General features: G+C 37.9%; 2 protein-coding genes and 1 pseudogene across 2 annotated transcripts; 2 read left to right on the plus strand and 1 right to left on the minus strand.

The window, feature by feature from the left end:
- Positions 1–24876: 24876 nt before the first annotated feature.
- On the plus strand, positions 24877–30031 carry LOC148129262 (vomeronasal type-2 receptor 26-like). The gene is made up of 2 exons (XM_087947253.1): positions 24877–24922; positions 29130–30031. Exon 2 carries the CDS (start codon positions 29132–29134, stop codon positions 30029–30031), a length of 900 nt encoding a protein of 299 aa, XP_087803379.1. The 5' UTR covers positions 24877–24922; positions 29130–29131.
- Positions 30032–32745: 2714 nt separating this feature from the next.
- On the plus strand, positions 32746–39090 carry LOC113430179 (vomeronasal type-2 receptor 26-like; annotated as a pseudogene).
- Positions 39091–49420: 10330 nt separating this feature from the next.
- On the minus strand, positions 49421–50319 carry LOC148129263 (vomeronasal type-2 receptor 26-like). The gene has a single exon (XM_087947254.1). It carries the CDS (start codon positions 50315–50317, stop codon positions 49421–49423), a length of 897 nt encoding a protein of 298 aa, XP_087803380.1. The 5' UTR covers positions 50318–50319.
- Positions 50320–72089: the final 21770 nt, after the last annotated feature.

Consider the following 72089-nt stretch of genomic DNA (forward strand, 5'->3'; position numbering starts at 1 on the left):
TTATTCGTGACCTGGATTTTTAATACATCTGCCAGTTTTTCCTTTTGTCTTGATAACATATTCTTTGTCAAAATCTTTGTTTTGTCTGTATTTTTGTCTGTATTTATTTCCAAAGAAGCCACCTTCCCATATACCTCCATCTTTTCTATCAATTTTAATGCTGTTTCTAGTGGGTCTTCTGAGATGAAAACCAGATCATCTGCAAATGCTTGCAATTTAAATTCTTCTTTTTTTTAATTTTCATCCCTTTTATGTCCCTTTCTTCTCTAATATTTCTGTTTAGCAATTCCGAGGTTAACACAAACAACAAAGGTGACAGTGGGCACCCTTGTCTTGTTCCTTTTCTTATATCAATAGAGTCCATTAATTCTCCCTCTATCATTACCTTTGCTGTTTGCTTATGATATATAGCTTCTATTGCTTGGATGAATTTTTTACCAAAACCCATCTGTTCCAGCTGTAATAACACAAATCTCCAATTCACATTGTCAAATGCCTTCTGTGCATCTAAGAATACCAACGCCATTTGTTTTTCAGGGTGTGCCTCGTAGTATTCAAAATTACTCTCATATTGTCTTTAATTTGTCTCTTTGGCATAAATCCATTTTGGTCAGAGTGAATAAAATTATTTAGGTATTTTTTAAGTCTTTCTGCCAATATTGAAGCAAAATTTTTATAAACTGCATTTAGTAGGGAAATAGGTCTATAATTCTTGATTTGTAATGGGTCAGCCTCCTCTTTTGGGATAAGTGTAATATAAGCTTCTGACCATGATTTAGGTATCTTCTTCTTTGACATAACTTCATTCATAACTTCTAGCAATGGAAGATTCAACAATTTTTGTAGTTTTTTATAAAATTCCGCTGGAAGTCCATCTGGAACTGGTGCCTTTCCATTGTTTTGTTTCTTAAGTGCTTCAGTTAACTCCATCATTATTGTATTACTTTCTAACATTATTTCAATCTCTTTAGGTATCTGAGGTAGGTTAGCATTCTGTAAGTACTGTTTAACTCTTTCATCATCAATATTCTCTTGTGCATATAGTTTCCCGTAATAGTCTCGTATAATTTCCTTCTTCTCTTTACTTCCATAGCAAACATGGCCTTGATCATCTATTAATTGCAATATTTTCCTTGATTCTTTCTCCTTTCTCAGTTTATATGCTAGCCATCTACCTGGTTTATTTGCACCTTCAAAATAGTTCTGTTTCGCGCCTCTGATTTTCTTTGCTAATTCTTCTTTTTCCATTAATCCCATTTTATGTTTAATTATATCCATTTTTAACTTAATGTCCTTTTTCTGTGGCATTATCTGTAACTCTTTTTCAAGTTCTTCATACTCATCCTCTAATGTCTTAGAGGCTAGTCTTTTCATGATATTTCTTTTCCTTGTACAGTCTATCATCAAGCATCTGGCACATGCCTTCATTGTATCCCATACATTCTGCATTGATGTGTCTTCTTTTGTATTTTCTTTAAAGAAAAAAGGCAGTTCTTTCTCCATCCTCTGTATGAAGTCTTTTTCTTTTAATATAGTATTACTTAATGTCCATCTAGATCTTCTTCTTTGTCCTTTCCATTTAATTGTCATTGGATTATGATCTGCCAATATACTTGTTTCAATATTTATTTCTTGCATATTGGCCAATAATTCTGTTGACATCCATATCATATCTATTCTGGACCATGATAAATGTCTGTTTGAATAGAAAATGTATTGTTTAGTCTTAGCATTTCTTTCTCTCCATGCATCTTTTAGGTTTATTTCATCTGTCATTTTAAAAAAGGATTTAGGGAGAATCTTTCTGTTTTGCTTTGTTGTTTTCTGTGTTGTATAGTCCAATTTACTGTCTACAATTCCATTGAAGTCTCCCGTCATAACGATATTAGTATAGTCCAGTTCAATTATTTTCATATGTAGTTTTCTATAAAATTCTTATTGATTGTCATTCGGGGCATAGATTGCAATCAGGAATGTTTTCATATTATTGTCCATTATTTCCACCATTAATACTCTTCCATCATCATCTGTATCGATCAATTTCACTGGGATAATATCTTTAATATATAAAACCACTCCTCTTTTCTTGCATTGTGTCAAAGAAGTAAATATTTTCCCTAACTTTGGCTGAATCAACAGTTGTTCATGTTGCTTTTTAATATGTACTTCTTGTAGGCAGATTATATCAAATTTTACTTTCTCTAATTTCTGGAAAGTTTTCCTTCTTTTAGCAGCTGAGTTAAGTCCATTATGTTAATTGTATCAGTTTTTTCTCTTCCATGTTTATACTTTATAATTAGGTTCAGCAGCTCTTGTAGATCTTGGTTCACGTTGTTCCTTAACTTCCACCTTTCCACCTACTGTACCTTCTTCTTTTTCAGTCGCTATTTGGCAATTCTCTTGGAATTCATTTAGTGACATTTCTTTTTCTGTCTCCTCTTCTTTCCCTCCAAAGTATTCAGTATAAAATGATTCAGTTTTATCAATTGAGTCAATTCTGTGTCTTTGTTCTTACCATGTGAACACTAAACCTTCTGGAATCAGCCATCTATAATTCACCTCTTTTTAAAGTAGGATTTTAGTCAGGAATCGGTATTCTCTTCTCATTTCTCTCACTCTTCTGGGCACTTGTTTCCGGACCACAATCTCCTTATCTTTATATTTCAATGTTTTCTCTCTTGCCACCTGTAATATTTGTGTTTTAATGGCTTTCCTTGTAAATCTGATGTGAACTTCTCTTGGTAAGCTATTTCTCATTGCATATCTTGTGAAGACTCGAAAAACCTCATCTATTCCACCCATCATCTTCTCTTTGGTTATTTCCAGAGCTTCAGCCAAGATTTCTATCATTATCTCAGTTACATTTTGTCCCTTTTCTTCCTCTATGTTTTGAAATCTGAGGTAAAATTCTGATCTATCCATCTCCCATCTCAGCATCCCACTTTTATCTTGTTCAACCACTGTTAATCTGTCATCAATATCTCCAATCTTCTTATCTCTTTGTTTATCTTCTTCAATTTTTTTGAATTTTTCATCATACTTCATCATCATTTGTTGAATATGCTCCACCTTTTCCTCAGTTTTTTCTATTCTCTGTTCAATATTCTCTGTTCTTGCTTGCATGCTTTGAATTCCTTGCATTATCATCTGCAATGTCACCTTTTCCTGTTCTTTTTCTTGCTGTAACATCATCTGTATTGAGCGTTGTCCTCCAGATGGTGAAGAGGAAGAAGTAGGGATTGAAGAACCAGCCGCTGTTAGTCTCCTGCTCATTTCAGACAATTCAAAATCTTCACATTCTTCTAGACCTTAATCCACTCATGAATTAGCCAATTGTAAATCCAAGTAAAAATAGTGGGAAAAAAGAAGCAAGATTAAAAAAAAAACATTTATTCAGGTTCTTGTATACCTTAATCTAATCAATTAGTTAAATAGCAATAAAAGCTCAAAAAAAGAAGAAGAAAAAAACCATAAACAGAGGAAGGAAAAAAATGTTAAATCTTGTGCAAGGCAGAAAAATATAAAGTAAAAAACTAAAAAGAAAAAGGAATTTCTTCAGGTTCTTCAACACCTTAATCCAATTAAAAAGTCTCAGGTATGGGGAACTTCCGGTTGCAGGCTTCGGCGGCGGCAGGAATTTGCGATTCTGCGGGTCCCTGCTGCGCTCGCTGTCGAGTACCCCCGATCCAATTGGATTTGGGGGTTGTCGTTACCTGGAGGGGCAGCGGAAGACAGAGGAGATCTGGGCAGGGGTCTGGGGACATCGCAACCCCTTTCCCCAGCTGGCTAGACTCCTTTTTCCTGAGGTGGTGGAGCGGCTGTCAGAAATGGCAGCCACAAAGGAATCTTCAACCGGATAAGATTTGTGCAGGAGGAAGAACAGAAGGAGAAAGTTTTCTTGGCTGAACCAGGACATTAAGATACTTTTAAACACCCTGGAAACCTGACTTTTGGATCGATACATTTGTTTCCAAAAGAAGTTGTTAAAGTGGCAAAAGTGCTGAAAGGAAAGTTCACTCCCCTTCCTCGTGGAGAAAGCAAATAAGCACTGAAAAATCTGCTTCTTTAAGGTAAAAATAAGCCCTTTGTTATAAGTGGGAAGGAGAGGACTAAAAAAAATCTTTAAAAATTTGTTGGAGGAGATGCCTTGAAGATTATAAGACCAGCAACTAACTGTAATATGGCTTTAAAATATATTTTGGGATTTTGCCCCAGGAGAAAAACTGCAAAGAGAAGAATAGGAAATATTTTGTGTTTGTTTGGATTGTTTGATAAATTTGACAATTGGAAATTACCTTAAGATTAAAAACATCTGGGTTGTTCTTAAAAATCTACAATGGCACTATCCGTGGATGAATTAAAAATGGAATATGAAAAACTAAAGGAAAGAGAACAAGAAGGCAAGGATTCTTTGGGAGCTGTCTTCCACTTTTTAGAAATGACGGTTTCTACATATCAGCAAATACATGGAGAAGGAGAAGGAGAAGGAGAAGGAGAAGGAGAAGGAGAAGGAGAAGGAGAAGGAGAAGGAGAAGGAGAAGGAGAAGGAGAAGGAGAAGGAGAAGAAGAAGAAGAAGAAGAAGAAGAAGAAGAAGAAGAAGAAGAAGAAGAAGAAGAAGAAGAAGAAGAAGAAGAAGAAGAAGAAGAAGAAGAAGAAGAAGAAGAAGAAGCCATTTTTCATGGACAAAAAAGTTCAATTAAGAAAGAAAATAGGAAGAGAGGAAGGAAAAATGAGAATTTAAGATTTAATAAAACAACCAAGAAAAAGAAAAATAAGGTGAAAAAAAGGTACAATGTTAGAAAGCAACAGAAAAGAGAAATACAACAGAGAGCGGAAGTTAAAAAGGTGGAGGTTAGGAGAGATGGGAGCAAAAAGACCAGACTGGAGAAGAAAGGGAGGGAAAGGGGGAAAAAAGCCACAAAGGTCTGAAACAAGATGTAAAAAAGCAGATCTTTTTCAGAGATAAAGGATAGAGTATAATTAAAGAAAGATTCTGCAAGAGTACATAAGATAGTATTGTAGTATTTGCATTTGAAATAGTCCATTGGAATATTATAAGATTTAACAAAATATTAAAATATTAAAATGTTTAATAATGATAGATTTCAATATTCAATAAAATATCAAAGAGAATGTGTAAAATGATTAATGTTTAGTTATAGTTTAATTTTTTATTGTCTTAATGTTATTTTAAATTTACTATTTCATTTTCTTATTTTAAAATAATGTATTAAGTAGAATTAGAATTAGAATGGAAATTATATATTTAACTATATTATAAATTTATTATTCCTTTATTTTAAAATGCAACATGTAGAATGTACTAAGCAGAATCAGAATGGAAATTATGTATTATTTTAAGTGTTAATTTAGGGGAAAGATAGAAAGGCGTTACACTTTCAAAGTGATTACAGGGGAAATTTTCTGTTAAAGAGAAGTGATAAATAGATAATTGGAAAAGAACGGACAAAAGATACAAGTATAATGACTTTAAAATAAGATGAAATAAACAAAATATAATTAAGAGAGTGAAAAGAAGGGAGAAGTTATATAGAAAATATAGAATGGTAAATAAGATAAGAATGGTATACAAGGTGAGCATGAATTTGATTTAGGTCTGTAAAAAAAGATGTAACCCGGGGCTAAGCCACTTTTCAAAAGAAGTTTTATGTTTTATGTTTTGTGTTTTGCTTAGCTATGTTTGATTGAGAATTAATAAAACCTTGGAGGAATAAAACTAAAGGGAGAAACAATGAGAAATTTGGAAAAGACATGTACAAATGATAATTAAGGAGGTTTTATGTTTTTATGTTTTGTTTTATGTTTTGTATTTTGTGTGTTCATGTTTGATTGAGAATTAATAAAACCTTGATAGAAAGAAATATAATTGAATAAAAGTGAAGGGAGAAATAATGAGAAATTTGGAAAAGATATATATGTGCTTAAATGGAAATGTGATAATCTGGAACTATGCCTTAAAAAATAATGCTTTATTTGCCTTGTTAAAACTTATAAGTAATTTTTTAGAAAGGAGGTTTTATGCCTTTATGTCCTATGTCTTGTTTGTCTTTAAAAAATCAATAAAATTTGTTTTTTTTTAAAAGTCTCAGGTATGAAAAAGAATACAAAAAAAAGAGTAAGCCACAAAAAAAACAACCACAATATGGAGGGAAGATAAAAAATGCAGGAGAGGGAGAGAGGAAAAAGAAAGAAAAAACCTACTCCCTTAAAAAAAGAGAAGGAAAACATTAATACTAAGACTTTTCCTTTAAAATAAAATGCAAAAGTAAAAAATTAGGCTCCAAAAGCAAAAAAGAAAGACAAAAGCAGGTTCCAAAAGTCTAGAGATCCAAATAACTATTACAAATAATAAGCTGATAAGGAGGGGGTGTTAGGAATAGCCCAACTTAAAAAAGAGAAAGAGAACACACTGCACCTGTTATCCAAGGCTTTTGTTAATTTTTATAGCTCTCTTCTCTAGAGTCTTATCGCCTTTTTTTCCCTATAAACTTCAACTCCAGACTACAGTTACTGATAGAAACCCAGAAGAGCACCTGCAATATGCTCTTCCCTCTATCTTATCAGACAGGCTCAGAGTCCTTGAAAAGAAGTCTGAATTCTTTCTCAGCTTTGTCTGGTCAAAAGAGAAAAAAAGAGAAACAATATTTCTAAGCCTCTAATTGGCAGTGTTACAAAGTTTCCTCTGTTTTCACTTTCCCCCTCCTTTTCCAAACATATTATTATTAAAAAATTAATTAAAAAGGAAAAAGGGTTTAGAAAAAAAAGGCTAAAAGGGGATCTCTAGCCTAAAATATTGTAAAGACAAAAAGGAGAAGAAACAAAAATAAAAAATAAGATAGGAAAAAAAGACCAGTCCAGTTCAAAGTAAAAAACCGTATAGAAAGAGTCCAGCAAAAAAAAGAAAAAATTAATTTGACTTCCCGTTTAAAATCGCCACTTAATTACTTCTGTCTGAAATTTTACAGATTCTTTCTTTTCCGTAGGATGTCCTTTTAAATCTTAGAGTAAAGAAAAACTTCTCACCAAACCGCACACTTTCTCTTTCTATCCTCTTCTGTTTCGGAGCTGTCCCAACTTCAGCAGCTTTAATGGCTGCCTCTTTGCCACTGGCAAAAAGAGCTTCTCCTGGATCTTCCAGAGACTTTGTGGTATCCCTGGGATTGACAGGATGCACTCTTTACATTCACCATCTCTTCAGGATGGTTTAGGTCTGTTTGGACTGTCCAGGAGCAAAGTTATTGGCAGCGATCTCAGACCTCCAAGATCGCATGCTGTATCATCGCGACGCCAGCTCCTCCCTCACCACAACACTCCTATCATTAAGGCCAACAATCGCAGCCTCTCCTACTCCCTCCTCCTCTCCCTCCTCCTCTCCTTCCTTTGCCCTCTGCTTTTCATTGGCAGACCCATGGCGGTGACCTGTCTCCTTTGACAGATTGCTTTTGGGATCATCTCAGTGGCTGTTTCTTGCATATTGGCCAAAACCATCACTGTGGTTCTTGCTTTCATGGCCACCAAGCCAGGATCAAAGATGAGGACATGGGCTGGGAAAAGATTGGCCCTTTCCATTGTTCTCTCCTGCTCCCTCATTCAAACCCTTCTTTGTACTCCATGGTTAGCAACCTCACCTCTTTTCCAGATGTTGATATGCACTCCTTTGTTTCTGAAATCATTGTGGAATGCAATGAAGGATCAGTTTTTATGTTTTATAGTGTCTTGTCTTTTATGGGTTTCTTGGCTATGTTCAGTTTTATTGTAGCTTTCTTCTCTAGGAAACGACCTGACACTTTTCAAGAAATCAAGTCTATTACCTTCAGCATGCTTGTTTTTTGCAGTGTCTGGTTGTCATTTATCCCTGCCTATGCGAGCAGCAAAGGGAAATACACAGTGGTTGTGGAGATCTTCTCTCTTTTGGCCTTTAGTGTTGGACTTCTGGCTAATTGTTCATTCCAGATTGCAGAAGGTTGGGATAGTATTCCAGTATATATATTTTTTGAAAATTTTATTGATTTTTAAAAACAAACATAAACAAACAAAACATAAAACATAAAAACATAAAACATCTTTTTTGAAAGCAGCATAATCCCAGGTTACATCTCTTCATACAGACACAAATTCAAGTTCATGCTCATTTTTATATTCCATTCCATATCTTATTACTATTCTACATTTTCTATATAGCTTCTCCCCACTTTTAACTTTCTTAATTTAATTTTATTTATTTCATCTCAATTCAAATCATTGTACTTATATTCTTTGTCTGTCCTGTTTCAACTGTCTACTATCTTTTCTCATTGAACAAAATTTCTCCTGTAATCACTGATTGGAGTATGACACCTTTATATCTTTCCCCTAAAATTATAACACTTAATATAATACATAACTTCCATTCGGATTCTGCTTGGTACACTCTAAAGCTACACATTGTATTTTAAAAAAAGATAAAATTATAAATGTATAATATAATTAAAAACAATCCATACCAATTCAATTCTATCATTAATATTAATATTCATTTAAATCTTAACGTTTTACACATTATTTTTCAGATAAGTATCATACTTCTATGGGAACACTTATACACTTTCCATAGCTAATTCCCCCCCACTTCACTTATATTTTATAAAACATTGAGTAATTAAAATGTTCCCGTTCCTTCCTAATTCAATTCTCTCATTTATTTTATTTCATTTATTTTGTTCACAAAAGTTTCACTAAATTACACTGACTATTTTATCCCACTTTTTAATCATACGTTGTTTCCAATTTTCTAACATTATTTCTATTACAACTATAACAATACAATCTTATGTACCTTCACAGAATCCCTTTTTCAGTTAAATTTTCACCCATTACCTTTGAATAAGTCCTGTTTCTTTACATCTTGCTCCAAACCTTTGTAACTTCTCTTCCTTTCCTTCTTCCCTTTCTTCTTCTCTCTCCCCTTTTTACCACCCTGTCTCTCCACCTCCATTTTCCTCTTCTGTATTCCCCTTTTCTGTTGCTTTCCAACTTTATATCCACTTTTCAAATTATTTTTCCCTTTTTTGGCTGTTTTTTTAAGTCTTAAATTCTCCATTCTCTTTCCCCCCTTTCCCCTTTCTTCCCCAAATAGAGTTACTTGTTCATTAAAGATAGCTTCTTCTTTGTCCCAATCTTCTAGTTGCACAGTCTTTTCTTGTTGTTTCTCGTAGATGCAGTATCGCCATTTCTAAGAATTGAAAAACGGAGCCAAAGAAGCCCTTCCCTTCTTGTGTCTCTTCTTTATATTTTTAAATTCCATTTTCAGTTCATCCATAAGTGATGCCATTGTAGATTTTTTTTAAACAGCCACCCAATTGTTTTTAGTCATTCAAATTTATTTATTTATTTTATTTATTTGATTTGTCAATTGTTTACAAGATAATAAGTACAAGTGTATACATAGTTGTGAATATATGAAATGGGTACATATAAGAAAAATAAAAGAATAAGAGAAACAATAGGACAGGGACGGTAGGCACGTTGGTGCGCTTATGCACGCCCCTACAGACCTCTTAGGAAAGGGGTGAGGTCAATAGTAGACAGTCTAAGGTTAAAGTTTTTGGGGTTTGGGGAAGAGACTACAGAGTCGGGTAGAGTATTCCAGACATTGACCACTCTATTGCTGAAGTCGTATTTCCTGCAATCAAGTTTGGTGCGGTTTTACTTTGAGTTTGTATCTGTTGTGTGCTCTTGTGTTGTTATGGTTAAAGCTGAAGTATTCATTGACAGGTAGGACATTGCAATGTATGATTTTATATACCATGCTTAAGTCGGACCGAAGACGGCGTAATTCGAGGTTTTCTAGTTTTAGAATTTCGAGTCTGGTGGCGTAAGGTATTCTATAACGGGTAGAAGAGTGGAGAACTCTTCTTGTGAAATACTTCTGGACTTTCTCAATTGTGTTAATATCACATACGTGATAAGGATTCCAGACTGATGAACTGTATTCGAGTATTGGTCTAGCAAATGTTTTGTATGCTCTGGTTAGTAGTGAGATATTACCAGAGAAAAAGCAACGTAGGATTAGGTTAACAACTCTTAATGCCTTTTTGGCTATGTAGTTGCAGTGAGCTCTAGCACTTAGATCATTAGAGGTGAGTATTCCCAGGTCCTTTACAGAGCTTGGGTCATCAACAAGATCTTGACTATTCAGTTTGTATTTTATTTTCTGATTTTTTTACCAATATGTAAGACAGAGCATTTATTTGTTGAGATTTGGAGTTGCCATATGTTAGACCATTCAGATACATAGTCTAGATCTTTTTGAAGGGTAGTAGTATTGTCTGTGGTATTGAACAGCTTTACATCATCAGCGAAGAGAACGCAATTGCTCTTGATATGATCACAAAGGTCGTTTATGTAGATTATGAAGAGAGTTGGTCCTAGAACACTGCCTTGGGGAACACCACTATTGACAGGTACTGGATTTGATAGGGCGTTCCCAATTTTGACCATTTGTTGTCTGTTTGACAGGAATGCTTCTATCCAGTTATTCAGTTGTCCAGAGATACCATAAGATTTTATTTTTAGGAGTAGTTTGTCGTGTACCACTGAATCAAAGGCTTTGCAGAAGTCTATGTAGATTGCGTCTATTGCTTTGCCCTGGTCGAGTTGAGTAGTCCATATGTTTTTGAAGTGTAAGAGTTGCAGATTACAGGATAGTTTTTTCCTGAAACCAAATTGTTTATTGGAGAGTAGGTTGTTTGTCTCTAAATGGAGGATGATGGATTGGTTAATAATTGATTCCATGACTTTACAGGTGACGCAGCATAAGGAGATTGGTCTATAATTTTCAACTAGGCTTGGGTCTCCCTTTTTGAAGATGGGAATGACTGTGGCTTGTAACCATAGGTTGGGCAAGGAGCTGGTTCTGAAAGATCTTTCAAAGATTATGCTTAGAGGTTTGGCTATGGCAAATATCCAAAATCCAAAAATATCCAAAAATCCCAAAGTCACCAAGCAATCCAAACACACACAAGCTGTTTCTTTTTACACTTTCTTCTTTCTTCACTTTCTCTTCCTGGGGTTACTATTTAGTTCCAAAGTTCCAATTAAAATGTATCTTTTAGAAGTCTTATTGAGATTTTACTTTAGGATTCTTTGAAGTCCAGGCAGTCCCCCCCTTCCAAATCCTGCCCTTATTCTTTTCCTCTCCCTTCCTCCTTATAGAAAAAAAGGATTTTTTAGTGTCCAGAAATCTTTATTGTCCCTTTGGCATTTAAGTATATTTTCAGCTTAATTACCTATTAGTGCCAAAGCGGATTTTTCCGATTTCTTATTCAGCTCTCTTCATTGTCAATGTGAGGAAGGAGAGTGAAGAAAAAAAAACTTTCCCTTTTCACTTTCTTTCACTGCTTCCGACTCTTCTTTGGGAGTGATGTTATCTTTTATAAAATTTAAATTCCAGGGTACCTTAGTTGTTGCTTTTTATCCCGGACAGCGAAAAATTTCACTTCTTATCTTCCTCCTGCACTTTCTTTTCCAGTTGAGTGCTTCTTTGAGGTGGCCATTTCTGACCACCACTCCTACCGCCTTCGGGAAAGGGAGTTTGGCCAGCTGAGGAGGAGAGATGTGGCTCCCCTTGACCCTACTGGTGATCTCCCCCCTCTTCACCACCTCTATGGGGTGGCTTAGCCCTGAAGCCAACTGGCTCAGGGCGCTCCAGCGTAGAGCCCAGGCAGAAACCATGCACGATCGTGGATTCCTGTCTGCCGCCGAAGCCCTGCAAACCAGAAGTCCCGGGATAGTATTCCAGTATTTTGACAGAAAAAAAATAATAATTTTGTTCATCAGGCAATGATAACTTGGGTTTTGGAATCATTTAATATCAATCTTTCTTCACTACAGAAATCCACCAGGGACTGTAGACTTCTTCTCAGGCCATTGTAGATTCAGGAACCCATGACTACATCATCATAAAAAGCAGAACCAGCTCCATTGTTAATGTTAGGAAGTTGGCATTCTCCAACTTCAGAAGTGACTGTTTAGTTAACATATAACTTTAAAGAAGAACAGCTAGGATATAGCTCTATTTCGTTACAATGAAAAAAATACAAACAAGGTCTTCTAACTTCATGTGAATCTCATGAAAAACATTATTCAAAAATTCCTCATCTATTATGATCAGTATTTTCCCCTGACAATCTTTGGGAAGTGATTGCAAAACATGGCCTAATTGCATCAAGGGAATAAGTTGAAGAGTTTCTGAGAAACACTTGGATAAACGTATCTTTGAATAATGCTTTGAATAATGAAAAACTCCTGTGAGGTAATCATTTGCCCTGTGTTATGATCTTGATTGATGTCTCCTTTCAACATGGAAATTCCCTCCAAAGTGCAACATTCTCTTTGACCTTTGCAACTATAAATACAGAAAACCTATAGCTCAGTAGCTAGAAGGTTTTCCAGTGAATCCTGGTTATTCAATTGGAGAACATCCCAGTGTTATGGGAGAAGTGGATAGACTTTTTACAGAAATATGGTCATACTTTACAGTTGGGATGTTGGTATTAGGGATGTTTCCTAGGAGTGTTTGCAAAGTTTCTTTTTCGAAATGCAGTAACAGTGATCCCAGTTCAGTTCCTCATAAATTCCATGAACCAGGACACTTCATTCTTGGTGGCATAATTTCTAACAGCTTTGTTGTTTCGGAAAAGATCTCATTCAGAAGACATCCTTTTCAAGACATTTTTCTGGAATACATGTAAAGAGTTGGTTCTTTAGACCTATGTTATGCCTCTGTCATGATAATAATCAGAAGTGATGATAGTATTGTTTGTTTATTGTTTTGTAGTGGGGTGGAGGGGACATGAAGAAGTGGGGAGAGAGAGAGAATATCTATTGTGATCAATAACCAGATAAAATAAAATATATATAAACTAATTATAGCAAAGATGTTTCCAAGAGAAATTTCCAAGCTTTATATTTTTGAAAGACCAGGCAGATTTTTTTCATCTGTGCAATCTCATCCTTGTGGCTATTGATGTTTGCAAGAAAAGAAAACTACCTTCACTTTTACACATTTTTTTACTGTTTTGGGGGGGCGCCTGTGTGATGAAGATAATTGAGGTTTAAAAATGATTGGCATTAACTATATGATGGATTTATTCAGAATATTTTTTAGAAGTATGATTAATGGTACAATTATTTTTCTGCTATTCGTCTGCTTTCAGACAAAGCAGTATCAAATTAATGTATGTATCTTAACATATTTCCAGTGTTTTTGATATGAATTGAATTTTTTTTTAATTGAATGCAGATTACTAACTCAGACCTATCAACACATCTTGGCTCTGGTATTTGCTGTAAAGGAGATCAGTGGAAATCCCAAAATCTTAACCAATGTGACTCTGGGCTTCAACATCTATAACAACTATTTTAATCCAAAACTAACCTATGCAGCAATAATGGAAATCCTATCCACACCAGACAGGTTCATCCCAAACTACAAATGTGACTTCCAGAACAATCTCGTAGCAGTCATTGGGGGACCTAACTCAAATTATTTTCTTCACATAGAAACTATTCTGAATAAATACAAGATAGTACAGGTAAACTTTTTCATGAAACAGGAGACATGGAAGAAATCTTTCACAATCCCCTAGCTTATTACATACAAAAGTTTTTTGGTTGCAGAATGCTTATTTGGACACTAATTGAACACAATAAAAAAGCAGAAACCTAATATTGAATTCAGTAAGAATTCACTAAGAATTCAAATGTTGGGTGGATAGATGGGTAGATGGATAGATAGAAACTGTATTTCATATGTTTTAGGCACCAGTTCACTAATCATCTTTGTTGCTCTTGATATGTTGAATTTTGAAATTCATGTTATGATTAGGAATTCCACTAAACTTTATTATTCCTTAATTATTATATTAATTAAGGATTTTAATTACCAAGCTTCCATTTAAGAGCAAATAAAAGATAGGCAGTGCAGATTTAGAAATCAAAATACACTGAGGGGACTACAGTAAAAAAAGAAAAAGAAATGTAACTCATAATTGTATCTAACAGAATAACAGAATTGGAAGGGAGGTTTTCTAATCCAATCCCCTGCTCAAGAAGGTAATCCTACACCATTTCAGACAACTGGCTGGCCAATCTCTTCTTAAAAACCTCTAGTGTTGGAGAACCCACAACTTCTGGAAGCCAGTTGTTCCACTGACTAATTGTTCTAACTCTCAGGAAATTTCTCCTTAGTTCTACATTAGTTCTCTCCTTAATAAATTTCCACCCGTTGCTTCTTGTCCTGCACTCAGGTGCTTTGGAGAATAGCTTGACTCGCTCTTCTTTGTGGCAGCCCCTTAGATATTGTAACACTGCTATCGTGTCACTCTAGTCCTTCTTTTCATGAAATTAGACATACCTAATTCCTAAAACTGTATTTCATATGTTTTAGGCACCAGTCCACTTTGTTGCTCTTCTATAAACAGTTTCTAGAGTCTCAACATTTTTTTATCATCACAATCTCAAACAAACCCTTGTCCTATCATGATTTTGTCCTTCTTCCTTTATAAATATATTCTCTTAGCTTGCCTATTCTTCTGCTCCAGAGATGAAAAGAATAAACCAAGCAATTTCCTTCTATTCAATGTTCCCCAATGCTGATTATCAATATGATGGGATTCTTCAGGTCTTACTGTCAGTCTGTGCTCCCTCTAAATCCCAAGAAAGAAATACTCAGACTCCATGGTGTAGAGCAAAGATATCCTTTTACTGGAAATTAAAGTAGAAATGACAGAGCCAATTCCGAAACTAAGAAATTGGCGGGTAGAACACATATACAAAGGAATAGAATTGCTCCCACCCCCCAAAGTTCAAATGATTCTTCCAATTAAAACTTCTGAATATGATCATGTGGTCATCTCCAGGTGGTGATGAGGCTACTGTCAGTTAACCTTGACATATTTTGATAAAAGTTCGCAGTTGCGCAAAAAGGGACAGATGCTAGCGAAGAAATGGAAAGTTAAAGAAAGGAATCCCCCCTCCCCTTGCTAACCCAGCAAAGGAATGCAAAACACCTCCTGCCTTCTTCCCCTCCAAGATTCCCCCCTCCCACCATTTCATGACAGCCGAAAGAAGTAAATTGGCATAGCAGCAGAGAAGCAATAGTTAGAAGACAGAATATACTTATTAGGAAGATATCTTGAGGCTGACATTTGGACCCCCTAGAAGAAGGACATTAGTCCCTGTAAGAAAAAATAATCATATGTTAACATTGGCATACATCTCTATGGTTTATCAGGGCATTTGGCATAAAAATTCTTAAGCAGTTCAGGAGCCCTAATGTCTTTCTCATTAACCCACTCAGCATAGGACGGAAGAAAATGTTTCCAAGCTACAAGATATTGGATACGACCCCTCCATTTCCTAGAGTCTAGAATTTCTTTAATCTCGAAATGTTGTTCACCCTCAATCAACAGTGGTACGGGGGGATCAGACTGGGTTGGTCTCAGGGTACAGGTATGTTCGGGTTTCAACAAACTGACATGGAAAACCGGGTGAATTCGACGAAGAGTCTTTGGTAAAGTCAGTTGAACAGTCACCGGATTTACAATCCTCTCAATGGGAAAAGGCCCCACATACTTAGGACCCAACTTCTTCGATTTCTGGGTAGTCTGCAAATATTTGGTCGAGAGGAATACTTTATCGCCCACCTTATACAACATCTGCGGGGCTCGCTTTCTGTCAGCAAATTTTTTATGAGACTGATGCGCTTCGTCTAAAGCTTTACGTGCAACTGGCCAATTAAGTTGAAGTTGAGATATCCAGTCGCTCAATGATTGAACACTGGGGTTTTCGCCAGGCAGTTCAGGTATGGGCACAAAATCTTGCCCTGTTGCTATTTTGAAAGGAGTAAACCCCGTACTGCTGTGAACAGAGTTATTGTATGCCACCTCCGCAAAAGGCAGTAACTCCACCCAGTTGTCTTGCTAATAATTTATGTAACATCTGAGGTATTGCTCTAGCACCCTGTTAGTTCTCTCGCAAGCCCCATTAGTTTGAGAATGGTGGGAGGAGCTTAAACTCTGGGTGGAGCCTATTAACTTCAAAAATTCCCTCCAGAAGTTCAAGGTAAATTGGACTCCTCGGTCAGAAACTACACGCTCAGGTACACCATGCAACCTGTAGACATGAATAATGAACAGTCTGGCCAATGTCTTCACCAAAGGGATTTTGGAGCAAGGGATGAAGTGGGCTTGTTTGGAGAACAAGTCAGTCACTACCCAAATGACTGTGTGTCCACTGCTTTCGGATAGGTCTACTATAAAATCCATGGAAATTTCCTTCCAAGGAGCAGTTGGCCGAGCCACATTTTGCAGCAAACCTAGTGGTTTACCAGGAGGTCTTTTTGCTGAAGCGCAAACTGGACAACTCGCCACATAGGTCTCGATGTCCTTTTTCAACGAAGGCCACCAGAACTGCCGTTTAACCAAATGTAGAGTCTTTACAAACCCAAAATGACCAGCCACTTTGGAATCATGAGTTTGTTGTAACACTTGGCTCCTCAGGTTTTGAGGTACATACAATTTTGCACCTATCCAGGCTAGACCATCTCGAACGGTGCAGTTATTCGCATTTGCCAGGAACCACTCATCCGTTTTCAAAGCCTCCTTAAATCGCTCCATCAGGTCAGTGGACAAATCTCTCTCCTGTTTTCTCTTTTGCACGCGGGTAACTACGGGGGCAGCCAGCTGTGTAGTGGACATGATTGGCCTTATCACTTCTTTACGAATACTGTTGTATTGAGGCATTCTAGACAAAGCATCTGCCATAAAAATTTTTCCCCTGGAATATATTTCAAGGAGAAATTGAATCGCTTGAAAAACTGAGCCCACCTAACTTGCTTAGGAGATAGCTTCCGAGGAGTTTTTAAAGCTTCCAGATTTTTATGGTCAGTCCATACCTCAAATGGGTGCTTCGCTCCTTCCAGAAAATGCCTCCATGCTAGTAAAGCCCAGTGGACTGCAAACGCTTCCTTCTCCCAAACGGCCCATCTCCTTTCAGTGTCAGTCAATTTACGAGAGGTGTAAGTGCACAGTTGTAGTGTCCCCTTCTCATTTAACTGAAGTAAGACCGCCCCCACCGCCACATCGCTCGCATCAGCTTGGATCACGAATGGGGCATCCATGTCTGGGTGTTTCAGTACTGGTTCTGCAGCAAAAAGTCTTTTAAGCTTTTCAAATGCAGCTTGGCACTCCATGGTCCAATTCAACGGTTGGCTGGGCTTTGGTTTTAATTCCCCCTTTGTTTTCAGGAGGTTGGTGATGGGCATGGCTATTTTAGCAAAAGACGGGATGAATTGCCGATAGAAGTTGGCAAATCCAAGAAAACTTTGAAGTTGTTTACGGGTTCTCGGTGGGGCCCAGTCCAATACAGCTCGCACTTTCTCTGGGTCCATCTCAATGCCTTCGGGGGAGATACGATATCCCAAATAGTCGATTTTCTCTTGATGGAACTCACACTTGGACAGTTTGGCATACAATTTGGCTGCCCTCAGCTTGTGCAACACAGAGCGTACCAATTTCACATGTTCATCTCTAGTCTCTGTGTAGATGTGAATATCATCAAGGTAGACCAGAACCCCTTGTATAAATGTTCGTGAAGCACTTGATTGATCATTTGCATGGAAACAGCAGGCACCCCCTGTAGGCCGAAAGGAAGAACATTGAACTGGAAACAACCCATCGGGCAATTGAACGCAGTCTTCCACTCGTCCCCCTCTTTAATCCGGATTCGGTAGTACGCCTCCCTCAAGTCCAACTTTGTGAAAATCTTCCCCTTTGCCAAGTGGGCTAACATGTCTTTCATCAGAGGGAGGGGGTACACATTCTCCACAGACACTGCGTTCAGGTTTCTATAGTCCACCACCAGACGTTTGGAGCCATCTTTCTTCTCGCGGAACATCACAGGGGCCGCCACTCGAGGTCTGGCAGGTGTGATGAAACCACGTTTCAGGTTCTTGTCAATAAATGCTCTCAGTTCTTCCAGCTCCCCTGGTGTCATCGAATACAGCTTCAGTTTCGGGAGCGTCACCCCCAGTAGAAATTCAATACTGCGATCGGTTGACCGATGAGGAGGGAGCTCGTTGGAGGCTTCTTCACTAAACACCTCTCTTAGGTCCCAGTACTCCTTCGGGATTTTCTCCTCCCCCTCCAAGCGTTCGACACCTGCAGAAGCTGCCTCAGCCGGAACTTGCAGCTTTGGATGGGATTTCTCCTCCCCTTCTGGATAGTGTTGCTCCTCCCCTTCCGGTGGCTGATCGGTGCGGATGCGTATCCACCCCTCTCTCCAGTTCACCTGGGGATTCCACTTCCGAAGCCAGGGTAATCCCAATATTAGAGGCTGTTCCATCCCAGGGGCCACAATAAAACATAGGATCTCGCGGTGAGTTCCCATGGTCATCTCTAAGGGTTCCGTTATAAAACGTGCTGGGCAACCTTCCGCCACAGATCCATCCAGTTGACAGAAAGCTATGGGCGTTCTTAAAGTTCTCAGTCCAATGCCCATATCCTTAACTACTTTCATGTTAATTACGCACCTCGTGCACCCCGAGTCCAATAAGGCCAACATCTCTCCTCGGTCCCAGAGGTAGGCTCCCTTAACTTTATTGGGATGGTCATGCACCCTTGGTTAGGACTTACCGGGACGTCATCTTCCGAGTCGGTCTCACTCTCGTCGAGTGGGGTTGGAGGTCCCAGCTCATCTCCCGTCCCGCTGGAAGGGCGACCTCTACAACCTCTCTCGTCTTCAGCCTGGTTTCACGAGGCTTGGTTGAGGGGTTTTCGGGCTTCCTCCCTGGGCCCCGCGCTTTCAGTGGGTCCGACTTGACCCAGCAATCCGCCATCCGGTGGCCCTCCTTCCCACAATGGAAACAGGCTGTGGTCTTGGCTCTTTCCGCCATCCCTCCCCTTTGGGGGGTGGAGGTCTCTCGGAGACGTGGGGGGAGTGGTTTTCTCCAGACGGGACCTCCTCTGCATCTGCTTCGAGTTAGATCAATATCCACCTCTTTCACCAGCAGGTACCACGACTGCAAATCACGTGGGTCCCTTCGGGAGATGCACATGTGGTATACATCTTCATTTAAGCCATCTTTGTAGGCTTCTACCAGGGCCCCTTGGGACCAACCTCGGATGTGGTATGCCAGCTGCTTGAACTCTTGGGTGTAGTCTGCAACCGACCTTCCCCCTTGGGTTAGAGTCTTCATTCTGATCCTAGCCCTTCTCTCTGCCAGGGGGTCCTCAAACCTTCTCCTCAATGCAGTCATGAAAACATCGAGGCTCCGCAGTTGGGGGGAGTTATCATTGAACAAAGTCACCACCCAGTCTGCTGCCATCCCTTCTAGGGTTCTGGTAACACATCTCACTTTGGCTGCTTCAGAAATGAACTCCCTTTCAAATTCTGCCATATAACTCCCAACTTGTACCAGGAAAAACCCCAAGTCTCTGGGATTTCCTCCAAATTTCACATCTAAGGGAGGCAGGTGGCATCTTCCAGGAACCACACCTATTGCTGGGGCCCCCTGGCGGCGGCGGGTGGCTGCACCGGCATAGGCTGGGCTAGGGGGGTGGGGGTAGCTCGACTTCCCCGGGTTGACCTCGCTCCCTCTTCCCCCTCATACCTTGGAGCCGTGCCGGGCTTCTCAGAAACGTCCATAAGGAATTTCCCGGCTTGATCCAGCCTGTATTCATCTCCTTCCCCTCTTGCCACAGCCGTTCCCTCGCACCTCTTCGTCTTACAGTGATCCTGGGAGGAGGGGGTTCTTCAAGGTCTCTCCAACCAACCCCCAATGACCATCTGGGCATCTCAGCTGGGGTTTCTTCCAGAGTCAGGTTGGCCAGTAGGTCAGCAGCCGGCATCTCTGGTAGCAGCATCGGCTGCCCCCCCGCAGCTCCCTGGTCATCTTCATTGCTGGCTGGAGACGACATGAGATGAAACCCCCTCGGAAGAAAAGTTGCTGTTTTCTCCGGGTGGCTTGATGTGGGAGTTTCAGAATTATGTCAGTCTGTGCTCCCTCTAAATCCCAAGAAAGAAATACTCAGACTCCATGGTGTAGAGCAAAGATATCCTTTTACTGGAAATTAAAGTGGAAACGACAGAGCCAATTCTGAAACTAAGAAATTGGCGGGTAGAACACATATACAAAGGAATAGAATTGCTCCCACCCCCCAAAGTTCAAATGATTCTTCCAATTAAAACTTCTGAATATGATCATGTGGTCATCTCCAGGTGGTGATGAGGCTACTGTCAGTTGACCTTGACATATTTTGAAAGAAGTTCGCAGTTGCGCAAAAAGGGACAGAGGCTAGCAAAGAAATGGAAAGTTAAAGAAAGGAATCCCCCCTCCCCTTGCTAACCCAGCAAAGGAATGCAAAACACCTCCTGCCTTCTTCCCCTCCAAGATTCCCCCCTCCCACCGTTTCATGACAGCCGAAAGAAGTAAATTGGCATAGCAGCAGAGAAGCAATAGTTAGAAGACAGAATATACTTATTAGGAAGATATCTTGAGGCTGACATTTACTATATTTCAAATGGACATGGATTGGCATATTTTATAATGACATTGGCACTCAGGCAGAATTATTGCTCCGAAGGGTATTACCTTTCTTTTCAAAGAATGGCATCTGCTTTGATTTCATTCAACAGATATCTGGTGGGGTGTTAGATGAGCTTGATATGATTATGGAGACAACCCGTGCAAAAATGATCCATTCCTTGAATAGCAGAGCAAATGCTATTATCTTTCATGGAGAATTTCAAAGTATAGTGTTTTTATGGGTTATACTAGAAGTTACAGAATATGATGATATGGCAGGGAAAAAAAGAAAGGTCTGGATCATGACTGCAGATGTGGATTTTACATCAGCCCTGTTTCAAAGAAAATGGAGCATGGATTTCCTCCATGGTGCTATATCCCTGGCAATTCAATCTAAGGAAGTGTCAGGATTCCAGATATTTGCTCAGATGAGGAACCCTCTTTTGCATAAAGGAGATGGCTTCTTGAAAGAAATCTGGCAACAGTTATTTGAATGTGTGATTCCAAATTCTTCCTCTGAGTCAGAGAACCAGAATATCTGCACTGGAGAGGAGAAGCTAGAGGCTCTTCCAATGACTGTTTTTGAAACAAGGATGACTGCCCACAGTTACTGTGTCTACAATGCTGTCTATGCTGTCGCACATGCTTTGCATGCTCTCTATTCATCCACAGACCAGCAAAGACCAGGAATGACATGGGAAATTCTGAAACAACAGTTGTGGAAGGTAAATCTCCTTATTGGAATAGTGCCAGTTATCTCCCCATATCTGTTGATAGAACTGTAACATTGTCACTTTTTGTTTGTTTAATGGAAAATTGTGAGATATTTGGGGCAGAGATCTTCATATTTCCATGAAGAAGTCCATGTTTTCCCAAAAATATGACCTACTCAGAAAGTAAGTCGTAGCTTGTTTTTTTACATGTGCACCCAATATAAGCCCTACCCCCCAAAATAAGCCCTAATAAAGACCCTGCCCACTCCAGGGTGCACAGGTAAAAATTAAGTTAGTGTGGGAATGGGGGTGGTGGAGCTGCCTTACTACTTACCTTCGAATAGTTGCATCCAAGCCTCGCATACCTCAGCCCATTTCTTCTGTAGCCAGCAAGTCTTTACTGAAGGTCTCTGTAGTCTATAACAGAGCTCCAGATCAATCTGGAGATCTGTTATCAGCTAAAGAGGCCTTTCCTAAAACCTTGGTGGTTGCAGAAGGAATGGGCCAAAGTGTGCAAAGCCTGGCTTCAACTATCCAAAGCTGAAGAATTTTCTGAAAGCCTCTGACAGTGAAAAGGAGGCCGTGGGTGATGCACGCAGTGGGTGACATCCTTCCCCCCCAAAAAAACAATAAGATCTGATGCCCTTTTTTGGTGGCAAAAACAATATAAGACAGGGTCTTATTTTCAGGGAAACACGGGTATCATTTTTTTCCTTCAAATTGCATGCATAAATGAACATCTGTGGTTAAAACCTATTAGCAGAGAAAAAGTTTGGAGTCAGCTTCTCCCTACTCTATATTCTGTATGTTTTTAATTAACAATTTTGGTTTTTTTTTTTCTACAACTATCCTATATTTCTGTTCTTATCCAGCGTGATGCCATTCCCCCAAAAGTTTATTCCAAATTAGGCATGAGTTATGTTCCTTCATTTGAACTTTTTCTCCATGTTACATCACTCCATTATCTTTCAAAAATGGATAAAAATCATTGAAGGATTATTGTCTATTGTAAGCACAACATTGAATTGTAGTTTTGATTTTTCAGTTTTAGAAATATCCATTTTTTTCTATTTTCAGGTATACCATTGATAGTCCTGTACAACTTTATTCTAATCTGTATATAAAGAGTTATACGTCATAGCTATTGTCATATATTGGAAAAAGAGAAGAAATGTTATGAAAATTATACCAGATCCTTTTTGACACTAACCTTTTGTAACTGAGATTATTCAAGATAACAAAAAAAAAAAAATACTGCTAGTAATTGTTCAGGGTTTTTACCTAGACATGAACTGGTTTGGTAATTTTCAATGCATTAAGCAAAACATATAATGTTTTGTCTATAAGAACCAAATAAGGGTTTGTAATGTGTAAGAAATCTGTTCAGAGGTTAAGTTTGAAAATCCTTATTAATTATTTGTTTTAGAATGATAAGAAGCAAAGCATTAACAATAAATGTTCATGCCATGGTTTTATGTTGTTTCCCATTTTTTTTCAATCTTATTGTTTAGCTTCACCATTTTTTCAGAGGTGTTTCATTTAACAACAGTGTTGGGGAGAAGATTTCTTTGGATGAAAATGGTGACTATGTAAGAGGATTTGATATCATAAACTGGGTCACTTTCCCAAACAATTCCTTCCATAGAATTAAAGTGGGAAGCATAGATCGAGATGGACTCTCACGTCACCTGATGACCATTTCAGAGGATAACATCATCTGGCCCATTTGGTTCAATCAGGTACTGTAGAATCCACCTCATGTCCATGATGATTTATTGCTTTGCCAAATTTCTATGGTGATTCATATAAACTAGGTGTCTTCAAACTTGACAGCTTTAAGACTTGTGGACTTCAACTCCCAGAATTCCTCCTCCAGTCATGTTAGCTCAGGAATTCTGGGAGTTGAACTCCACAAGTCTTAAACTTGCCAAGTGTGAAAACTCTTGATATAAACCTAGCACATTTTCATCATATTCTATTGAGTATTAAGAGAGAAAAAATCTGACCAAGAGCAGAGGAAATTAATCTATGGATTTATTTAGTTTATGATCAAGTTTGTATTTTGCTAAACTACATATTCTATTTTACCTTGGTTTGCTTCACTCATAGGAATTGTTGGTGAATCTGAGTCCTTCTAAGGATAGGGTTCATGCCCATGTGATATTTGGGGATACAGAGAGATGTGATGGTTCAGTGGCTGTTCTGCTGACCGCCAGTAATTCGATTGCCACCAGCTCAAGGTTTAGTCAGAACTTCTAGGTCGATAAAATGAGGACCCAGTTGGTTTTGGAAAATATGCTGATTTTATAAACCTCTTAGAGAGGGCTGTAAAGCACTGTGAAGTTGTATATAAGCATGAGCACTATTGCTATTGCTACATTGGGTAGGTTACAGTAGGTGACAAATTATGCAGTGGCATCCTAATTCTACACTTTATGGGGGTACCTTCACCTACATTCATTGGATTCAGTGTTCTGTTCCTTTTTATTATGTGAGCAGAGCTTACAGTTCACATTGAAATGAATAAGGATTTGATTACTATAAGGATTTGTATGACATTGAGAGCCATGATTCTTATAAATGTTCCTGGAACTCATATACTTGTTTGCAATATTTCTATGAACATACAACCAAGAACTTCTGTTGTAAATTCACAATATATGTTATCTCATTCTGGAGTCATTCTGACTACAGACACATTTGGGAACCAATTCACCAAAGTCCAAAGCATATAATGCAATAAGTGTTGTGTTGTTGTTGTTTTCTTTCCCATTGAACAATTTTATGCAACTTATATTAGGAACTAAGGAAGTAGCTGAAGAAGGATACTTGTAAATCATATTTGCAAAATTCTGTTTCAAATATTTTCTGCATACTTTTTTATACTTATATATTTCCATTAAATGATTAATTTTCTTGTTAAGAGAATTCCAGTTCTTCTCTGAAAAAAAAAACTTGGCAAAATGAGCTTCCATCATGTTGTCAAAACTGTAATGGAAGAATTCTTAACAGAACTCTGAAGTTCTGCTAAAATTGCTGAAGTTCACCTGAAAAACTACACAGTATATTCTTATATTTCTACTCATTTCCAGGCAAAACAACACTGTGAGAAATGTGTAAGAGCAGCAAGGAAACTGGGATAAAGAAATTAAAAAAAAAATTCAGTGTTGTATTTATTTCCATATTCCAGAGGAGAAAAACCTGATACAAATCAATCATTTTAATGCAAATAGTTATATTGTTTTATTGGCTCTGGTCATTTGGCACTTTTGATTATTTAGTTTTTATTTTCTTCAGAATATGAGACAGCCATAGAACCCAAAGGTAAATCTTGCAATAATAAAATGAGTGTCATTAATTTTTAGAATGTAGGTGAGCTCACAGATGTATTACCTGCAACAGCTGAAATGTCAACTATATCATCTTGTTTCAATGATAATCTGTGAGCATTGTTTCCAAATATGTTAATATATTTTTATTTCCTTCATGGACAGATATTGCCTGTCTCCCTGTGTAATGATAATTGCCCTTCAGGTTACCGAAAGATCCCAAAAGAAGGAGAACCATTTTGTTGCTATGATTGCATTCCATGTCCGCAAGGAAAGATCACAAATCAGACAGGTAAGAGATGCTATGAAAGATACCAGATGTTATCCATAATTTTAATACTTTACTCAATTTCTTAAATATGTACAACTTTTCATCACTCAATACTGCATCTTTGCTAGAAACAGTGGAATATATGACCCAAAGTTTTTCTTTTGTAAATTCTCTTTCTCTCTTGTGATTTACTATCAGATGAAAGTTTGTGAAAATAGCGAGGAAGGAAATATTCAATACCTTTCCTATTAAGGCATCTTTGATGTCCTTTGAAACTTTGGTTGAATTCAAATAATTTTGCACAAATCTTTCTCATTTTTGTGCCCATTCTCTCCCAATTCCCTGTGCTGACCTTTTTCTTTTTGTGCCCATCTACTGCTGTTGAAGCAGAGATGCCTGGCTCCATTTGCTGTCTTCCTTTTCCAACCCAGCTTCTCTGGTGAACAGGTGGCTTCCTGAGCCTTTTGTAAAGCTGCATTTCATAACTTTCATGATCAAAAGACCTTCAAAATACACTGCAGCTTACAGGACTTCCAGGTTGAGCCCTCCTCGCTGACGGACCATAGATTATTACTGTGTGCGGCCATGGTCTGTGCTCTTTCGTTGGAGAGCCCCGATCATTGCAATTATGGGCTGAAGCTGCCTTGGAGGGGTGGTGGAGTAAGGGGAAGCCACAAGCCAGGTTGAGGGGAGCCGCATCTCCCCTTCTGGGCTTGGCCTCCCCCCCCAAAGATGACTGAAGTGGTGGTCCAAAATGGCCACCCTGAAGAGGAGGACTCAGCTGGATTAAGATTTGTGCAGGAGTGAAGAAAGAAGTGGATAACATCTGAGCTTGGACAATTGGGTGAAAAAACTAAACAAAAAGTACCCCGGGATTAAGGTAACATTGAACTTTTAAGAAAAGAAGAGTGAGCAGCGAAAATACAAAGGGACAGGAAATAAAATAAGAAAATAATTTTGACAGCTAAGTGGTGCTTCGAACTGGGAAAGGAAGAAGCTGGAACTAAAGACTTAATTAAATTGGACAAAAATATTTTGGCAATAAACAGGCATAAAATAAATGGACTTAAGCTTGTCAAAAAATAATAAAAAAATTTACAAATTGGAGACTGGATTGTGTTGGAATATTGAGGTTCGAAAAACCCTAAATAAAAAAATAGGGGGAAAAGGTGAAGACTTTGTATAACAGAGAGTGCCATCTTCTGACAAAAACTTGAACTCAAACAAAAGGGAAAGCATCCTTTTTCTGTATGAACTTGTGTTGATATAATGTTAAAGAAATATTGAAACAAAGTAAGAATCTTAGAAAGTGAAAGCTGAACCAGAATAAAGAAAGAAGTAAGGAAAGACTGATTGTGGGATTGATTGAAGTTTTTGGTATAAACCCTGGGTTGGAACAATTGAGAACTTTAGAAAACTGGAAGAAGAAAGAAGGAAAATAAAAATGTTTTTTGTGGACTTCAATGATTATAAAATATAAGAGTGTGTAATGATGATATCTCTTTGGGAATTAAAAATGGAACTTAAAAATATGAGAGAATTACTACAGGAAAGAGGCGAATCACTTTGCTCTGTGTTAGAAGAAATGGAAATGGCGATTGAAGAACAAGAAGAAAGAACTTCAGAGGAGAAGGAGTTGATTCAAGGAGAAGCCATCTTAAATAGACAACTAACACAAAGAACACTACAAAGACGAGGGAAAAGAACGAAAGCTAAAAAGTTGAGATTTAAGAAGGTAATCAAAAAAGGGAATACCTGTGAAGTCAGGAGAGGTAGAAAGATCCAGCAGAAAAGGGGAAAGGAAGATATTAAGAAAGAGAGGGATATAAACCAGAATGAAAAAAGATATGGGATAAAGAGTGGGAGGAGAGGCAGTAAGAAACAGGTGCAAGAAATAAAGAAACACGGAAATAGTAAAATGATGAAAAGAAATAATTTTTTCAGAGATAATGGCTGATGAATTAAAAAGAGTTTTCTGCAGGGTGACAAGGGGTAAAAAGAATATATTTGCAATTAAAAAAATACTTAGAAAATAGGGTAATATAGACTATTAAAGGAGGGATAGATACTGATAATTCTTATTAGATGAATATACATTTTTATTTTTATTCTTAAAAGAAAAGTTAAGGTTTATTGAAGAAACTGTAATAATTGAAATGAATGTGAATGTGTTTAAAAAATGAGGTTAATATCAGTGACCAGAAATTGAATAGTGAATTTTTCCCTTTTACTTTTTTGAAATTAGAAATAAAATTAAGGGGGAAAATTCGTTGTGGAATCCAAATGAAAAGATGTAATGATTATTATTGTAACTATTTAAAAATAATGGTTTATTGGGAATTAAGATGAGGGAATAAAGGTATATTTTAATCACTGAGGTGTCACACTCAAAGCAGTAAAAAGGGGGAAACCTATGCTTGTTTCTTTTTCTTATGTGTTAAAACTTGTATTAATCTAGAATCTATAGAAAGAATGTGTGATGGAAAGAAAATATGACAGATTAAAGAAATACTTAAATCAATAAACTAATACAGACTATTAAAAGGAAGGAGAGACATTGGTAACTTTTTTTAATTAGGCAAACATATATTGTTATTTTTATTTTTAAAATAAATATTAAAGGATTATATTTGAAATAATTTAAATGAAACAAAAAGATGTTTTGATTGAGATTAATGTAAGAGACTAGGATTAATTTGCTTGTTCTCTCCTTTCTGAAAGTTTGGAATGGAAAAGGTAATAATAGAATTAAGTATGCATATATGAATGTATAACTATTGTCATATTTGTATGTGAAAGTGATGACCTGGAAATATGTTGTCCACTAAAAAGAGCTTTTTGTTTTTATGTGAAAAATTAAATAAAATTTGTTTCTTTAAATAAAAACACTGCATTTGATATGGTAAACAGAGACATACTATGGAGTAAACTGACATCTCTTAAAATAGAACCTAGACTGCTGGCTTTGATTAAACACAAGTACCTGTTTGAGGGTGTGGTACGGGTTAATGGGGCTCTGATTAACAGGATTCACACAAATAAAGGGGTAAGGTGAGGGTGCATCCTGTACCCATTATTATTTAGTTTATATATCAATGACTTGTCAGGGTTAATGAAGGATCCTATGGTACACATGCCAATGACCCTAAATACATACTGTAACAGCTTGCTCCATGCTGATGATATTATTTTATTATTGTATTCACATGTAGAAGGGGTGCAAATGAGAAAGTTTATTGCTTGCAACTGTGATAGAAGGAAACTGGGAAGAGAAGCAATGCTGGTGCTTGCTAGAAGGTGAATAAATGCTGGTTCCTTCACACACAAGGTTTCAAACACACACACACACACACAAACACACCCACATACACCCACAAGGCAGGGTGCAAGGTAGCCAAACGGGCTTTGGAAAAAGGAGATAGGCAGGTGGAGATATTGGCTCAGGGCTGCAAGGCTCCAAGCATGGAATATCTTCGATTAGGTGCATATATATTCAATGATCCACAATTCTCACTTAGTGATCACAATGGGGAGAAATGAGATTATGTTGACTAAGATATGCAATTATATGACTTATTTCACAAGTATATTCTTAGCAACTGAATATTTAGTCCAAATTATGAACCTAAATTAAAAAAAAAACTATATGGAAAATGGACTTGGTCAATTATTTTCATCTAAGTAGAAATCCATGAGACAGAGTGGCTCAGTGGCTAAGATGCTGAGTTTGTTGATCAGAAGGTCGGCAGTTCAGTGGTTCAAAAACCTAGTGCTGCATAATGGAGTGAGCTCCCATTATTTGTCACAGCTTCTGCCAACCTAGCAGTTCGAAAGCATGTAAAAAATGCAAGTAGAAAAATAGGGATCACTTTGGTGGGAAGGTAATAGTGCCCTGTGCACCTTCAACATTTAGTCATGCTGGCCACATTACCACTGACATGTTTTCGGACAGCACTGGCTCTTCGGCTTAGAAACAGAGATGAGCACTGCCTCCCAAAGTTGGAAATGACTAGCACATATGTGCAGGGGAATATTTACTTTTACCTTAAGTAGAAATCCACATACAGGGAGAATGCCATTATGTTATTATGATTCACATTTGTACACCATTCATTTCTGTCTTTCTCAGAGACTCATTTATTTTAACATATATTTCCATGTAATTTTTTTAATTCCCCATTCTCAGACTCTGCATCTCTTCATTTTCTATTTATATTTGCTTTTGCAGATATGGACCAATGCTTTCAGTGTCCAGAAGATCAGTATCCAAACAATAAGCAGAATTTCTGTCTTCTCAAATACATAACTTACCTCTCTTATGAAGAAACCTTAGGAAGCAGCTTGATGACAGTGGCCGTTATTCTTTCTTTTGCCACAATTTCTATACTGGGAGTATTCCTGAAGTATCACAACACTCCTATCATTAAGGCCAACAACCGCAGCCTCTCCTACACCCTCCTCATCTCCCTCCTCCTCTCCTCCCTTTGTCCTCTGCTTTTCATTGGCAGACCCATGACAGTGACCTGTCTCCTTCAACAGACTGCTTTTGGGGTCATCTTCTCAATGGCTGTTTCTTGTATATTGGCCAAAACCATCACTGTGGTTCTTGCTTTCATGGCCACCAAGCCAGGATCAAAGATGAGGACATGGGTTGGGAAAAGACTGGCCCTTTCCATTGTTCTCTCCTGCTCCCTCATTCAAACCCTTCTTTGTACTGTGTGGTTAGCAACCTCACCCCCTTTCCCAGATGTTGATATCCACTCCTTTGTTTCTGAAATTGTAATGGAATGCAATGAAGGCTCGGTTTTTATGTTTTATAGTGTCTTATCTTTTATGGGTTTCTTGGCTATGGTCAGTTTTATTGTAGCTTTCTTATCTAGGAAACTACCAGACACTTTTCAGGAAACCAAGTCTATTACCTTCAGCATGCTTGTTTTTTGCAGTGTCTGGTTGTCCTTTATCCCTGCCTATGTGAGCAGCAAAGGGAAATACACAGTGGCTGTGGAGATCTTCTCCCTCTTGGCCTCCAGTGCTGGGCTCCTGACTTGTGTCTTTTTTCCCAAATGCTACATCATCATTGTGAGGCCTGATCTGAATAAAAGAGAGCATCTGATAAAGAGAATTATTTAAACAATCCTGTCTTTTGTCTTTCTCCAATATGAGCTTATCATTGAATCTCATTAGGCATATTTTTTTACTTGAATTAGTAAGCTTCAGCATGGCTGTTAATTCTTTAATGGATAAGAGATTCAGAGATCTTTTGCAAAAATGTATTAAGCTTCGCTTGCAACATACTTTCTTGTCCCAGCCATTAAGGAAAATGAATCTTAAAGACAGTTCAGAAACAGAGTGAATGCTATATAAAAAACTACTTTTCTTCCAGAACATCATTCTGTGGATAAAGAGGACTGCTGTTTGTGCAGTTCTTTAATTGGTGCCATTGTTAGGTTTACTGGTAAGGTATTTTTCTTTTCATGCTTTGGTAATGTTAACTGAAATATTCTTCTAGGTGGAACTCTCCTATTTTGACCTCTGGAGGATCCAGACCTCAGCATGAGTTTCTGCATCCCATTTCTCATTCAAATTATTGATGATTCTAATCCTTTGCAATTAGATAAGTAGATAGGTGATAGATAATAGGGGAAAGAGAGAGGGAGGGGGAGAGAGAGATTCTACAATTTCATTTTTCTGACTGAATGGAAATAGATTTTATCTAAAGAAGTCAACTAACAGCAGTAATTATCTGTTCTTTTCCAAGGTTTTAGACAGTATGATAGATATGAGATGAACATGAAACCTCTCTAGAGCCCTGTCTCTCTTTTTATTTCTGCTGAGGAAAAATGACCCAGGTTCCCATTACATTTTTTCCCATTGCTATTATAGTATGTTGTATGGAACTGCACTGTTACATACCAATCCTGAAGCCCTAAATCCCTGATATTTGGAAATCCATCTCAGTGAAAAACTCCATTTCTCTATTGTTAATTACAGTTGACACATTGAGAAGGTTTCAAGATATTCTGTTAATCTATATAAAATTTATTCAATCTACAGTGATCAAGATAAAAGCCAGCTTGAATTTCTAGGCTACTATTTTTTTTGTACTTCATGAACTTGTAGAATTTCATGAACATGCAGAATTATTCTTCAGTAGTTATTCATTTGTTGTGATCATGTTTTTCCCTTAGCACCCTTTGGCATATGTAACAAAAAATAACTTAATTACACCCATGGGAATAAACTGAATAATTTATGTGCAACACCCAGATAAACATATTTCTTTCCCTACTGTTTTGAATAATGAAGAAGTCTAGTGAGGTAATCATCTGCCCTGTCCTTATATTCTTGATTGACTTCTCCTTTCAATTTGGCAATTCCCTGTAACATGCAATAGAACATGACCAGTTTAGGACTTCAAGGCTAAAGGGTGCTTCAAATCTTCCTTTTGGCCTTAAAAATTATCCCACAAAAAAGCTGTAGCTCAATAACTAGAAGTTTGTTCACAACTCCCTTAGCTTTCCAGTTGAATCTTGGCTATTTATTTGGAGAGTACTGCCCAAGTCATGGGGAAAGTGAATAGACTTTTTACAGGAAGGACTTCTTATCTTACAGTTGGGATGCTGGTATTGGGGATGTTTCCTAGGAGGGTTTGCAAAGTTCCTTTTTCAAAATGCCATAGCAGTGAACAGAGTCCATTTCTTCATAAATATCATGAACCAGGAGACCTCATTCTTGGAGGTATAATTTCTCAGAGCTTTGTAGTTTCAGAGAAGATCTCATTCAGAAGACATCCTTTTGAAGATTTCTTTGCTGAATTTATGTAAGGAGTTGGGTGCTTTAGATCTCTATTAAACCTTTGTCCTGATATTACTCTGAAGTGAAGAACATACAGTTTGCTTATTGATTTTGTGGGAGAAGGAAGGTGGGGTGGAGAATTTCTGCCAGATAATGATTCTTTCTTTTTAATTTCACTAATCTAAAGGAGAAGAAAAAGGTGGTGGAATATAACTGTTTGAAATATTAGATAGAAAAAGTAAACCACATAAAGACTGGGGAGTCAAAGTTCCAATCTCCTTCACTGCATTGCTTCCAAAGGAATATATTAGATAGATAGATAGATAGATAGATAGATAGATAGATAGATAGATAGATAGATAGATAGATAGATAGATAGACGGACAAATAAAACAAAGCTTATATAAACTACTTGCAGCTGAAATCTTTCCAAAAGAACTTTCCAAATCAGCAACTCTTTTGAAGTTAACTATTTTGTACTATGTCTGAGAAACTACCAAGTATTTTATTTTAGAAATACCAAAAATGTTTCTCATATGTACAAATTGTCCCATGGAGTTACTGAAGTTTGCAAACAATGGGCAACTTCCTTCACATTACCACACATTATTTCTAAAGAATGGCGAAGATGATCCATACTTAACAAATAGTAGGATTAGTTTTATTGTTGACTTGATAAGGAAACATACACAAGAAATCATGTACAAGTAGGATTAGTGCTGGAATTATATTTTTCATGTTTATCTAATATTATCTAATATTAATATGTATATGGATATATTTCCAGTGTATTCAGATAATATGCATGATAATATGCATGATCAGAATAGTTAATATTGCAAATGAATCTCTCAACAAACACATGTATTAATGTATTTATTATTTTCTAATTGAGTTGCAGATTAGTAACTCAGACCTATCAACATGTCTTGGCTGTTGTATTTTCTGTCAAGGAGATTAATGGAAATCCCCAGATCTTATCCAACACCACCTTGGGCTTTAACATCTATAACAACTATTTTAATCCAAAACTTACATATGCAGCTACAATGGAAATTCTCTTCACACCAGGCAGATTCATTCCAAACTATAGATGTGATTTCCAGAACAACCTGGTAGCAGTCATTGGAGGACCCAACTCAAATGATTTTCTTTGTGTATCAACTGTTTTGAGTGAATACAAGATTGCACAGGTAGTGTTTCCTTTCATGAACAGGAAAAAAAATAAAGAAACTGCCCACAATGCCTCCTCGTATAAAGCCATTGTGGTGCAGTGGTTAGAAGGCTGATTCCACTCATTGCCAGGTAGTTCGACTTTGAATGGCTCAGCTTTCCATCCTTCCGAGGTCGGTAAAATAAGGCCCCAGATTGTTGGGGACAATATGCTGTAAAACACTTAGAGTGTGCTGTAAAACACTATGCAATGATATATAAGTTTAAGGGTTATTGTTATCACTCTTGTATTGGATAAGAAATATTTTGAGAACTGGGGGATGGGTATTGGCAGATATCTAATATTTCTTCAAAGAAACTAGGTAATTGCCTCGTTCATCTTTTCTGAACACAAACACATCGCTAACAAACTCTATTGACATCGAAGTGTTTGTTGGATAGAAAATTCACAATAAAATCAGGGCCACATGTACCTAGTTTATTTCAAGCATCACAATGATAAGAGGCAAACTAAGCCCTGTTTTACTGGGGAAATTTATTTCTTATAGGATAAATCCTTGTCCTTTCTTGGTTTCATTCTGCTTTTATGCTTCCATTCAATTAGCTTGCCTATTCTTCTGCTCCAGAGAGGAAAAGAACAAATCAAGCAATTTTCTTCCATTGGCTTTTTCCAAATGCTAATTATCAATATGATGGGATTCTTCAGCTCTTACTCTATTTCAAATGGACATGGATTGGCATATTTTATATTGGCATTGGCACTCAGGCAGAATTATTGCTCCGAAAGGTATTACCTTTCTTTTCAAAGAATGGCATCTGCTTTGATTTCATTAAACAGTTACCTGGAGGACAGACTGTGATTTGGGAAGCAAACCGTGCCAAAATAAGCCTGGCCTTGAAGAGCACAGCTAATGCCATGATCTTTCATGGTGAATTCCATAGTGTTGGGTTTTTATGGATTTTACTCAAAATTGTAGAATATGATGATATGGCAGGAAAAAAAGGAAAGGTCTGGATCTTGACTGCCGATGTGGACTTCACCTCAGCCCTTTTTCAAAGAAACTGGAGCATGGATTTCCTCCATGGCTCTCTTTCCTTGGCAGTCCAATTTAAGGAAATGATCAGATTCCAGAGATTTGTTCAGATGAAAAACCCTCTTTTGCACAAAGGAGATGGCTTCTTGAAAGAGATCTGGCAACAACTATTTGATTGTGTGATTTCAAAGTCTTCCACTGAGTCAGTGGACCAGAATATCTGTACTGGAGTGGAAAGGTTGGAGGATCTTCCTATGACTGTTTTGGAAACAAGGATGACAGCCCACAGTTACTGTATCTACAATGCTATCTCTGCTGTTGCATATGCTTTGCATGACTTCTATTCATCCATAAACAAGCAAAGATCAGGGATGACATGGGAAATTCTTAAACATCAGTCATGGAAGGTAAATTTTCTTATCAGAGTAGTGAGGGTTATCTCACCATATCTGTTGAAGGAGCAGTGACATTATTATTTGTGTTTGTGATTGTATGTGTGATTAACTAATAATTGTAAGATGTTTGGGCCCAGAGATCTTCATATTACCATGAAGAAGATTTTTTTCCTGTCGGTTGCATGCATTTATGAATATATGTGGCTCAAAAAAATCAGCAGAGCAAAAAGGTTGGAATGAGCTGCTCTGTACTGTAGATTCTTTCCATTTTTAGTTAACACTTTTTTTGTCAGTTCTAGAGTTGGCCTAGTTTCCAGTTCTGATCCAGTGCAATGCTATTCCCTCAACATTTTATTATAAATTGGATCAGTGAGGGGATTCATTTTTTTTTTACTACAGGTTCTGTGGGCATGGCTTGGTGAGCTTGACGTGGCTTAGTGGGCATGGCATGGCTTGGTGGGCATGGTGTAGCTTGGTGAGCGTGGCAGGGGAAGGTTACTGCAAAATCCCCATTCCCTCCCAACCCCACTAACCTGATTTCTAACTCCGTTCTCCTGTGCAGGGTAACAAAAGAAGACCCAGCCAATCAGCTGGGACACGGGAGGCAGAGAATAGATGAGGGCAGGGCCAGTCAGAGGTAGTATTTTTAGGTTCTTTGACCTACTCAAAATTTCCACTACCGGTTCTCCAGAACTGGTCAGAACCTGCTGAATACCACCTCTGAATTGGATGTGAATTATTTTCTTTCATTTTATCTTTAAAATGTGTACTCCATGTTGGATTGTCTCTATTATCTTTCTAAAAATGGGTAAGATTCATTGCAGATGTTTACTTGTTTTTGGTTTTGCCCCATTTTTTCATATAGCAGAAAGACTGGGAATGTTTTCTGCCTTTATTAAGGTGGTTTTTCTCCTCTTTTTCTTTAGGGGCAATATTCTATTTTACTTCATTTAATATCCTGTAGAATATTTTATTCTAGAGAAGGGCCCCTACCCACAATATCATGCTTTTATCTTGTTTCTAACTTTTTCCTTCTTGCTCTCTAGCTTCACCATTTTCTGAGAGGAGTTTCATTTAATAACAGTGCCGGAGACAAGATTTCCTTTGATGAAAATGGTGAATTCAGAGGGGGATTTGATATCATAAACTGGGTCACATTCCCAAACCAGTCCTTCCATAGAGTTAAAGTGGGAACCATAGATCCAGATAGACTCTCACATCAGATGCTGACCATTTCAGAGGATGATCTTATCTGGCCCACCTGGTTTAATCAGGTAGAATCCACACCATGTCCTCATTGATTTATTACTTTGGTCAATATTCCAAGGAAGTTGACATAAACCTATCACAATTTAATTCTTTTCCATGGAGTATTTTTGTCTTAAGAAAAAATAAAATCTGACCAAGAACTGAGTAATCTGACACATGATAATATGTATTTATTTGGTATATTGTCAAGTGACTATTGTGGTAAAATAGATATTATATTTTACCTTGTTTTAATTACATGTTGTACCGTATGATTCTTGATGAATGTATCTTTTCTTTTATGCACACTGAGAGCATATGCACCAAGACAAATTCCTTGTGTGTCCAATCACACTTGGCCAATAAAGAATTCTATTCTATTCTATTCTATTCTATTCTATTCTATTCTATTCTATTCTATTCTATTCTGGTTCAATCATAGGAATTGCTGGTGAATCTGAGTCCTTCTAGGAAGAGATTCTCTATCCATGTGATAATTAGGAATACAATGGATAGGTTTAGGTGGCAAATTATGTAGTGGGACCCAAACTATATATTTTGTGGAGTTACCTGATGGCTTCAAAGTTATGTTCCTTTTTATTAAGTGAGCAGAGCTTACAGTACACATTAAAATGGACAATGATTTGATTACTGGATGAGTGTGCCATTGGGAGCCAGTGATTCATCTCAAATGCTCCTGGAACTCATATATTTCTGTGTGACATTGGTATGGAAGTTCAACCAGGAGCTTTTATTGTGATGTCACAATATATGTTTATTTCATTCGGGAGAAACTCTGTCTATAGGCACATTTGTTAATCCATTCATAACATAATCTCAAAGAAGATTATATCATGTAGCAGTGCTTAGTTGTTTTTTTCTTATCTCTTGAATAGTTTATGAAACTTACATTAAGAAGTAAGCTATTATCTAAAAAAAGATGTTGGTAAATCATACTTGTGAGATCCTTTTCCATTTCTATGAATCAATAGTATTAATCAGGTTAATTATATTGTTTTATTGACTCTGTCCAGTTTGACATTTTTGGTTATTTAATTTTCATTTACTGCAGAATCCAAGGCAGCTATAAGATAAAAAAATTACTCTTCCAGTAAGAAAATGTGTGTCATTAAGTTTATATTGTAGGTGAGCTCACAGGACCATTATCCATAACAGCTGAAACATGTAGTCAATATATAGAGTAAGAAGGACTCTGTCTTCCTCTTGGCCTTATTGCAAAACTTCCATGAGTACCTCCATGTCAAACTGTTGCAATTTATGAATATTAATGATAATTTGTGAGCATTTTTTTCAAATATGTTAACATATTTTTATCTTCTTCATGGACAGATATTACCTGTCTCCCTGTGTAATGATAATTGCCCTTTAGGTTACCGAAAGACCCCAAAAGAAGGAGAACCATTTTGCTGTTATGATTGCATTCCATGTCCGCAGGGACAGATCACAAATCAGACAGGTAAGAGATATTATGGAAGATTCTGGATGTTGTCTATCATTTCAATACCTTCACTCAATTTCCTAAATATGTACAAATTTTCATAACTCAATATTGCATTTCTACTGGAAACAGTGGAGTGTATGAACCAAAGTTTTAGTCTGTAAATTATTTCTTTCTCTATTGTGGTTTATTATCAGATGAAAGTTTATGATGAAGGGAATACCAAATACTTTCCCCATTAAGGCATTTTTGAAGTCTTTTGAAAGTTTTGCTGAATTCAATTTTGCCCTATAATGACCTTTCTCCTTCTCTCCCAGCTCCCTACACTGATCTTTTGTGCTCATCTACTGCTGTTGAAGCAGAGTTTCCTGGCACTATTTGCTGTCTTCCTCTTCCAGCTCAAATTCTCTGATGAATATGTGGTTTCCTGAACCTTTAGTAAAACCACACTGTTTTTATCAACTTCCATGATCAAAAGACTTTCAAAAGACACTGCATCTTACTTTGGAATGCATGCTTTGCTACATGTGCCTTTGAAAGGCATCAAATGCACAAAGTGGGATAAAAGGAGCACAGGAGGTTTACTTGGGGAACTGGGAGAGAAGGGGTGCAAAAGAGAATGGTCATTTTTGAGAAGACTAAAAAAGAAGACATCTGAGGAGTGAACAAATGCTGCAACTTGTTAGAACATGAATGCATGTTCCTGCTGATAAATAAGGTATAGGTTTAGGATATAGACAAAAAAGCATAAAGGAGAGGAGATAGGGAAGTAGAGAAGTTGCTCATGGCTGGAAGACACGAAGCCTGGAATGGCTTGGATTGGGGTGTATTCTTGATTCATGATCCATGATTCTCAATTAATTAGCACAACAGGTAGCAATTACTAAGCAGTGCAGATAAATCATATCTTGTTTTACAAGCACATTTTTAACAAGTAAAATTTCAGTACAAACTATGGATATATACCAAGGGCTACAAGGAAAATAAACATTGGTCAATTATTTCCAGCCAAGCACAAATCCACAAAAAGAGGCAATGCCTTTAATATTTCAGTTAGTTGGAGTACACCAACTCCAATTCTCTGCTTTAACAGTTGTTTAACATACAGTTCCAAAATATATCTTTTATATTCTCATTTTCAGACGAATTGTCTCCAAACTATTCTACTATTATCTGCTCTTCCAGATATGGACCAATGTTTCCAGTGTCGAGAAGATCAGTATCCAAACAATAAGCAGAATTTCTGCCTTCTCAAATATATAACATACCTCTCTTATGAAGAAATTAGGAAGCAGCTTGATGACAGTGGCCATTATTCTTTCTTTTACTACAATTTCTATACTGGGAGTATTCCTGAAGTACCACAACACTCCTATCATTAAAGCCAACAACCGCAGCCTCTCCTACACCCTCCTCCTCTCCCTCCTCCTCTCCTTCCTTTGTCCTCTGCTTTTCATTGGCAGACCCATGGCAGTGACCTGTCTCCTTCGACAGACTGCTTTTGGGATCATCTTCTCAGTGGCTGTTTCTTGTATATTGGCCAAAACCATCACTGTGGTTCTTGCTTTCATGGCCACCAAGCCAGGATCAAAGATGAGGACATGGGTTGGGAAAAGACTGACCCTTTCCATTGTTCTCTCCTGCTTCCTCATTCAAACTCTTCTTTGTACTGTGTGGTTAGCAACCTCACCCCCTTTCCCAGATGTTGATATGCATTCCTTTGTTTCTGAAATTGTAATGGAATGCAATGAAGGGTCAGTTGTCATGTATTATTGTGTCTTGTCTTTTATGGGTTTCCTGGCTATGATCAGTTTTATTGTAGCTTTCCTAGCTAGGAAACTACCTGACACTTTTCAGGAAACCAAGTCTATTACCTTCAGCATGCTTGTTTTTTGCAGTGTCTGGTTGTCCTTTATCCCTGCCTATGTGAGCACCAAAGGCAAATACACAGTGGCTGTACAAATCTTCTCCCTCTTGGCCTCCGGTGCTGGGCTGTTAGCCTGTATCTTTTTGCCCAAATGCTACATCATTATTGTAAGGCCTGATCTGAATAAAAGGGATAATCTAATAAAGAGAAATACTTGAGCAATCAACTTTTGTCAATTTGCAACATAGGATTAGCATTGTGAGGTGAAAGAACTTTGATATTTAAAGCAAGTGGTGGTTAGATACAGCTTTCCATAGCACTTTATTCAGTAGATTCAGATTTATCATCTATAAACATGTGCAAGAGTCAAAACAAATCAAATTATTTGAGACCCACTGGGTTTAAAGTGAGATTTGGCAGAGGTGTCACATTTTGCCCTTGCTAATTTAATTTTATTCTTGAATCTTTGACCACTGTGGTAAGGCAATTTTTAGATATTAAGGGTCATACATGGATACATGTATGTATACGTGGATACATGCAAGTATAAATTATGGTAGTAGGTTTGATGATATTTATCAATAATCTATCTTTTTGCTGAATATTGCACATTTTATAAATTATTTTATTTAAAAAAAGGAGCAGAAAGAAAGAAGAAAAAGAAATACAGAAGAAAGAAGCTTTCAATTTTTTTATTTCCTTTGCTGCCAGTATAATTATAATGACAAAATTACAATTATAATCTTATTCTATAATTACCAAAGAAAGCAAACTCTTTTCTGTTACCCATTTTTCCCTCTTCAGTAAAACTACAAATCTTAAGTGCATTTTTCCAGTTTATGCAAAAAATCTTAAGGGTTTTCCAGACAAAACACAATTAGATTTTTTTATTCCAAATTAAAATTATTTTAGGCAACTCTACCAGTTCCTTCATCTTCACCAACCATTCCTCTATTGTGGGTATAATCAAAGATTTTCAATTTTGAGCATATAGTAATCTTACTGCAGTTTTCATATTTAAAAATAAAGTCCCACCGCTTTTTTCTTAGCATGAATGCTAAAAGAAATGTCTCTGATTTCAATTGTATAATCCAAATATTCTAATTAATCTATTTATTTATATTCAAAATACTTTTTTATATGTTTACCATACATAATAAAATGACCATTCATGTTTTTTTTACATTTCCAAAAAAAACCAAAGGGCTTTATGCATTCCAGTCAATTTCTCTGGTGATAATTTCCAACGTTTCCAACATCATTTTATAAAATCAGTAAGACTAAAAATGACAATTTTAATTCCTTCAACCATATACTGTATTTTCCCATTTGTATATTATGTTATACAGATAATTGTCAATGTATAACCACAACTGAGAGCAGAATTTCAATCATTGAATAAAACAGGGTAAGGGTTAGTGTCATTAAGCCAGACATCCAAGTGGCTCCTTTTTCAGATAACAGATCATCAGAGTTGGAAGGGACCTTGTACATCATCTAGTCCAACCCCCTGCCCAAGAGGGAGACCCTACACCATTTCTGACAAATGGCAGTCCAATTTTTTCTTGAAAGTCTCAAGTGATGACGCTCCTACAACTTCTGAGGGCAGCTTCTGTTCCATGGGTTGACTGTTCTCACTGTCAGAAAGTTTCTCCTTATTTCCAGGTTAAATCTCTCCTTGTTCAGTTTCCATCCATTATTCCTTGTCTGGCCTTCAGGCGCTTTAGAAAATAGTTTGACCCCTTCATCTCTGTGGCAGTCCCTCAAATATCGGAAAACTGGTAGCATGTCTTCCCTGGTCCTTCTCTTCACCAGACTAGCCAAGCCCAGTTCCTGCAACTGTTCTTCATATGCCTTAGTCTCCAGTCCCCTAATCATCCTGGTTGTTCTTCTCTGCACTTTTTCTAGACTCTCAACATCTTTTTTATAATGTGATGACCAAAACTGGATGCAGTACTCTAGGTGAGGTCTTACTAAGGCTTTATAGAGTGGTATTAGTACCTCACTTGATCTCGATTGTATCCCTCTGTTAATGCAATTTAGGATTGCATTAGCTTTTTTGGCTGCTGCTGCACACTGCTGGCTCATATTTAGCATATTTGTCCACTAAGATTCCAAGATCCCTCTCACAATTACTGCTATTGAGCCTGATTTCGCCCAGTCTATATGTGTACTTTTTGTTTTTCTTGTAGGACTTTACTTTTCTCTACATTGAATTTCATTTTGTTAGATATGGCCCAATGTTCTAGTCTGTCAAGATCCATGTGGATCTTGAGCCTATCTTCTTGGGTGTTAGCTATTCCTGCCAGCTTAATATCATCTGCAAATTTGGTAAGTTTCCCTTCTATCCCCTCATCAAAGTCATGAATGAAGTTAATGAAGATATTTTCAATGATTGCATTAAGCAATCTCCCTGATTATTAAGTAGAGAAACGAAACTACCAGTCAAAGAATTTCATCTCTGCATTGAAGTGAAATTCAACTACTAGGCAGCTGTTTCACAGCAAAAAGGCTGCCTGCCAGAGGGTTTATTTCCGTAAATCTTCAGGAATGAAACATCTGGGTAGATATGAGGGAAGAAAAGCCACGTGGATCCTTGTAGATAATAACAAACACCTTGAATCATACCTGAAAGTAAACCGAGAACCAGTGTACTCTACAAAGTAGAGGTATTTCATGAGCATAGCAAGACATTCCTTAGGCTTTACCAGAAAAGCTCATCTCAGATTCCACCCTCCCACCAAATCATGCTCTAAGCTCTTTTGATTGTTCTGCCCTATCAGATTCCACATCAGAGTGAATCTGAGCAATTTTGTCCATTGTTTAGCCTGAATAATCTTCACAATAGATGGACCACAGTGCCTCCTTAGCCAATATAGACTATGGTTTTGTTCTAACCAGAACTGCTGGATGACTGCCAGTGAATGCAATAAAAGTGAACAAATATTAAACTTTTGCCACCCATATCCAACACAAGGTGTTAAGTAATATGATTTTTGACCTATGTCTAGTCAGACTCACTTTGCATCTTCCTCCAATGCCAGATCACACCTCAGCCCCCTAGAACAAAAAACAGGCCTCCCCTGTCACTTGTCCTGTGACTTGGCCACTCAATATTTTAAGGCAGAAAAATGTTTGTGTCAGAGTACATTCATGAACTGGAGCTTGATAACAAGGTCAGCCAATGAGTAGGCATTGAAACTAAATCAGCCAATGAGGACTGTTTTGGAAATTGAAACTAGAAGTAGCCTAGTCTGGAAATTGAAACTAAAAGTAGCCTAAGCGTGGCTCTAAATTAAGCTCTGTAACTCTGCAGCTATGTTAAGCTCTGAGTCTGTCTATTGAAGATGAAACTAACTCGCTTGCTTGCTTGCTTGTCTGCTGAACTAAAGTGAAACTTATGTCTTTCTGAGCTCCTGAGTTGCTACTGAAGTTACTTTCAACATGTTTCTGTCTGAGTTTGCTCCATGTTCGAGAAATCTACAATTGGTTTGTAAAATCTACTTATTATACCGTATTTGCCGGCGTATAAGATGACTTTTTTGCCCTGAAAAAGATGCCTCCAATTGGGGGGGTCGTCTTATATGCCGGGTCGCCTTATACGCCGGCAAATAGTAATTGGGAAGCACTGCGGCTGCCCGCGGCTGAGGCACTTTTGCGCACCGTGGAAACGAATCCCGCAAAGCGCCGCCGCAGCTCTTCCTTTTTGCCTTCCCCTTCCCGAGGCAATGCAGGACTGGAGCCGCGCGGAGCCGCGCCAGCGGTAACAACTCCTGACAGCCCCAGCCGGATACCTCAGCGGAGCCCGGGCGGTGCGAGCCTCGTTTCCTTGGGAGCTGGGAGAAGGCTGGCTGCTCCTTTCGGCTTCACGGGATTCGTTTCCACGGTAGACAAAAGTGCCTCAAAAAAAAAAAAAAAAAAAGTGCAAAAGTGGAAGGCGTGCGGAAGAGGGGGCGAGTATATAACAAACTATATTTTGAGTGGAAATGTTGGGGGTCGTCTTATACGCCGGGTCGTCTTATACGCCGGCATATACGGTATTTATAAAGATGAAGCATCAGCCATCTGTGTTTATTTTTCTGGCACTGAATTAATGCTGCAAAACTCTGAATAGGTTATGTGCCCAGGGGCCCAGAAAAAGACTGAATTGTAATTAAAGCTGAGAGGTTGCCTGTTTTAAAAGTAAGAAACAAGGCAAGAGGCTTTGCAGGATGGCTGAAAAAATTAAATCTACCCCGTTTGGGTCAGAAGAACTATATTATTTGGGCTGCAAAAATGGAATATTTCCTGAAGGCTAAAGAGCTTTGGAATATTGTTGAAAATCCACCCCATTGAATGCTGCAGATCAGAAGCTGCATGATAGAGCATTTGCTTATATCATCTTAAGTTTAGAAGATGATCAGTTTATCAACATAGCTGATTTAAAAACTGCCAAAGAAATCTGGAATAAATTGAGGACTGTTCATGTGAGTGTATCTGCATGCAATGATGTACTGTTGAAGGGCTGTCAAAATGCCTTTCTTCCGAGGATTCGAACTTTCCTGCTGGGCGAGCTCCGGCGCAAGGATACGGACAACTGCTTGAAAGCCGGATCTTTTTTATTTTTCAGGAAGGCAAGAGATAGCGAGGAGGCTGCGTTCCTGGGCTAGCTAGCTTCGTATGGTAAGTCCCTGATTTTTATACCCTTTTTCTCCTTTTGTGTGTGAGTGCTTGTGTTTGTATTTCTTAATGTTTTAAATCCTGTTTGGGGTTGTCTTGATTTCCGCTGGAGGGTAAACTCCGTGGGGTGCGGAAGGCAAACTTTGCGGGGTGGTTTGATTGTATTATCGGTTTCATCCTAGTCTCTTTTAGCTTAATGGTTTTCTTATATTTGTTTTGTGGTAATCTCCTGTCTGTCTCCTTTGTAATATGTTTTGTGTCTTTTGTCTGTTTGTTTTGCTGATTTGGCATGTCTTGTGTTCGTAAGGGTTTTCTTTTCTTGTTTCCCTAGTTCTCTTAATTATTTGGTTTTTTTTGTCTCAGGAGCTTCTTTAATACCTTTTATTTGATTCCTTTTCCTATGCAAGTTTGTTTTATGGCTGGCCTAATGTTCCCTTTGGGCTTTTCCTGCTTGGGTGACATGTCCTCGTGAAGTTCCCTTTCTACAGTACAATTACCAAGACAGTTTATTTTATTTATTTATTTATTTATTTATTTGATTTGCCAATTGTTTACAAGATAATAAGTATAAATGTATATATAGTTGTGAATACATGAAATGGGTACATATAAGAAAAATAAAAGAATAAGAGAAACAATAGGACAGGGATGGTAGGCACGTTGGTGCGCTTATGCACGCCCCCTACATATATAGAGCTTGTTTGCAGCCAGGAGATTCGGTGGAACAGCATTTTGTTCATATGCAAATTTTGTTTGTGGAATTAGAACAACGTGGGATAAGAATACCAGAATCTCAGAAAGTGCTGCTAGTTTTAAACAGCCTAGATGAAATGTGGGACATTATTTCTTCAGTGTTTGAATGCAAACTGGAGCAGGAGGTGTATTTAGAAGCCCTGAAAGCTTGTTCAATTAGCCATGAGAAGAAAACCCTGAGGAGGGGGCTCAAGGAGCAAAATGGAAAATTCCACAGACTGGCTGTCTCCAGAGAAGAGAAGAGCAGCATGGGATATCAGATGACAGCTAAGCAGAAAACCCAACAACAGAAATGATATTTCATCTGTGGTGACACTAAAAGAAGGATTGCTTGGAAGAGTGAAGAAGTTTGCAAGGACAGGTTGATGGACAGATTGCTGTTGCAAAAGCCAGCAATAGTAATGCAAGAAATCAGTGGCTTATCAACAGTGGGACTAGCCAAATGATTATTAATAATGCTAAGTTGTTTTACAGGATGAATGCAGCTGCAGGAGACACAGTAGCCTTGGCAAAGGGCAAGAAGGCTAAAGTCATTGGAAGAGGCAGTGTACAAATTCCATATTTGGAAACAAGGTTTAATAATATTTTATGTGTGCCAGAAATGGAACATAATTTGCTGAGTGTCTCTAGTTTAGACAAGCAAAGATTTTAGGCCGCATTTGTAAATTGACAGTGTCTTATAAAGAAAAATGGAATTGTGTGTGCAAAGGGCATAAAGCACGATAACCTTTATATTGTTACAGGGACAAAAAGTTCAATATGCACAAACATTTTGGCAATGTTGCAAAACATGATTTATGTTCATCTTTTGCACAGGAAGCTTGGTCATTCCAGCTTTAAAGTTGTTCAAAAGATGGACCAGTATGCAAGAGGATTGCATTTAAAAGGATATAAGGCATATTTAGATTGTGCAGTATATAAAATATTGAAGTCCAAGGCATTCCCAGTAAGCAAGACTAGCACAAGGCAGACAACAAGAATTCTAGAGCCGGTACATGTGGATTTGGCGAGCCCAATTCAAGTCAGTTTGGGAGGAGCTAAGTATGCACTGGTCATTGTAGATTACTATAGCAGGTTTGGGTTCTGCTATTTACTAAAGAGTAAAACAGGTGCTACAGAAATTTAAGCAATGGCTAAGCTTTGTAGAAAGAAGGTATAAAAAACAGGTATGTCAGCTGAAAACTGACAAAGGTTCAGAGTTCATATCAACAAGTTTTCAACAGTGGTTGACACAGTTAGGAATAAAACACAGATGCACAAATCCTTTCACAGCAGCTGAGAATGGTGTTGCTGAGAGACGGAATGGAGTCTTGCAAACCATGAAGGATTCACTGCTAGAGGATTCTGGTCTAAGCAGGTCATATTGGGGTGAAGCCATATTGACTGCTAACTATTTAGTTAATAGGTTGTAGAGTTCCTCCATTAATGATACTCCTTATGCAGTGCTATATGGGTGAAAAATATATCTAGAACATTTAAGAGTGTTTGGAAGCAATGCATGGATGCATATTCCAAAAGCAATTAGAAGAAGGGGGCAGCCAAAGGCTAGAAATCTCAAGTTTGTGGGCTATTAGCCAGGCTCAAAGAGTTATCATTTTAGTGATGGGAGCAAAATAATAGTATTTTCAAGGTCTGCAAGTTTTGCAGAGCAAAATTGGAACAGAATTGATGCAAATTTGTGGATTCAGTAACTCACTTAGTGATGGTAACTCACTTGGTGATGGTGTCAGTGTTCAGGGAGGAGAAGCTGAACAAGATATGAAGCAAGAGAGGGTTGACACACAGGAGCAGTCAGTGCCATGCAGGTCAGAGTGATGGAACAAGGAGATTCCACCTTACAGGTATTCTGCTAGTAAAGTTAAAGTGTATATTGAATGGTATGAACCAAGGAACTACAAAGAAGTATTGGCATTACTTAAAATTGAACAAAGTGGAAAGAAGCCATGGACAAGGAAATGAAATCCATGGGAGAACATGAAGTGTTCACATCTACGTCTTTGCCACAGGGTAGCAAAGCCGTAGGATGCAGGTGGATATACAAGAAAAAAGTATTACCCAATAATAAATACAATATAAAGCAAGGTTAGTGGCACAGGGGTTTTTACAGATTAAAAATGTGCACTATGATGAGGTATTCGCACCAACTGTAAAGAGTGAGAGCATCAGGCTGGCACTAGCATTGGTAGCAGCACATGGTCATAAAATCTGGCATTTTCACATAACCACTGCATTTCTCAGTGCAGAATTAGAGGAAGAAAGTTACATGGTTCAAGCACCAGGGTATGAAAGTAAAAAGCCGAACACAGTATATAAATTGAACAAGGCCATTTATGGGCTGAAGCAGTCAGCCAGGAATTGGAATATCTGTTTAGATACTGCATTGAAGAGTCTTGGGTTCAAGAGTTGCAAGGCTGATGGTTGCATATATACTGGAAAGTTAAAAGGTGGGGATCAACACAATTGTGTTGGATAGGTATAAAAAGGTAATTGAATTTGTGTCTATTGCAGTTATGAAGGGAGGCGTGTCAGAGTATATTCATGAACTGGAATAGAGCTTGGTAACAAGGTCAGCCAATGAGTAGGCACAGCAACTAAGTCAGCCAATGAAGACTGTTTTGGAAATTAAAACTAGAAGTAGCCTAGGCTGGAAACTGAAACTAAAAGTAGCCTAGGTGTGGCTCTATATTAAGCTCTGCAACTCTGCAGCTATGTTAAGCCCTGAGTGTCTATTGAAGATGAAACTGGCTTGCTTGCTTGTCTGCTGAACTAAAGTGAAACTGATGTCTGTTTCTGAGCTCTTGAGTTGCTACTGAAGTTGCTTGCAACTTGTTTCTGTCTGAGTTTGCTCCATGTTTGAGAAATCTACAGCTGGTTTATAAAATCTACTTATGTTTATTAAGATGTTAAATGAAGCATCAGCCATCTGTGTTTATTTTTCTGGTGTTGAATTAACACTGCAAAACTCTGAATAGTTTGCCATAGAGGCCATGAATTTGTGAGGTGGCTCAGATTCAATGGTACCAAATGACAACATGCAATCCTAAATTAAAATATATTATAGATAAAAATAAATAAAATAAAGCATAGATCTAAAAACAATGGTAGTAATTGTTGCATAATTCAGATTTTTCAATTTTGCCTCCTATTTGAAAGCATGGAAGCAAGTCAATTTCAGCTAAATAAAATTGTACACTGGTCACACACTTCAAAATTGGAAAATTCTCCTACAAATACATATACATTTTTTAAAATTAAAACTTTCTTTTCATGAGCAGATGTTTATTGTTCAGTTCAGGTCTCATCACAATGATAAAACACTTGGGAAGAAAGATACACACCAATAAGCCAGCACTGGAGGAGATCATAGAGATCTCCACTGCCAACACATGTTTTCCCCTTGTGCTTAGATAGGTTGGAATAAAACACAGCCAAACACTGCAGAAAACCAACATGCTGAAGGTGATGAATTTGGCTTCATTGAAACTGTCAGGTAAATTCCTAGCTAGAAAAGCAGCAGAGAAGCTAACCAGAGCAAGAAAACCCATAAAGCCCAAAACACAACAGAACATGACTGAATTTTCATTGCACTCCAGGATGACTTCTTCAGACATTGACTGTGTATCAACATATGGATATGGTGGGGATATTATCAGCCACAATCATCCTGGTTGCTCTTCTCTGTACTTTTTCTAGAGTCTCAACATCTTTTTTATAATGTGGTGAACAAAACAGGGACGCCGTACTCTAGGTGTGGTCTTACTAAGGCTTTATAGAGTGGTATTAGTACCTCCCTTGATCTTGACTGTATCCCTCTGTTAATACAATTTAGGATTGCATAAGCTTTTTTGGCTGCTGCTGCACACTGCTGGCTCATATTTAGCTGGTTGTCCACTAAGACTCCAAGATCCTTCTCATAGTTACTACTGTTGAGCCTGGTTTCACCCAGTCTATGTGTGTACTTGGTTTTTCTTGCCTAACTATAGGACTTTACTTTTCTCTACATTGAATTTCATTTTGTTATATATGGTCCAGTTTTCTAGTCTGTCAAGATCCATCTGGATCTTGTGCTTATCTTGTTGGGTGTTAACTGTTCCTGCCAGCTTAGTATCATCTGCAAATTTGGTAAGTTCCTCTTCTATTCCCTCATCTAAGTCATTAATGAAGATATTGAAGAGTACTGGGCCTAAGACGGAACCTTGTGGCACCCCACTGCTTACTTCCCTCCATGTAGACTTAGACCCATTAAGTACTACTCGTTGAATACGGTTTGCCAGCCAGTTGCGAATCCATCTTGTGGTGGTGCTATCTATTCCACTTTTTTCTAGCTTACTAAGAAGTAGGTTGTGGTCTACTTTGTCAAATGCCTTGCTGAAATCTAAACATATATTATGTCCACAGTATTTTGCTGGTCTGCTAATTTAGTCACTGTGTTGAAGAATGAAATAAGATTGGTTTGGTATCATCTGTTTTTAACAACTAAGTCAGCCAATGAAGACTGTTTTGGAAATTAAAACTAGAAGTAGTCTAGGCTGGAAACTGAAACTAAAAGTAGCCTAGGTGTGCCTCTATATTAAGCTCTGCAACTCTGCAGCTATGTTAAGCCCTGAGTGTCTATTGAAGATGAAACTGGCTTGCTTGCTTGTCTGCTGAACTAAAGTGAAACTGATGTCTGTTTCTGAGCTCTTGAGTTGCTACTGAAGTTGCTTGCAACATGTTTCTGTCTGAGTTTGCTCCATGTTTGAGAAATCTACAGCTGGTTTATAAAATCTACTTATGTTTATTAAGATGTTAAATGAAGCATCAGCCATCTGTGTTTATTTTTCTGGTGTTGAATTAACACTGCAAAACTCTGAATAATTTGCCATAGAGGCCATGAATTTGTGAGGTGGCTCAGATTCAATGGTACCAAATGACAACATGCAATCCTAAATTAAAATATATTATAGATAAAAATAAATAAAATAAAGCATAGATCTAAAAACAGTGGTAGTAATTGTTGCATAATTCAGATTTTTCAATTTTGCCTCCCATTTGAAAGCATGGAAGCAAGTCAATTTCAGCTAAATAAAATTGTACACTGGTCACACACTTCAAAATTGGAAAATTCTCCTACAAATACATATACATTTTTTAAAATTAAAACTTTCTTTTCATGAGCAGATGTTTATTGTTCAGTTCAGGTCTCATCACAATGATAAAACACTTGGGAAGAAAGATACACACCAATAAGCCAGCACTGGAGGAGATCATAGAGAAGATCTCCACTGCCAACATATGTTTTCCCCTTGTGCTTAGATAGGTTGGAATAAAACACAGCCAAACACTGCAGAAAACCAACATGCTGAAGGTGATGAATTTGGCTTCATTGAAACTGTCAGGTAAATTCCTAGCTAGAAAAGCAGCAGAGAAGCTAACCAGAGCAAGAAAACCCATAAAGCCCAAAACACAGCAGAACATGACCGAATTTTCATTGCACTCCAGGATGACTTCTTCAGACATTGACTGTGTATCAACATCTGGATATGGTGGGGATATTATCAGCCACACAGCACAAATACATATTTGAACAAAGGAACAGGAAAGAACAGTGTAGCTGACCATTCTTCCACCCACCCATTTCTTCAATCTGGAACCAGGTTTGGTGGCCATAAATGCTAGAACCACAACAAAGGTTTTGGCCAATACACAAGAAATTGCTATAGAAAAGATGAGGCCAAAAGCTGGTTGTCGAAGGAGACACAAAACCTTATATGGTTTCCCAATAAATAGAAAGACACAAAGGAAAGAGAGGAGAAGGGAAATTAGGAGCATATAAGTGAGATTTCGGTTGTTGGCTTTGACGATGGGAGTGTCTTTGTGTTTTATGAATACCGTGATGATCAAAGTTGTCATTATAGAAAAGCAAAGGGAAAGAACAGTCAGACTGATCCCCAAGGGTTCTTCATAAGACAAAAAAGTGACCTGTTTTGGAATGCACATATTTTGCTCAGGATTTGGATATTGATCTTCAGGACAGGGAGAGCAGTCATTCATATCTAAAAAGGAACACAGTGGAATTGATACAGTTGATTACAGACAGGGTTGTACCCCCAATGTCTTAATCCCATTATATTTGGAAAATTCCTACCTTTCTCCTTTGATATTTTTCCTTCTGAGCACAACCAGCAATCATAGCAGCAAAATGACTCCCCTTCTTTCTTGGCTTTGCTGTGTCCTGTGTCACAAGGATCATTACACAAAGATAAAGCTAATGCCTGTTCATGAATGAAGAATGCTTTAAGATACAGAGGGGAAAGAAATACTTGGAATGATACTGTTAAAATATAATTAACACAGTAGAAATGAAATGATAAGCAAAAGTGATATGATGATATCATTTAGTTGTATTTGTTGTGAAATTATAATTCATTAAATATCTACAATTATTGGTATTTTCCAAAGTCATCCCTTCTCTCCAAACACATTTTCTATGCTGGTCAGTTAAAGTTAGTTTTCTTAACTTCTTAATTATGAACTGATGAGATGTTATATATATTTTATTGCAACTTTTACATCAAAACCATGAAAACCATAGTCCATAATTCACTGTGGGCCAAAGTAAAGGATATAATATTCTATAGCAAATATTAGAAAAGTAAATATTCTTATATATTTTTTCTTCCCAGGATATTTGTTCTTAGGTTATTTTAGAGATGATGCTCTGGAACATACATCAATATATATTTTATGCAACATGAATGAAGACAGACCAGCTTAGATTTAAATAACTAACCTGATTAAAGCCTACAGGCCACATGATCGAATCTACAGAAATATTGAAGAACTGTTCTGGTGTAGCTGTGGGATCTATCACTCCAACTTTGACCCTAAGAAAGGACTTGTTTGGGAATGTGATCCAATTGATTATATCGTATCCGCCAATGAATTCTCCATTTTTATCAAAAGAGATCTTTTCACCAACACTGTTGTTGAATTGGACATGTCTCAGAAAAGAATGAACCTGAAATACAGGGACAGTCAAAAAGAAACATAGAAAGACAGAAGAAGGCAGAAATATATGTTCAAAAAATAACAGTGACTCCAAAAGGGGTAGGTATATAACACTACTGAAAAAAAATTAAAATATATTAACATAGGATTGCACAATAAAATACTAATAAAAATGGATCTGTGAGTTATTGCTCAGTTAAAATCCCTCAGTATAAAAGCAAGAGAATAGCAAGACAAAATGTAATGTCTTTACATTTACTATATGTATGTTACTGTTCAAAAGATACTGTGGGGTGCCACAAGGTTCTGTCTTAGGCCCAGTACTCTTCAATGTCTTCATTAATGACTTAGATGAGGGAATAGAAGGGAAACTTAGCAAATTTGCAGATGATATTAAGCTGGCAGGAATAACTAATACCCAAGAAGACAGCTCAAAATCCAGATGGATCTTGACAGACTAGAACACTGGGGTGTATCTAACAAGATGAAATTCAATGTAGAGAAAAGTAAAGTCCTACACTTAGGCAAGAAAAACCAAAAGTACACATATAGACTGGGTGAAACCAGGCTCAATAGTAACTGTGAGAGGGATCTTGGAATCTTAGTGGACAACAAGCTAAATATGAGCCAGCAGTGTGCAGCAGCAGCCAAAAAAGCTTATGCAATCCTAAATTGTATTAACGGAGGGATACAATCAAGATCAAGTGAGATACTAATGCCACTCTGTAAAGCTTTAGTAAGACCACACCTAGAGTACGGCATCCAGTTTTGGTCACCACATTATAAAAAAGATGTTGAGTCTAGAAAAAGTGCAGAGAAGAACAAGCAGGATGATTAGGGGACTGGAAACTAAGGCATATGAAGAATGGTTGCAGGAACTGGGCTTGTCTAGTCTGTGAAGAGAAGGACCAGGGGAGACATGCTAGCAGTCTTCCAATATTTGAGGGGCTCCATAGAGAGGACCTGTAGGCAAGACAAGGAATAATGGATGGAAACTGAACAAGGAGAGATTTAACCTGGAAATCAGGAGAAACTTTCTGACAGTGAGAATAATCAACCAATGGAACAACTTACCCTCGGAAGTTGTGGGAACGCCATCACTTGAGACCTTCAAGAAGAGATTGGACTGCCATTTGTCAGAAATGGTGTAGGGTCTCCCTCTTGGGCAGGGGGTTGGACTAGATGTCCTATAAGGTCCCTTCCAACTCTGATTATATGTTATCTTCACTGTTAATGCTCATATGAGGTTACAAGTAAAATATTTTTATTATATACAAATAACACATCTTTTGTTTAAACAGTGTGTCATCTGGGTACAAATATTTTGTGAAATAACAATTACAAATAATACGTATTCAAATATCCATAATCTATTATGCTACTATACGTAATATATCTAATTATTATAACAAATCCCCTTCTTATCATATTAAATTCTTGTTCCAATATCTTCAATTTCTAATTTCCATTTTTTATTCTCCAGCCATTGATAGAAGAGTTGCTATATTATATAATATTCAGATTTAACAGATTTAACAGATAATCAGCGTTGGAAGGGACCTTATAGACCATCTAGTCCAACCATTTCCAAGTGGGAGACCCTACATCATTTTTGACAAATGGCAGTCCAATCTTTTCTTGAAAGTCTCAAGTGATGACGCTCCTACAACTTCTGAGGGTAAGCTCTTTCATTGGTTGACTGTTCTCACTGTCAGAAAGTTTCTCCTTATTTCCAGGTTAAATCTCTCCTTGTTCAGTTTCCTTCCATTATTCCTTGTCTGGCCTTCAGGTGCTTTAGAAAATAGTTTGACCCCTTCCTCTCTGTGGCAGCCCCTCAAATATTGGAAGACCGCTATCATGTCTTCCCTGGTCCTTCTCTTTACTAGACTAGCCAAGCCCAGTTCCTGCAACCATTCATTGTATGTTTTAGCCTCCAGTCCCCTAATCATCCTCGTTGCACTTCTCTGCACTTTTTCTAGAGTCTCAAAATCTTTTTTATAATGTGAACAAAAATGGATGCCGTACTCTAGGTGTGACCTTACTAAGGCTTTATAGAGTGGTATTAGTACCTCCCTTGATCTTGACTGTATCCCTCTGTTAATACAATTTAGAATTGCATAAGCTTTTTTGGCTGCTGCTGCACACTGCTGGCTCATATTTAGCTGGTTGTCCACTAAGACTCCAAGGTCGTTCTCATAGTTACTACTGTTGAGCCTGGTTTCACCCAGTCTATGTGTGTACTTTTGGTTTTTCTTGCCTAAGTGTAGGACTTTATTTTTCTCTACATTGAATTTCATTTTGTTATATATAGCCCAGTGTTCTAGTCTGTCAAGATCCATCTGGATCTTGTGCTTATCTTGTTGGGTGTTAACTGTTCCTGCCAGGTTAGTATCATCTGCAAATTTGGTAAGTTCCGCTTCTATTCCCTCATCTAAGTCGTTAATGAAGATATTGAAGAGTACTGGGCCTAAGACGGAACCTTGTGGCACCCCACTGCTTACTTCCCTCCATGTAGACTTAGACCCATTAAGTACTACTCGTTGAATACGGTTTGCCAGCCAGTTGCGAATCCATCTTGTGGTGGTGCTATCTATTCCACTTTTTTCTAGCTTACTAAGAAGTAGGTTGTGGTCTACTTTGTCAAATGCCTTGCTGAAATCTAAATATATTATGTCCACAGTATTTTGCTGGTCTACTAATTTAGTCACTGTGTTGAAGAATGAAATAAGATTGGTTTGGCATGATCTGTTTTTAACAAACCCGTGCTGACTGCTAGTTATTACTTTACTTGTTTCTAGATGTTGGCTGATCTGTTTTTTTATTATATTTTCCAGTATCTTCCCAGGTATTGATGTTAGGCTGATTGGTCTATAGTTTCCTGGATCTGTTTTTTTCTCCTTTTTTGAAGATGGGAACCACATCAGCTCTTTTCCAGTCCTCTGGTAGTTCCCCGGTGTTCCAGGATTTTTGAAAAATATGGTGCAGTGGTTCTGAGATGACTTCTGCCAGCTCCTTTAAAACTTTGGGATGTAATCCATCAGGCACAGTGATTTGTTTTGATTGAGATCAGACAGGTGTTCTCTTACTATTTTTTTTTCTTATTTTAACTTTTATTTCTGGTCTGTTTTTTACAGTTATGTTTTTGGTGGGTTGAGCTATAGTTTCTTTTTGTGTGAAGACGGATGCAAAGAATGAGTTAAGCAGTTCTGCTTTCTCTCTGTTGCCTGTTACTTCCTTGCCATCTTCTCTCTTCAGTGGACCGACTGTTTCCTTTATTTTTTTCTTGTTATTTATATGTTGGAAGAAACTTTTTTTTATTATCTTTGACTTTTGTTGCAAGTCTTTGTTCGTTCTGAGCTTTGGCTATCCAGACTTTGTCTTTGCAGATTCTGGCTATCTGCTGATATTCTGCCTTAGTTGTATGTTGTATTCAGTTGTTTTCAGTTGTATTCAGTTTGTTCTTTTTCTTTAATTGCAAGTGTTAATCTGTTCATTTCTGTACATTCTAATATTTTCCTTATCACAGTCTCATCTGTCGGAATCTTTTCACTTTTCCAATTTTGTGCAAATGAAATTCTAGCTGCAGTTAATACATGAATAATTAAATATGTCTTTTCTTTACTATAAATTTTGGGTATAATCCCCAACAAAGTATGTATTTTTGTCCAATATCTTTTTGCTTCTATGCATAGCAACCATATATGCTAATACGATCCAGGTGTCTGGTGGCATATCCAGCATTTAGCTGATTTATGTTTAAACATCATTGCCAGTCTTGCTGGTGCAAAATGCCATCTATAAACATCTTATGCAAGTTTTCTTTGTATGCAGTTAACATCGTTAATTTATAGTTTTTCTCCCATAGCTTCTGCATTTATCTAATTCTATGGTATAACCAACATTTTCTGCCATGCTATCATTGTCTTTCTCACTTGTTCTTCTTCCATTTTGATACCTAGTAAGTAACTATACTTTTTATCACTTTTTCTTCTGTTCCTGTTAAAATTTTGTCCAATTCTGTCAAGTTTAGAATCTTTTTCATATCTAGACTGTATTTGTGCATATGAATACCAAACCATATCAATCCCTTGTTCATTTAAATCTTGTTTATTTTAGAGCTCACCCTTTTCATTCAAAATATCTTTATATCTAACAATATTTCCCATATTAATAACATTTGGATGAATAAATGCTTCCATTGTTGAGAGCCAAACTGGTACCTTCAAGTAATGCTCTTTTCTAATTTTCTCCCATGTTAACAATAAAGAATTTATTATAAAATATCTTTGAAAGTAACCATGTATCTTTCTTTTCCCATACCATAAAAAAGTATGCCAGCCCAATTGGAAAACATGCCCCTCCAATGTCAATAATCTTGGGTTTCTCAGTACAATCCATTCTTTCATCCATGTTAACACCACAGCCTGGTAATATAATTCCCAATTAGGTAGTCTAAACCCTCCTCTAGTTCTCAAAGACAAAATGTAATATTTTTACATTTACTAACAACCGGCCGTCGCCCATTCCCCACCCGGCCCCCCAGCGGCGCCTGCCTCCCTCCCCCCCGCTGTGGGTTGCCACCCCCCCCGGGGGCGCGCTCCTTCCCCCCCCCCCCGGCGCCGCCCGCCCCCAGCCCGCGCCGGAGAGCCTTCCCCTCCTGGCGACGTCCCTGTTGGGGGGGGGGGAGGAGCAGCGGGGACGGGCGCGCCCGGCCCTTAGGGGGGCCCACCCCTGCCCGAGGCCACCTCCCAGGGGCCCCACCGGGCGCCACCGCCCGCGCCTGAAGCAAAACCCGGACCGCCCCCCCCTCCTGCCCCCTTCCCGAGGGGGACCCCCCAACCGACTCAGGGGCCCCAGGGGGAGGCCCCCCGCGCCCATCTTCTTCTTTTGGGTTACCCGACGTTTCCCAAATTATTTTTTTTTTTTTTTAAATTTTAACAAGCGCCGCCTTTTCCCCCCCCCCCCCTTCATATGTATGTTACTTTTCAAAAGAGGCAGTAATGATAATAAGATATATGAGCTTATGGTGACCTAAACAGGGCTCAGGATCACTTAAATTGGAGGAGATATGTGTTCAATAATGACTCACATACAAAACTGGGCTACAATGTCTGGCATTCCAACTCCTGGTTAACTGGAAAGAAACTAAGATCACCAACCTCTCTCTTGCCTGACTATAATCTTACAAATGGAAAAATATCCATATCCATTTGAGATGAGTACCTTGGAGTACTCATCTCAAATGATCTAAGTGCTAGAGCCCACTGTAACTACATAGCCAAAAAGGCATTAAGAGGTGTTAATCTAATCCTACATAGCTTCTTCTCTGGTAATATCACACTACTAACTAGAGCATACAAAACATTTGCTAGACCAATTCTTGAATACAGCTCATCAGTCTGGAACCCGCATTACGTATCTGATATTAATACAGTTGAGAAAATCCAGAAATCTTTCACAAGAAGAGTTCTCCACTACTCATTGCAGAATACTTTATGCCACCAGACTTGAAATTCTAGAGCTAGAAAACTAGAACTATGCTGTCTTCGGTCTGATCTAAGTATAGTATATAAAATCATACATTGCAATGTCCTACCTGTCAATGAATACTTCAGCTTCAATCATAATAATACAAGAACATACAATAGACACAAACTCAAGGTTAACCGCACCAAACTTGACTGCAGAAAGTACGACTTCAGCAACAGAGTGGTCAATGTTTGGAATACTCTACCCAACTCTGTGGTTTCTTCCCCAAACCCCAAAAACCTTATACTGTCTACTATTGACCTCACCCCTTTCCTAAGAGGCCTGTAGGGGGTGTGCATAAGTGCACCAATTGTGCCTACCGTCCCTGTCCTATTGTTTTTTCTTTAATTTTTCTTATAAGTATCTATCTCATGTATTCAAAACTATATTTATTCTTATACCTGTATCTTGTAAGTGATTGACAAATCAAATAAATACTAAAAATAAATACTAAATCTTTATAGATCCTAGGAATGGCCCTGAAAAACCTTATAAGAGTCACTAGTAGGGCAACAGACTTATAAGGGGAAGTTAAGTCTGGTCAAAAAAAGTAACTTGAGAAAACATTTCAGGAAAATGTTTATGGAGATTCTCAATCATCCAGGTCATGGTTGTCCCAAAGGTGCATTTTTAAAGAGGGAACTGGATTTTCTGGTTTTCCTTTGAAGATATGAAGAAGTTTCTTAAATGGGAAGAGACATGTCTTCAAAGAAAAATGAGAAAGTCCATTTGCCTATTGAGTAAAGCACCTTTGGGATTTCAGGAAAATTTAGTTCACACAATGTGAATGTGAGGGAGGGATAAGCAGACTGTTAATGCAACTGTTGCAATAACAATAGTGCCAACCTACATGGAATGGGTTTCTTAGTTTGGCCTTCATGTTGGGATTGACCATATTTTGGAGGTCTCTTTAAGCAAGGCAGTACAGGAACACAAAAGTACAAGTTCTTCTCATTTTTTCACTGATTATTCAAACTTGCAACAGCAGTGGTACTTCTTGAGGTCTTTGGAATACTGGTTATCACAGTGTCCCTGCAATTGGATGATCACAATCTGGGCATGTGGAAAATGGCCTTGCTTTATGACTGTTGCAGTATCCTAATGTCATGATTGTGATTTCTAGCCTTCCCCTATGGCTTCCCCCAAGAAAAGTAAACGGAGAACTTGGAAGGAAGTTGTAAGTTGTGATCACATGTGGTCCTTGGTTATCAATAGTAAATGGGGTTTGTCAGAAGTATTGTCACTTTAACAAGACAAGGGTGCCCACTGTCACCTCTGTTGTTTGTGTTAACTTTGGAAGTGCTAAATAGAAATATTAGAGATGAAAAGAATATAAAAGGGATGAAAATTAAAAAGGAAGAATTTAAGTTGCAAGCATTTGCAGATGATCTGGTTTTTATTCTAGAAGACCCACTAGATACAGCATCAAAATTGACAGAAAAGATAGAGACATATGGAAAGGTGGCTGGCTTGAAAATAAATAAAGATAAGACAAAGATCTTGACAAAGAATATTCTATCAAGACAAAAGGAAGAACTGGCAGACCTATTGAAAATTCAGGTCATGAATAAGATCAAGTACTTGGGGATATACTTGACAGCAAGATGCAGTACACTAAAAGAAAATAATTATATCAAACTTAAACAGCAGATAGCGCTAGATTTGGCAAAATGGGAAAATTTACAACTGTCATTAATAGGGAGAATATCAACAATCAAGATGAATATATTACCCAGAATTTTATATTTGTTTCAAACAATTCCAAATAGGCTTGGAAAAGACTATTTTGAAGATTTAAATAAAACTGTGTTGAAATTTATATGGCAAGGTAAGAAAGCGAGAATAAAACTAAAACTTTTGCAAGATGCTAGAATAAGAGGAGGATTTGGTTTGCCTAATTGAGAGTTGTATTACCAAGCTACAAACTTGATGTGGGTTAAGGGATGGATAACATTAAGAAATACTAGATTGTTTACATTAGAAGGACATCATCTGTTGTTGGAATGGCATGCTCTTCTATGGTATAAAGGAACTAAAACACAGGGGTACTTTAGAAGACATTATATACGGGAGTCTCTGTGGTTAAACTGGGGGAAGATTAAAAGACAATGTTATTTGAAAATTCCAGTCTGGCTATCGACTTTCTTATCTTATAATATGCAAAAAGGAACAAACAGTTAGATATGGTGAAATATTGAATGAAAAGGGTGAACTTAAATCTATACAAAAACTAGAGGAACAAAGTATAAAGATGAATTGGTTTTCATACGTGCAAATACATTCAAGGTATGATAAAGATTTTAAAACAGAAGGTTTCTATGATAAACTGACTGATTTAGATAAGATTTTGACATGTACTGATGAAAAGGTGATTACAAATTATATGGATATTTATTAGAAATTAAACTAGAAGAAGAACAAGTTAAAGAAACTATGATTGCTTGGGGGAAGAATTTTGGATATGGGATTGATCTAGAGAAATGGCAAAAATTGTGGTCTCAAAATTATAAAATGACAATATCAACAGCATATAAAGAAAATTTGTATAAGATGTTTTACAGGTGGCATTTTCCCCCGACAAGAAAAGCAAAAATATTCAAGAATAAATCCGAAAAATGTTGGAAATGACATCAGATACCTGGGTCATATTACCATATGCGGTGGACTTGTGCGGATGCTAAAATATACTGGACTAAAATCCACACATGGTTGGAAAAAATGACAAAAAAGCATATAGACTTGAAACCAGAGATATTTTTATTGGGAATTTTACCAGAAATATATAGTAAAGATTTGAAATACCTGATTGTAAATGTATTAACAGTGGCTAGGATTGTATTTGCTAAAAACTGGAAAAATGAGAAAATACCATCATAAGAGGAAATTATTAAGAAAATATTGGAATGTGCTGAAATGAGTAGATTGACATTTGAAATTAGAGAACAGGATGATAAACAATTTTATAAAGTTTGGGATCTATTCTATCAATGGTTAGACAATAAAGTATAGTAACGAAATATGTAGACTTTTAGAAAATACTAAATATATAAAGATGTATTCTTTTCTTATTATATCTACAAAATGTTTTTAGGATAGATTTGGGATGATAATATGAATTGTCACAAAACAAATTAAGTAAAATATGATTCTTTTCCAAAGCATGAATGAATAAAAGTATAGTCAAATGATTGATTAATAATGATACCAATGTATTTAATATTGGATTGAAAATATGAGATCATATACAATGTAATTGTAATTGAAGACTACGAAATGGAAGCACAAAACAATTTGTAAACCAACCGGCACACTGTATGTACATATATGGAAGATGGCCTGATGTTTTTATGTTTTGTTTGTTTATGTTTGTTTTAAAAACCAATAAAATTTTTATAAAAAAGAAGAAGTGTTGTCGCTTTGCTGAATTGTCAAGTGACACCACATTTTATAATTGTATCACCTAAAAATGGATATTCAGCCCCAATTGCCATTATTAAATAAGGACTACCTGTAAAATGAACAGTAGAAAGTAAAATCTAAAATTAATTTAGAAAATAATTTTAAATCACAATATTCTAACTAAGAAATAACTTCTAAGTTGAAGACGTTCAGCAGTGCAAATAGATGAGTGCTGAAATACGTTCAACAAGAGGCTGAACCAACATATCCTAAAGCAAAGGCTAGATCTGATGGCTTAGATTGCATTTTGAATACTATGATTCTTTCATCTCGTGTGACTACATATGGCAAAAGCTAGGCTCAAAATACATATTCTACCTTGGTCCAATTTTATTAAAGCCCTGAGATTTAAAAACACTTTTATTCCCTTGCCTATTTCTTTTAGAACGTAGTTCCTGGAAACATTGAAGGCTATTTTGTGAAGGAAGTGGTTGATCATGTTTTCTAGCTGTCAGGAAATTTCTCTTTATTTCTAGATTGGTTCTCTCTTTGATTAGTTTCCATATATTGCTTCTTGTCCTGACTTAAGCTGCTTTGGACAGTAGGTTGACCTTATCTTCTTTGTGGTAGCTCCTTAAAGATTGGAATGCTACTATCATATCACCCCAATCCTTCTTTTCATTAAACTAGACATACCCAATTCCTACAACTGCTGTTCATATGTTTTAGGCTCCAGTCCCCTAATCATCATTGTTGCTCTTGTTCTGCACCTTTTTTAGAGTCTCAACATCTTTTTTATATTGTGGTGATTAAAACTGGATGCAATTATGATTATCATCAGTTCTTCATAGTCCATTCATGATTTTGGTTTCTCTGAAAAGATCTTCATCAGGAAATGCCCCAAACTGTGGGTGGGATTGCACTTTCAACAATCAAAGAATTGTCAAAATGCATACATCCCCCACCAATTAAAAAAAATCCATCTAGAGGAACAATTGTTTCAGTACATCATTTCATGGATAGAAGTACTGTATATCCTAAGGCAAGTGGTTATAATTTTGTAGAATTACTTCTGCCATATTAAAATGAACACATAAATATTTCAGCTGGTTAAGCCATTATTACATTTCACATTTAGACTAAATATCAAAAGCCCTAGAGGATATTATTTGTTAGAGCTTATGGAGATATGTTGCAACCAGTGGTGGGATTCAATTTTTTTTTCCTACCAATTTTGTGGACATGGCTTGATGGGCATGGTAGGGGAAGGACACTGTAAAAGCTCCAGTCACAGGTGGTATTTGCCGGTTTTCTGAACTACTCAAATTTTCTGCTACCGGTTCTCCAGAACTGGTCAGAACCTGTTGAATAGCACCTCTGGTTGCAACTACAGATATAGTGGTTACTCCACAAGCAGACTTACCTGCCACCACATATGATTGTGGAAATATTTCCTTCCTTCTTTCTCTGTTGATTTTTCCCTGAATTTGGATAAATACAGAAATTGCAAAGCATGTGCCACAGCATAGATTGCATTGTAAATATTGTAACTCTGTCCACTCATGCGTGTTTCAAACACAGATGTGGGAAGGGTCTCAAGCTTCTCCTGTCCAGTACATTTCTTGTCAGATGTCTCAATATTTGAATTTGAGAAGAAACAGTCAAATGCCTGTTCCCAAAAATCTTTCTGAAAATTATCATGTTGGTTGTTGTTTGGATTTAGGTTTTGAAAAAAATCCTGGAAATTTTGGACCTCCTTTGTGTGAGCTGCAAAGGATAAAACACCATGTAGGAAATGGATGTCCATAAATTTCTCAATGGAGTTTGAAGTAAAATCTGTCTGAGTGGATGTAATCAAGATTTTTGTCTTTCTTGGTATATCCTCCACTTCTGAAAACTGGAGGAAACTTCTCAGAAATGATATGGAGCGAATTTCACCATACAAGATGATCACATTGGCTGTGCTGTTCATAAGAATGTGGTATATATGTAGTCCTTTGTCTATGATATCAGTAAAATCACTGTAAAAAGCTAAGATTGGGAACTCTGCTATGAATTCAGGGCAGATGCCATGTTCAGAAAATGTGGGGAGAACCTCTTGTACAAATCTCTCTCCTTTGTCATCCTTTACCACAAGAATTCCAATCCAAATCCATCTAAAATACAACAATAACTTCAGGAGACCCTTATCTTGGTGTGATTCATCTGGAAACATTTGTTGGAAGAAAATTGAAAGATTTTTATCCATGACTGGAGCAGAGCCATAGGTCAACTACAGAAATATAAACATACGCAATTCTAAAGGTTCCTCAGGAAATGGGCACATTTGGTATCCTTATTCTTATATACTGAATCTTTATGCAACTAGTTGTGTTTATTTAAGAATATCAACCAAGATGTCACTCTTAAGGTACTAGTAAATATCTTGGATGTAATACTACAACCGTCTATTCAGATTTACTCATTACTCTTACAGCTCTGCTGATCCTATCAAGCAAAAAATTATATCTAGGGATCTGAAATTTTTCTCCTTTCTAGAGGGAGAAAACTACAGACTTCTGGGGTGATATGGCAGAATAATAATAATGTAAATAATAATAATATAAATACAAATATTATATATATGATATATCTTCAGCATCTCTTACCTGCGGAACTTTATAGATGCACAATAAAGTTGCCATGTGAAGAGAGATGTCAGGTGCCCCAATAACTGCAGCCAAATTTTTGGGGACCCCACACTTGTAATTAGGAATGAATTTTCCCTGAGTGAAAGGCAGCAACATTGAGGCAAAGTAAGTCCAGCCTGGACTAAAACTGCTGTTAAAAATGTGGAAGCCCAGCGTGATATTGGGTAGGATCCGAGGATTTTCATTGATCTCTTTTACAGAAAGTGCTAAGGCCAGGATGTGCTGGTAATTCTGAAATACTATTCTGTAAAACATTTTAAAAAAAAAAAACATTAGTTATTTATTTAATTTAGTTTAGTTTTTCAACCATGTATCAGAAAAAAATGTATAAGTACCAACATAACATATAAACATATGTATAAATGGGTATAAGTATATACATAATAAATGAGTAAAAATAAATGGGAACAGTAGGACAGGGATGGTAGGCAGGCTGATGTACTTATGCACACACACACCCCCAGACCTCTTAGTAATGGAGTGAGGTCCACAGTAGGCAGTTTAAGGTTAAAGTTTGGGGGTTTGAGAATGTAACAACAGAGTCAGGTCGTGAGTTCCAGGCATTGATCACTCTCTTGCTGAAGTTGTATTTTCTCCAATCGAGTTTGGAGAGGTTTGTAGCTACTGTTTGCCCATGTGTTATTGTGGTTGAAGCTGAAGTAGTCATTGACAGGTAAGATGTTGTAGCAGATAATTTTGTGTACTAAATCAGACCATAGCTGAAATTAAGAAAACTCTGCTTCACATTATGGCACTTGTGATCTTTGAGTACAACATTTTGTGGAATATGTTTTAGTGCAATGCACAGGTAGTCCTTGACATACAAGCATTCATTTAGTGAGCATTCAAAGTTACAACAGCACTGAAAATGTGACTTATGACCATTTTTCAGACTGGCAAGAAAGATCGTAAAATGGCGCAAAACCCACTTTAATGTCTCATTGAGCAACAGAAATTTTGGGTTCAATTTTGGTCACAAGTTGAGGACTACCAGTATTTAGTACTCTGTTCAGATTCTGAAAAAGGCAGACCAAAATATTAGCATGTTTATATACCTCCAGAACCTGGAATGATTTTTTAAGAAAAAAATTGGTTTACGATTGGAAGCATTATTTCTGTATAATTGAGAAAAGCTACGCATCAAACTCTAGCTGTTAAGAATGATTTATATGAAGAAGAAAAATGCTGAATTGTGATATGAGAAATATCAAATGAAAAGAACATATGTGCTCCCATCCAGATTTTAGTGGTAGATCTCCATGAATTAATCCTAACAATATTTACATTTAATGCTTGTACGTATGATTTGTTGGAACAGAAAATTGGCCTTTTTTCAAATGTATGTCGAAGCTTATAAATACATTTAGCAGCCTATTTAAGATTATTGGAAAATATTTTGAGCAATGACCAGAACTTGAAAATAAATGGATCATGTAGTTGCATAAGTCTATCTTGAAGTCCCTGAGAAGGATGTTGACTGAAATCAATGGGGTCAGAAAATGTCAAGCATACAGAAATGATGCCAGCAATGTTAACACCTCCAGGCTGTTGATAGGTGTGATGAATAGGAAGAGGCTCAACAAGATCACATTGAAGACTAGGATCCTTGCACACCACTTGAGGCAATACTGTTAACAGTGACTCCATGATTGCTAAGAACTTCCATAATTGTCCTCTTTCTGTGTATAAATGGCAGCAACAAGATTCTTTTAGGAGATCATACTGGACTGACTTTTTCAGCTGTTTTTCAGACAAAAGTAGAAATGGCAACATACTGCCAAATCAAATCACAGAGGGCATTTGAACATGAATTTCATGATGAATATTAATAGTATGCTTCAGTGTGAGTTCCTCATTTTCCCATAGTGTCCCATGAGATTTGGAAGAGGCGAACTGCCTAATTCCATAATGATGGAGACAGTTACCCGTGTAAAGATCATGCGGAGGGAGGCAGGCCTAAGTCAGAAGGCAATAAAAAACAAGATACAGGTTTATGTAAATAAATAAATGGGTGTAGGCATCAGGGATCCTCAAACTTTATAAACTGGGAGCAAATTTATGATCCTTCAGACTGTTGGGGGGGCGGACTATAGTTTGATTTCCCTAATGACCGGATGGGTGGGAGTGGCTAGGTGGTCATCTGACTGGGTACGCAAGGCTAAGATGTCTGTGACTGGACAAATGTGGCTAGGTGGTTATGTGACTGGGTGGGCATGGTTAATTTAGCAGTCCATTTTGCCAATTTAGCAGTTCATTAAACAATACACAGAACACCCCTTTTCTATTCTTCTTTTTAATACTGAATGAAGTTTTTGATCTAGTTTCCTTTTTACCTGGTGGGGAGAGGTTGGCAATGCCTGGAAAAGGAAAGGCATGCTTTCCAGAGGTCTCATGGCTATATTTAAAGGGCCAGCTAATGTCATTGGTGTTGAGAGATTCATTGATAACATGATAGTGACTGGATGTTCGATGTTCACTGAAGCAGTAACCAGAATTGGTAAATTGACAGGTGTGGTGAGTGTTAATGGAGAAGTCATGCACAAAGGACTGGCTATGGTAACAGGCTGGCCTAAGCTCATTGGGCTGGTGATATTAACTGAGTTTCAAAACATTGGCTGGGCTTCTCATATTCATTGTAGTAGCCACAATGCAAGGTGCTGCTCCTTCAATATCAACCCCACCCCCCGCCATTGTGAGCAGGTGTGCTGTTTCTCCAGGGAAGCAGTCACGTCCCAAGCATGTCCTTTCAAAGCCAGGAGGATGATGTGCTCTTTTGTGGGTCCTCCACTTGTTCTATACACCAGATTGATATCTCCTGCCCTACCTCACCCACCTCCAGGGCTTGCGCCAGGGTGGCCAGGCTTGTCATTCTGGTGATGCCAAAGATAGTGATTTTCTTGTAGGCTGTGGCAGCCAGACCTCCAATCATGCAGCTTCCCTTCATGCCATCTCCGTTGCCTCCTCATTGCTCGAGACCAAGGCCAAAGCAAGTCCTTGCACCTGGAGCTCCACCTGGGAAACTGGACCGTGGCAACTGGAGTGTTTCTCTCCGCCCCCTTTTCCTGTTTTGTCTGCTGGATCAACATTGCAGTTTTGAATCTCAAATAAGGGGAGAAAATGAATGTTTGTGTTGTAATCAGCTGGGCGCTAGATCAGCCCCCTGTGAAGTTTTCATTTGCCAAGGAGGCCAGCCAAGTGCCTGAAGGACCCCATCCCATCACTGAGACTCCAGGCACCTCAGCGATTGGTGTGCAAGACCTTGGCTGGGCTCCTCAAGAGACAAGGAGATTGCAGGAGGCCAATCTAGTGTCCAGGTTGGCTACAACACAATGTTCATTCTCGGCCTTATTTGAAATTCTTAGCTGCAATGGACATCAAATCTAGGGTTGACCCGGATCACCTCACTCCACCACCATGTTTCCTGTCTTCTGAATCTGAAGTGGCAGAAGGCAAGGACTGCCTTGGTTTCACCAACCTCAGGCTCTTCACCGTCCATGGAGGATGCACTCAAATCGGCAACAAGAGCAAAAGGTGGCTGAGGCTCACCATGTCTAATCCCCCAAGGTGGCCCTTCAGCCGAGAACAATGGGTCCAGGGTGGATTTCACGCCACTGCCATTGGCTTTACCTTCTAGTTCCAGCCCGTGGGGCTCACAAAGGGAAGGCCTGCACTCAGCTGAAGAGTGTGAGCCAGCGGGTAGGCAGGGCGATGTGGGCAGGGCAGCTTCATGGTCCCACACAGGCTAGATTAATAGCTTCAGTGGACTGTATCCGGCTGCGGGCTGTGGTTTGAGGACCCCAGCTATAGATCAATACTATAGATTCCAGTCCATTTCAATTATTTTCATGCATTTTGAATAAGTGATGACTTCTGGTGTGTATCTGGATGGGTCCCTACAGTTTTCTTGGCAATTTTTTTGGGAAAGCCTTTATTTTCTTCCTAGGGATGAGATAAAGTGGTTGGACCAGGCTCCCTGAGGTGGTTTGTACCTTAGGCATGACATACTCACAGTCTCAATGGTCAAAGAATAAGTAAGATACTTTGCACGTTGGCCACAGAATTGGGACTCTGAGCCTGCATTTAGAATTTAGAATGTACAGCTTTTAAGGCACAGTTGTCTATGTATCTGCAACACTGTGCAGCACAAACATTTAACACTTTGACTTTAAACATTTTACATGTGTCTGGAACATACAGTAGGGGAAGTCCTCAACTTATAACAGTTCATTTGGTGAAGGTTCAAAGTTACAATGGCATTGAAAAAAGTGACCTATAACCATTTTTTTACACTTATGACCATTGTAGCATGGTCACATGATCAAAATTTGGACACTTAATAACTGATTGATATGTATGATGGTTGCAGTGTCCCGGGGTCATGTGATTACCTTTTATGACCTTTTGACGAGCAAAGGTAATGGTGAAGTGAGGTTCACTTAACAACCCTGTTACTAACTGTAACAACTGCAGTACTTCACTTAATAAGTGTGTCAAGAAAAGTCATGAAATGGGGCAAAACTCAACAGAATTGGGACTTATTTAGCAAGAAAAATGTTGGACTTAATTTTGGTCATAAGTCGAATACTATCTGTAGTTCTTCCCCTTATGAATCAAATATCTAATGATTCCATCATAAGTTGTTTGCGCTCACAAGGAAAGATCAGAAGAATGGAGTTTCACAGAAGATGATGCCAGGAAATAAATGCCAAGATTTACTTCAGCTTCAACCATATATTCATATATTCAACCAAGTATTTATTTATTTATTTATTTGATTTGCCAATTGTTTACAAGATAATAAGTATAAGTGTATACACTTATTCAGCCAAGAATACTTCAGCTTCAACCATAACAACACAAGAGCACACAATAGATACAAACTCAAAGTTAACCGCACCAAACTTGATTGCAGGAAATACGACTTCAGCAATAGAGTGGTCAATGTCTGGAATACTCTACCCGACTCTGTAGTTTCTTCCCCAAACCCCAAAAACTTTAACCTTAGACTGTCTACTATTGACCTCACCCCTTTCCTAAGAGGTCTGTAGGGGCGTGCATAAAGCGCACCAACGTGCCTACCGTCCCTGTCCTATTATTTCTCTTATTCTTCTTTTATTTTTCTTATATGTACCCATTTCTTGTATTCACAACTATGTATACACTTATACTTATTATCTTGTAAACAATTGGCAAATCAAATAAATAAAATAAATAAATAAATAAGATATTTAAAATTTGCTCAGTTTGATAGTTAGGGATCTTCCAGAAATGGGAATGTTTAGCATCCTTTTTGGTTTTTATGTGGTTGCATTCCAGTGTTTCAGACTGGTAGTAGAGTGTCAATTTATGAAGGCTGCATTTGAAAACAGACAAAAAACAGTGTAGTAAAGGTACAGCAAAGTGTGGATTGGTTTACTAGCCTCAGAACAAAGGCCTTGAATCATACTATTAATTTAAAAATTAAATAAACTTTGTTCAGCTCATTTTAAAAAATGGAAGGGGTCAACCAGTCCTCTACTAACTGAGCTTTGGACCTACGAGATCCTAACTAGTTACAGGATACAAGATCCTAACTAGTTACAGGATTCAGTGGTCAATGAAGGAAGCAATTTATTGTTTACCACTTTCAATCAAATACCAATTTCAAATTATGAAAGCAAGACACAGAGCACCTCCAGGAGGGTTAGTAAATTTGTAGGCACATGGTTCAGTGATGTAGTGGTGACCCATAGTAGAAACACATACCTGGCCTTAACCAGGCTTGTTCCACTGCTAAGATTCTTTCCAATCAGCAAACTAATAAAAAAGATGTTCACCGTAATTACAGTAACCCTTGACTTATGACCATAATTGAGTCCAAAATTTATGTCACTAAATGAGACATTTGTTAAGTGAGTTTTTCCCCATTTTACAGTCTTTCTTGTCACAGTTGTTAAGTGAATCATTGCAATTGTTGAGTAACCTGGTTGTTAAGTCAATCTGGCTTCTCTGTTGACTTTGGTTGCCAGAGGTTTGCAAAAGCTTATCAGAGACCCCAGGATACAGCAATGTCTAATAAATATGAGCCAGTTGCCAAGTATCTGAATTTTGATCATGTGACCATGGGTCATAAGTGTGAAAAATGATCATATATCATTTTTTTCAGTGCCATTGTGACTTCGAACCATCACTAAATGAACTGTTGTAAGTCAAGGACTACCTATACATTGGAGATGGATTGGTTTTGTTGCCTTTTTTGGCACTTAGAATTGATCAAATTCCTTTGGGATTTGCAATGAGTTTTTAATGTTAGTGAACAAAGAGACCAAAACAATAGTTCACCAATGAAGGTTTTGTTTCAGCATTTGTGGGAAGATCAAGTCCCTTCAAGGAATATCTTACTAGAAAAGCTTATCTCAGATCATACCCTCAAATCATGCTCTAGGCCAGAGGTCAAAAACCAGTGGTCCGTGAACCATGCTGGTCTGAGATAAAATTTTGATGGTCCACAGCACACCTGGGTGGAGGAGCTGCTCCAGGATGACCAATAGGCCAGTCCTGTGACTTGAGCTCTGGAATATGGGACTGGCCAGTCAGCTAGTGGTGGGGCTGGAAATATATGCCATAGAGGGAGGTACATGCAACTAGCAACTTTGCAGGTGGTGAACGTGCAAGGAGTAGCGCAGCCTTCATCAGCCTGAATGAAGTAATGGTGCTGTTGCGGCAAGGAGGAAGGTGGTAGCACAGGTGGGCTGAAGCAACAGGTATCGGCAACCCATGGCTCTTTCATCCCCCTGCTGTGGCTTCATGTCAGATTATCTCACCACTGGCGGCCCTGGCCCTTGCCCTTTCAGTCACTCCTTGCCTGGCCTGAGAAAGTAAGGGTGGGAGAGATTCACTCCATATTCCAGAGTGGGAGCAAAGCTTCCACGAGCAAAGCTCGTGATGGGTCTCGTGGGGGTTTCTTCCAGCTCTTGTTGGTGCCACATGCACCTTGGTCACTTGGGGAGAAATGCAACTTACTCTCTGCCTCAAGACATTGGCCCAGCCCATCCTGGCCATTTCTCTCCACCACTGCTGTTGGTGCTTCCATGGCCTGCCCACTGTTCTTGCAGTGCCTTGCACAGCACAATTAAATTTAGCATGCTTCACATGGGGGAGACAGTGCCCCCTCCTCCTCCTGGAGTCCATTATGTCATGAAGCATTGTCTGCAGCTGGGTTGAGCAAGTGTCTTGGGGTGGAGAGCAGGTTGTGCATCTCCCCCAAGTGACCAAGGGACATCCAGCACCAACAAAGGCTGAAGATGCACCCACAAGACAGTGAGAGTGCTGGAGAATCAGAATGAGAGAAAGAGAAAGAATGAAAGAGAAATGAGAGAGAGACAGACAGACAGACAGACAGAGGAAGAGAGAGGGAGACAGAGAAAGAGAGAGAGACACAGACAAAGAGAGAGATAAGAGACAGAGAGAAAGAGATGTGTGTGAGTGAGAGAGAGAGGGAGGGAGAAGGAGAGGGAGGGAGAGAGGGAGGCAGAGAGAGAGAGAGAGAGAGAGAAAGAGAAACAGGCCTAACCTGTCACTTCTCATTTGAATCAGCCACTCAATAATTTAAGACAGAAAAATGCTTGCCATAGAAGCCATATTTGTGAGGTGGCCCACATTCAAAGGTACAAAACTTGAAACACCCAATTAAAGAAAATAAAACATACATTTATTAAAAATAAATAAAATAAAGCATAGATCTAAAAAGAATGGTAACAATTTATTTATTTTATTTATTTATTTATTTGATTTGCCAATTGTTTACAAGATAATAAGTATAAGTGTATATACATAGTTGTGAATACATGAAATGGGTACATATAAGAAAAATAAAAGAAGAATAAGAGAAACAATAGGACAGGGACGGTAGGCACGTTGGTGCGCTTATGCACGCCCCCTACAGACCTCTTAGGAAAGGGGTGAGGTCAATAGTAGACAATTGTTGCATCATTCAGATTTTTCAGTTTTGCCTCCCATTTTGAAGTATGGAAGCAAGTTCATTTCAACTAAGTAAAATTGTAAACTGGTCACAGACCTCAAAGTTGGAAAATTCACCTTCAAATACATATACATTTTTTAAAATTAAAACTTTTTTTCATGAGCTGATGTTTATTGTTCAGTTCAGGTCTCATCACAATGATAAAACACTTGGGAAGAAAGATGCACACCAATAAACCAGCACTGGAAGAGATCATAGAGATCTCCACTGCCAATATGTGTTTTCCCCTTGTGCTTAGATAGATTGGAATAAAACACAGCCAAACACTGCAGAAGACCAACATGTTGAAGGTGATGAATTTGGCTTCATTGAAACTGTCAGGTAGACAGCTAGAAAAGCAGCAGAGAAGCTAACCAGAGCAGGAAAACCCATAAAGCCCCAAACACAGCAGAACATGACCGAATCTTCATTGCACTCCAGGAAGACTTCATCAGACTTTGATTGTGTGTCAACATCTGGATAGGGTGGGGATATTATCAGCCACACAGCACAAATACATATTTGAACAAAGGAACAGGAAAGAACAATGTAGCTGACCATTCTTCCACCCACCCATTTCTTCAATCTGGAACCAGGTTTGGTGGCCATAAATGCTAGAACCACAACAAAGGTTTTGGCCAATACACAAGAAATTGCTATAGAAAAGATGAGGCCAAAAGCTGGTTGTCGAAGGAGACACAAAACCTTATATGGTCTCCCAATAAATAGAAAGACACAAAGGAAAGAGAGGAGAAGGGAAATTAGGAGTATATAAGTGAGATTTCGGTTGTTGGCTTTGACGATGGGAGTGTCTTTGTGTTTTATGAATACCGTGATGATCAAAGTTGTCATTATAGAAAAGCAAAGGGAAAGAACAGTCAGACTGATCCCCAAGGGTTCTTCATAGGACAAAAAAGTGACCTGTTTTGGAATGCACATATTTTGCTCAGGATTTGGATATTGATCTTCAGGACAGGGAGAGCAGTCATCCATATCTAAAAAAGAACACAGTGGAATTGATACAGTTGATTACAGACAGGGTTGTACCCCAATGTCTTAATCCCATTATATTTTGAAATTTCCTACCTTTCTCCTTTGATATTTTTCCTTCTGGGCACAACCAGCAATCATAGCAGCAAAACGACTCCCCTTCTTTCTTGGCTTTGCTGTATCCTGTGTCACAAGGATCATTACACAA

The sequence above is a fragment of the Notechis scutatus genome, chromosome Z (genome assembly GCF_049901735.1).
Source record: "Notechis scutatus isolate UNSWTSFEM ecotype Mainland chromosome Z, rNotScu1.2, whole genome shotgun sequence".
NCBI classification, from domain to species: domain Eukaryota; kingdom Metazoa; phylum Chordata; class Lepidosauria; order Squamata; family Elapidae; genus Notechis; species Notechis scutatus.

Coding starts and splice junctions, on each gene's coding strand:
- LOC148129262 (XM_087947253.1), top strand. CDS start 29,132: ATGGACCAATGCTTTCAGTGTCCAGAAGATCAGTATCCAAACAATAAG.
- LOC148129263 (XM_087947254.1), bottom strand. CDS start 50,317: ATGAATGACTGCTCTCCCTGTCCTGAAGATCAATATCCAAATCCTGAG.